The sequence below is a fragment of the Phocoena phocoena genome, chromosome 13 (genome assembly GCF_963924675.1).
Source record: "Phocoena phocoena chromosome 13, mPhoPho1.1, whole genome shotgun sequence".
Classification (NCBI taxonomy): domain Eukaryota; kingdom Metazoa; phylum Chordata; class Mammalia; order Artiodactyla; family Phocoenidae; genus Phocoena; species Phocoena phocoena.
In genome coordinates this window covers 28,116,117-28,187,624 of record NC_089231.1, presented here as the reverse complement: position 1 = coordinate 28,187,624, position 71,508 = coordinate 28,116,117, and the positions used below count along the sequence as shown (strand labels likewise).

The following is a 71,508-nucleotide window of genomic DNA, read 5'->3' as shown; positions in this document are numbered from 1 at the left end:
TGTCCCACTTTGGGAACCACTGGCTCTAGTTCACCTTAAAATACAGCCTATTCTGGAGAGAGGGGTGGAGATGCCTACTGAGACCAAATCAGACTTAATGTCCTGCCCAGGAGTTTTTGACAACCTGGGGGCACTGGGAAGCATTAAAGAGTCTTAAAGAAGAGGGGATATGACCTGATTTGCATTCTTACAAGATTATTCTGGATGCATCTAGAAGAATGGATTGTGGAGTATGCACAGATATCAGGACTTGTAACAGGAGAAATGATAATGGTCTGAGTTAAGGTTGCAGCCTTTTAAATGGAGCAAAGTGGGCAGATTCATGAAATAGTTAAGATCTGGTTATTAATTAAACCTGCCCAAGGTTAAACAGCAGGTAGGCAGCAGAGCTAAATTTAGATCCCAGGTCTCCTCACTCCCAATACAGTGATTTTTCTTCTGATTTGCCATGTCAGAGAACACCTGGTCCCTCTGTTTTATCCTCCCCCAGGGAGACAGGTGATCGGGAACTGAGCCTGGACAGCAGCTTGCAGTTTCCAACGGGGTGATGGAGGAAGGTGAAAGGAAAGGAAAAGCACCGCCTTCTCCAGATGTATTTATCTTTGCAGGATCCATGAGGGGCTCCATGAGAGTCTGTTTTCTGGGTATTGAATCCCATATTGAAATAACACACTTCCCAGTGACAACAAACAGAAACTCCAAGAAACTGTTCATTCAAGTCTAGGCTTTAATGAAAAACATAACCCATCCTGCTGAAGGGTGGAAGGTGATAGAGAGGTACCAGCTTGGGAGGAGAAACAGGCTCTTTTACTCACTCTTACCATGGTGCTCTCATCTCTCCTCTTGGCTGTTTGAAATCCTTATTCCTTTATGCTAAAAATTTACCTCTTCCCCAAATTCCTTTCTTCTTACCCCTTCTCAACTGTCCCCTGCTCTAATCTCTGAACACTGGGTTTTTTCTCTGACATCTAACAGTCAGGGCTCAGTACAGGAAACAGAAAACCTTGCAGGTATTGTAAGCAGAAAGGGATTTAACACAGGTATTTAGGGGCTTACAAAATTTGGGGCAGAGTTGTAGGAGGAAGCTCTCTAGGTTGGGCCAGAAATTACTCCCGGAAACTACAGAACCGATCCACCATAGGAGCTACTACCTCTGAGGCCACCACTGAAACTTGAGTTCAAGAACCACCACTGAATTCCAGGAATCAGGAAGCCAGAATCACGAAGTCACTACAGCTACTGCCTCTCAAACCCCACAAAGCTGGCGGCTGAGCACTGAGTGGCAGAAAACATCATATGTCCATGACCTGACTCTCATCAGAAAACAACTAAAGTCTTCTGATTCACTTACACCTTCTAAATATTTTCTAAATGCCTCTAATTGACAAAAGCTGATTTTCTTCTAAAGCCTAGCTTCAAGGAATGCTGAAAATTTTGACATTTAACTTTCCAGCCTCTTGGGTATAGTAAGGTACCCTAGAAGGAGGATTAGGCAATCCAAGCTACAGGTTCCACCATGGGAATTTTCCAAATAATACATCCTACATCATTTTTACATGTCTAACCATCCTTCAGTCCCCAGAGGAAGGAAATCATGTATTTCACATTCTTCAAGGCTACAGCCTTGCAAATGAGAGGCCCTTGCTAAGGACAGCCAAATAATTAAATGATGGAGTGCTTTAACTGTGTCAGTACCTTCTCAGTTTGCTTTCTGATTCTGTTCCTGCATTTAAGTGTTGTCTCTGCCCCCTTGAAGGTAATACTGGTTAGTACTTCTCAGGCAGGTCCCCACAGAATGTGCCACAGGGCTGGGTATATACATTCCTCAAACACTGGGTTGGTTGTGTTTCACGGCCAATATTCACAGCCAAAAATCTTCACAGTCAATATTTTTCCCAAAAGATATTTCTGCCCCATGATAATCAATAGGAAACAAATTTCCTGCAAAAGTGTGAGGCAAACAGATCTTTTTTATAGGTCCTGTCATCACATTTTGGCAGCAGACTACCTCTAAGTTGGTACGCAAGTGCCCTCCACACTATTCTACAGGGTTGCTATAAGGATTAAATAAGATAACATAGGGTAACAATACCTACCACACTGTAGGTGTCCAATAAATATTGGTTCCTTCCTTCTCCCCAAGAACCTTTTCCTATGAAAAAATGTCTTTCAAGATTCCTGCTAAGAGACTGGCTAAAATCAGATCCTTGAAGAGATATTGATGGCTAATGTATTCATTATCGATTGATGTGTAACAAATTGCCCAAAACTTAGCAGCTTAAAACAACAATAAATATTTATTATCCTCAGAATGTCTTTGGCCAGGAATCCAGAAGCAGCACAGCTGGGTCATTCTGGGTCATTCTGGGTCTATAATAAGACAGCAGTCAAGATGGCTACAGGGCTGCTGTCATCTGAAGGCTTGCCCAGGGCTGGAAGATCCACTCTGAAGGCAGCTCACTCACACAGCTGGTGAGCTGATGCTGGTTGTTGAGGAACTCCTAAGGCTGCTTGAGTGTCATCATGACGTGGCAGCAGTTTCCCCAAGAGCAAGCGAGCCAAGAGTGCAAGGCTGTCTTTTATAACCCAGCCTCAGAAGTCACAGACCATTATTTCTACAATGTTCCACTGGTTACACAGGTCAGTGCTGTGACTACCAGCAGGCAAGGATCATTGAGTCCCACCTAATAATAGCCTAATGTATTAGTTCTTTTTTCTCTGGATAGATAAATAGAATTAGAGGTAGAAGACAACTTGGAATTACAATTAAAGAATAAAATAAAAACGTATAAACCTTGACAAAGCAAAAATAATAATGGTAAAAAAATTAATAAAAATTGATAAAAGTATGGAAAACCAATTTCCTCATTTTTCTTAGTGAAGAGGTAATCAACACTACCTAAAAGTGAAACATGGAATTTTTTTAAAGATACCGAATTCTTGATTTTTTTCCAAATAGTTTTTCTGTTTTCTTAGTCTTAAAGGGTTATAAAAACCAAAAATATTTCCTGTGATAAACACTTATCTGAAGATCAGCAGTTTCTTTAGTTTCACTTTAATTCATTTTTCTTTTGTTAAGGTCACATAAAATTAAATATAATACTTTTAACTTTAAAAAATATTTTGTAAAGCATGATCCTATTTCTAGAAAATTATTTTTGTCTGTCCATTTCTCTGGCTGCTTGTGACTATAAGCAAAGAGTTGTTTGGAATGATAGATCCCCAATGTTTATGATGGCCTTTTCTGCATCTGGACAATAGAATGAGTTTTTGCTCTCTTCCTGTACTCTTCAGTAGTTTACGTTTTCACAATGAATGTATATGATTTTATGAACATGATAAGTATAAACATGGTTAAATTTTAATTTAATTACAATTAAATTAATTTTAATTTAATTCTTAAAAGAATATGATTATTGGGTGGGTTATACTGTCATATCATTTTTAATGTGTATTCCCAAAAATTTATATCTTAGAACCTCAGAAGCCCTTGAAGATGTTATAGACGGATCATCAGTTTTTAGAGGGGTTTTCCTGACTCTTGTCTTAGTGAGTTAGAGTGCAGACATAATGCAGCCAAAGACAGTGTGTTCAGATCCACAATGAGCCATTTGTCCTCTCCCAAATCTGTGGTCCCCATCTGTACCCCTAATCAAAGCTAGACCCCTGGTAGAGGCAAATCACTGATCAAGGGGGTCTGTGAATCCTAGAATCCTGATTAAACCCCACTTCTTAGTTCACAGTTGGTTGCATGAGCTTTGTGCGTGAAGGAATTAGGAATATTACCAAAAAATGAATGCAATCATTATATAGAAGGCAAGGCCCTAGGAGAAAAAGGCCTAGAAAATCTGGAAAACAAAAGAAACAGGATACAAGATCCCTTAACACCCAATTCAAAGATCTCTTAAAAGCTGATGTTAGGGAAATGATGATATTAAAAATATTTCTACCAGCAGGAAAGTTTTTGGTTTCCATGACTTTTTTCACACTTGGTCTATGATGGTTTCTCACTGAGCATTTTGAGTGGGACAATCCCTTGTCATATAGGCTTGTCCTGCATATTGCAGGATTTTTAGCCTCCTCAGTCTTCCTCCCAAACATCCTAGTTATGTCCCTCAGCCCCTTAGGTCACCAAGAGGTGCTCCCTTGTTTTCACTTCCACAATCTACACTCCCGCCATGGGCACCAGACAATCCCATCCCTGGGCACTTACAGGTTACCTTCTGGTTTCCCTTAGGACAAGAAGGGCTCTTTCTTTCTCACTGTTGAATCTCCAGTGACTGGCACATAGTAGGTGCTCAACAAATACTTTTGAATGAAAGCATAACATCCAATATAAGACCTGCTATGAAGAAATTTTTGGAAGATTAACATTTCTAAATATTTACATCAACCAATCCACTCTCTTAAAATCCCTGTTAGTTGGAGTCCTTAGAATTTGTGGACAACCCCAGAACATGTGGGTGGATAGAGGTAGAAACTGACACCGGTTGACACCCACCGCATGCCAGGCAGTGAGCTAGGCCCTCTGCATGTGGCCTTGCAAGGTAGTTACCAACATCCTGCTTCACAGTGAGGAAGGATCTGTGTCTGAGGTGGCACTGTGGTGACTGGCAGAGCTGGAATTTGGCTGGACTCCAGAGTCCATGTGGTTTTTGTTCCATCCCAGTGGGATTTGCTCATCAACACTCACCCTCCTTTCAGATGCTCAAGAGAAAACACATCTTCAGAGATTTCACAACAAGCTCAATTTACTTTCCAGTGATGTCCAGACAAATTCCATCTCTTCAGATTTTTGGCTGTTTAAATATAGCCAACTTAGCTCTCCCATTACCTCAGTCAAGCCTCAGGGAGTCAGAAAGCAAGCAGCTCAGCAAATGCCTTCAGCCACTTCCAAATGCACACATTCCTTGACACCCAACTGATGCAACCCCAAGTGGCTTCTTTGGGCATCTGGAGAAAGATTGTTTTGTCAATCTGATTAGTCATATGGGAGGAGTGAGGGTGGGATGGAGCTGGAATTGTTAAACTCCTCTTTTCCTTTTTAGATAGCTGGCCCAGGGGCTATTTCTGAGTCCAGATGATATGTCAGGGTGATGAAAAAGAAGCTCCCCAATTCCTCTTCTCTATCCTTCACAGGAATCATGGAAGAGGGGAGGAGGGGGAAGCCAAGCCAAGGGGTGTGGCAGCTTGAAGGCCGTTGCCCCGTCAGAGCAGAGACAACTGGCTCAGGGGCTGCTGTCTGCCTGCCCCGCCCCGTCTGTCTCCTCCACAGCCTGGTTTTGCCCCCTTTCCTTTACTACCAGCACGTCAGCGTCTACAGCGTCTACTGCGCTGTGACTTCATTTTCTCTTTTTTCTTCTCCTCAGTCACATCTTTTCTCCTTCTTCTTCTTCCTCCTCCTCTTCTTCTCCTTCTCCTTCTTCTTCTTTCTTGTGTCTAGAATTCTCCAATCCTTCCACTTTTTCCTTCATTTCTGCCAATCCCAGCTGTATTTCTCTTCTCACTACCTGCACAAAATGTCCCTTTCCACATCAGGTGGGGCTCTCTCTGTCCTCTCCTCTCTGAGAGTGCACACTAATCTCTTGATCACTGAGTGTTTTCCTCCTGCTGTGTTCATCCCCACTGAAGCTTCTGGCAAGGCTGCATGAGGCCGCCACAACCGAAGGCCCCTAACTTCTACTCACCCCAATGTGGGTCCAAGCTTCTGTTCTCCTCGGGGATGGGCAAATCCACAACCCGTCTGTGTCTCCTCTTTACATTCTTGTATGGGATTACAAGGCAAGGTGAGCATTCGATTTCGATATTCCAACAACTGAATGAGCCTCTGTTTCCATAGGCAGTACATGCTTATTTCTGAACTTGTGCAGCCCCTATAACTAGCTTCCTTGAGAGTAGGCCATTGCTATGACCCTGAGCAGGTTGCATGGGAAGCAGGGACTTGGCTTCTGCAGGCCAAGGCACACACTGGAAAAGACTGGAGTGTTTGCTACCTCCTTTCATCTGGAGATAGAGGACGTAATGACATTTAACTAAAGTCATACATCTTTTGTTTTGATTTTGTTTTGCTGTTCTTAAATCTGTCTGGTTTTGCTTGTTTACTGAATGCTCTGACCACTAAGCAAAAAAGTTCTGAATTGAATGAAGATCTTTTCCAGGCCCTCTCCTACAGCTCCCACAGCCCACCTCTGCCACCAGCTGAGACCCCTATATCTGTGCCACTCAGACCTGAAGGAGCAGACATGGGGCTCTTGTTCAAATGTAGATTCTGCTTCTGCAGGTGGGGCTGAGCTCCTGAGTTCAGAACTGGAGCTGATGCTCATCACGCATCTTGAGCAGGTGGGAGCAGACTGTATGCAAAACAAGAACAGACTTAGCGACCTAGGTCAGCACTTCTCCATCTGTGCTGTACGTCAGCATCCCTGGGGAGCTTTTAACCATCCCAGGCTGCAGCCCAGACTACTTAAGTCAGAATCTCTGGAGAAGGAGCCCAGGCAGCAGCATTTTTAAAGCTCCCTAGAAAGAGACGATGCCCGTGTGCTGTCAAGGTTGAGGACCTTTGCTCTCAGGGTTTAAAGGAAGGAGCATTCACATCTGGCTGGAGGGAATGGGGAGGTGCTTTGAAAACAATTCATCCCTACTCAGTTCCCACCAAACCAGATGAAAACAGTGGCTTGGGTTCATCATGTGCAGAAAATGGCTTATGTGAAGCCAGTTTTGAAAACTGGGAGACTGGGGGAAAGCCAGCTCCTAAGCACGTTACAGCACATTGAGAAGCGCTGTCTAAAGCCATGGAGGATGCGGCAGGCGGGATGCCACACTGGGAGAATCCAGTCCAGTCGCCCCTTCGGCAGGTGCTTAAGAATGACCTGAGATTGAACACCGGCCCCTTAACTGCCTCCCCTCCCCCTCCCATCAGTACCCCTCACCCCATTCTAAACACTTCCACTCTGTCCACAGAGGCCTTCCATATTCACCTGACTCTGTTTTAGCTGAATAAGAGACTCCAAGGACAGCGCCTGATGGGATCTGTCCCAGTTTCTGCACCCTCCCAGGGACAGCCTGACTCCCCTCTCTAATCAGTGTCGCTTTCAGAAAGCAAATATCTGTGCCGGGAAAAAAATTATCAAAGTTTGGTTGAAAAGAAAGGGCGTAGCTCAAGGGCCTTACGGACATGCCAAACAAAGCCTTTTGGAGAGGTCAAGTACAGAACTCTCTCCCTGCCACGGTGGCAGATGGGGCTACACACCATCCCAGTTACACACGCAAAGTCCCAGCTCACACTGTGGTCCAGTTCATGCAAGGAGGCATGTGTTTGTACACACTGCATCCAAAGACCAAAAGCATAAACTATATACAGCCAGGCCCCTGGTATATGCATGGGAGGAGAGAGCCCTCCTCAGGGAAGAGTCCAAGACCCGTAGCAAGGGTGTCAGTGATGCAGAAAGAGCCCAGGTCTGAGCATTAGGAGGCAGGGTCAGCCCCAGCTCCTGTGTCAACCCCCATATGACTTCAGGCAGCTAGCCTCACTTCGCTGGGCCTGTGAAGTGAGATGAATACACCATCCTACCTCTCTCCACACATCATGGGACCGTTTGAGGAGACAAATGCAGTTATAGTAAGGAAAGTGCTTTGTAAAGTATGAAATACTATGTGCGTGAAGGCTTAAAGCAGTGCAAAATTTGTAGTGTTCATAGTGTGTGCACGTGTATGTGTGTGTGCAAGAGATATGTGTGTGTGAGTGTATGTATGATTGTGTGCGTGTGGCGGGGGCTTGTACATGAGTGGATGTGTGGATGAGTGTGTGTGTGTGTGTGTGTGTGTGTGACTCTTGCACTGTAAAACAAATCCCAACCACCACATGGGTCAAAGGCAAGGTCAGAGCACCTCCGGGTGGTCAGGAAGGTACCGTAGTGATGACAGGGCCAGGCTGTGGGCAGAATCAGGGTGGATAATGGAGAGCACCACACATGACGCAGAATCAAGCCTGAGGGGGTCATGGGGCCAGAGGAGACCTCCTGCCCAAGCCAGGGGCACATGCTCAGGCACAGGGGGCCCAGCCCTCAGGCAGAGCCGCAGGGGAGCAAGGACAGTGGCCACCTTCAGTGCTGCTTAAGTTTTCCCCCAACTAGCCCCAACTGATGGAGGCACTTGATGCATCGTCCCCAGGTGGTCTGGGGACATGCCCAAAGCAGCCAGCTACAAACTCGAAATGTCTGTCCAGAAATGTTTACCTTAAAAATTAAAATGTTTGCATGCTACTCTTTTATAAGCCATGTTTGTTTAAATATACAAGAATTTCCCACCAAAAACAATTAGCATCTGGAGCAGTGTGCATATCCCGTCCAGAGGTGATGAGACCCTCAGACCTGGAGCACCTGGGAAGCTTTTTGAGCCGTGGCATGACCAAGTAGTGTTTTAAGATAATATATCCACCACCAGTGGGGAGGTGGAAAGGGATGTGAGCTGGCCTGGACAGGGGAGGGCCTGGCCCAGAGGGAGAGAATAGACTGGTGCAGACAAAGGCCCTCGAAGGGAACTCTGACGGCCTGGTAATTGCTGCAGTTGTGATGGTGAGGCAGTGGCTCAGTACGGAGCCCATGGAAGGGTCATCCCACTTGAAAAGTGTCAGCTGAGAAGGGTGTGGTGCGCACCTCTGAATGTCCTTCCAAACACAAGATAGTATCTAAGGCGGAGATCAAAGGTCTGGTCTCTTACCTCCACCTCACATAGACTCCTGAGGCTTTCAGCTGAGGACCCTGGTTAAATTCCCAGCTACAGGCCCCAGCCCTGGCCCTGAAGGAGAGGCCAGAAAGATACGGCCCCCGGCACACTGGCCACCAGCCGTCTAACCCCAGACAGTCTGCTGATGGCCCAGAGGAGTTTTGCTGCCTCCTGACTCCCGTCCCACCCACCTGACCTTCTGGCCCCAGTGAGTCAGGCTCCTCTGAGCCCAAATCAAACTCATTGGGCCGGAGCTGCCAAGAAAAGCTCTGAGCCACTCCTAACAAGAGGCAGCACTTGGACAACATCTTGTACAACTGACCCTGAGAAAGGCACCTCTCACCTAGGCCCGGTGGCCTGCCAGGCTCCTTCCTTTCTTCCCCAGCCTATCTGTCTATTGACCAGGCCTCTCCCTGGCCTCCCTGGGGATGATCCACCAGCCCATGGGCCTCTTCTGTTCCCATTCCAGCGTCCACTGAGCACTGCACAGCTGATTTCTCCCTTTCAGCAGCTGTCCACCAAGCTCAGGGATCCGCAGAGCCCCTGGCCTAGGGACCCAGCCTGACTCAGCAAGGTCCTTCAGAGCAAAGTCCCTGCCTTTGATCCTGCTGTCACTGTGATCGTAGCAAGACAGCAGAGAGTCTGGGGGCCTTGTCTGCTGAGTCAAATCAAAGGAAGCTCAAGGGGTCTGCCCTAGAGAAAGGAAGGTTTGGACTCAATCCCTGAAGTGCTCTTATGTGGCGCAGGGAGTGCGCCCGCGATGGGTAAAACTCAGGGGCTTGATGTCAGCTCCACAGACCCAAGGGTTTCCGGTAATCAGAGCTGTGCACAGTGAGAGCAGACTGCCTCATGGGGTTGTGGGACCCCAGCCAACAGTCAGAGGCACTAAGAAATGGACCTTCAAAGTTTGAAAGAGGCAAAGGATATCCCTTTCCGTCCTACGGTTGTAGAAATTTATGGAAACTCTCCCTTTCCATAATTGTATCAATTGTAAAGTCTTGGGTAAAATTAATCAATTCAGTAAATATTTTGGAAAACGTACTAATCACTTTTCCTTCTCCAGAACACTGCAACCTCAGTAACTCAGCTGGGTGGAAGATGACGTAAATGAGGCCATTTTAGATTCACTCCCCATGACAAGGTCACAGGCAGACTTAAACCCAACAAGCCACAGCGAGGGGGAGCTTCAACTGTGCACTGATTCACACCAAAAACTCAAGAAACCCTTCAAAAAAAGAAAAGAGGGGCTTCCCTGGTGGCGCAGTGGTTGAGAGTCCGCCTGCCGATGCAGGGGACACGAGTTCGTGCCCCGGTCCGGGAAGATCCCACATGCCGCAGAGCGGCTGGGCCCGTGAGCCATGGCCGCTGAGCCTGCGCGTCCGGAGCCTGTGCTCCGCAACGGGAGAGGCCACAACAGTGAGAGGCCCGCGTACCGCAAAAAAAAACCCAAAAAAAACAGAAACCCCTCAATCACAGGCCCTTTCCTCTCATAACTGCAGGAATATGCCGGGAGGGTGCAGCTTCTCTCCACTGGGCAGAGGCATGTTTTTACATTGCTACTGGAAACAGTCTTTTAGAGAAAAGAGCTAGAAGAAGAATTTCAAAATTAGTACAGTAGAGTGGAAGCCACAGTTTCTGATGTTGGGAGGTGAAATGGGGTCCAAGTATATGGACTGAGAACTCACAGTCTGGCTTCTAACACACAGCTTCGCCTTGGCTGCTGGCTGACTCCGGCTCCAGCAGGCCCACAACTGGGATTTCCTGGCACAAAACAGGTGTGTATTTTTTCAGGCATTTCCTTGGCTGGAGTGCTCGCCTGCCTCTTGCCTGCTCAGCCAAGCCCTAACAGGAAAGCCTGGGCTGGTCTCCCTGAGGCAGGGAGGTTGGGGAACTGCCCTGTGCTTCGACAGCAGTCCCTGCATCCCCCCCACCCTGCCCCACTTTCCCTCCACACTGAGAGTCTGCTGCCTCTCTCCCTGCTTCTCTACCACCAGAGCAGCAGCTCCGTGCCCCCTGGGATAGCCTAAGGGCACACAGTAGGTATTCAACAGGGAGCTTCTTACAAAGAGGAAGGAGGGCCCAGTCTATCTGGGGAGCCTCCTTGCGGAAGGTTGAGGCCTGACTTTTTGGAGAGATAGGAGGCTGATCCAAACAACCATTTCTGTCCACATTTCTGAGGGAGAAGAGGAGGTGCGGGCAGCCAAGGAGAGCGTTCTCACGCCAAGCAGATAATTATGTGTTCTTGGAAGCAGGTTTCATGGACTGGCTCAGAACTGAACTGGGAATGGGCTCTGAGGGCTGCCGCCTTCTGATGGGACGTGGCTCGGGCAGCGATTTCACTGTCCAGTTTTAACAAGTGGCCGACGCCTTATGGAAACTTTTGAAAGGCATTCTGCTTCAGACCAGCCAGTTTGCACCTCATCTGGTTGCTTTAGCCATCTTTCCCTTCAGTTTGGGAGAACACGAAGGGAGGAAAATAAAAATCACTGAGCACCTACTGTGTGCCAAGAACCAAGTCAGCACTTTCACTGTCCTAAGAACCCGCTAAAGAGGGAGAGACAGAGGCCCATGCAGCAACTCCTGGCAGAGAAAACAGTGAGGCTGGGCATCTCAGCTTCCACAGCCTTTGCTCTTTCCAAACAGTGACCTTCTCTTTACAAGGCCATTTTTGCTGTACGTCTCGCCCCTACCCCAAAGCCAAAATTCCCCCATTTGAACAGGATAAACATTCCCATGGCAAAGGAACGCTGTGTTCCCCAGAGGAGATGCAATCACGTTGTTCCTGCCGAGGTTATGTGGGCTTATGAAATAGGACACTGGGCTGAGGGCCTGGCCCCGGGCTGGAGGGCTGCCTGCCTCCCCCCGCCTCCCCCAGCTGTGCCCTGCCAGGCAGTTGGAGTAATAGAAGGAGCCCAGGGTGGGAAACGGGGTCTAATCTTGACTCTGCAGCAAGCTGGTGTCTTCCCTGGGTCTCTGCTCCCTGTAGCCGTCACAAGGCAGCAAGTTTGCTTCAGAAAGTGCAGAGAGTTAATCCACGTGAGAAACAACTCTTGCTTTGCTTTCCTGGGCCTTGATTTCTCCATCGGTAATTGGGAATATTATCTGCATACAGAAGGGACTCAAAGGAAGAGAAGATGGAGCCTTTTTGGAGACACTCTGGAGAGTACTTCCGTTGTGCAATCATTCATTCTTTCCATAATCATTAAACATATATTGAGGGTTTATTATGTGTCAGGCTTTCTGCTGAGCAATGCAAATACAGAAATCGACAAGGTAACAGGCCCTGTTCTTAAAGGGCTCATAATATACACACACATTTTTCATCAAAAAAATATATAAATGTTTGAAGTCCCGCAGTTAGAAAACAGTTCCTACTCCTGTATTCCTGAGCCGCATCACTATGACTTTTATCATATTTCCTTGATTATATAATATACATCTTTCTCATACTTTAACATTTCTTAAATCAGGGCGCAACCTGTAATTTTAATTGCCAGCATTTTCTTCTTTCTTGGTTATATATGAAACAATGATACATCTTACAGTTGATAACATCTTAGATTCAATGAAATATGTTTGGGGAAGAAACTTATTTTTCAACTGGATTTTTAATGTAATTTACAGCCACTGATTTTTCCAGAACATTTCTAGTTCATTCAGATATATAGTGTCACGCAGATCGTGTGTCTAGATATCTCACTGCCCCTCACGTTTTCAACTAGGTGACTTGGAAGGAATTGTACAAACAGGCCGGGATGCTGTATCACCTCTTAGCCACCAGAGGGAGAGAGTGCATTGGGAAGGGACAGATTCTCAGGCTTGCGGGCTTTCCCTCTCCTAAACCTTTCCAGGGTGCCCCCTCCAGGGCAGTCTGAAACTCACTGAAACGCCACCTGCAAAGTCAGAGTAGAGGAAAGGCCCTCTTTCAGAGCCATGGCAGAACGAGAAAGAGGAGTTGGTTTGATCTGAATGATGTTTGCTGACCCATGCTAAAAATCACCCATGGTTCAAATGAGCTCTTCCTGGGAATGAGAACAAGTGCTAGACACAGCAGAGTTTTGCCTCAAAGTGCAGAGCTGGTGGGCAGGCCCACACCTTCTTAAACCATTCAACACCTGAGACCCACAGTGATTTGTAAAGTTCCCCCACTCTAGCAGTTACCTGTAGTTTTCCACCCTTCCTTCCCCCTTTTCTTCTTTCCCTCCTTCTCCTTCACTGAACTACTTATTTATCGAATACCTACTATGTGCCAGACTCTATGCTAGGAGCTGGGATACAGCAGTATAAGGAAAAATACTGGGTCCCATGAGGACATGTGACAGGAGACCATCAGGGAACGCATCACTGATAGGTGATAATTGACATAAAGGGAAAAGTAGGAGTCACCCAGGTAAAGAATGAGGGAGAAGCCTTCCAGGCAGATGGACCAGCATTTACAGAGACCCTGAGGTAGAAAGTGCTAGAAGAAGGCCAGTGTGGAGCCCAGTGGCTTTCCCTCTGTAGCCACTGAAGGGATTTAATCAGGAAGCAGACATGAGTAGTCTTGAGTGTTAATATGACAAGTCTGACTGCCTGTGGAGCACGGCTTGGAGGAGAAATCTGAGAAGAGGTAGAGGTGATCATTTGAGAGTTACTGGAGAAGTGACAAGAAGTAATGACAATTAAGTGGTGATACTGTACATCAAGGTGTATCTTAGAGATAGAATTACTGGATTTGGAGAGTGGAAGAGAAGGGAGCATGAAGTTTGACTCCTGCGTTGTCTGAAGGAGCAGCTTGGAAGGGGGAGGGGACTTTTCCTGGGATGGGCCCCTTTGAGGGAGGAGGACAGGACTTGGGAAGGGAACATTATGAGTTGTCTCAGTGTATTAAGTTTAAGCTGCTTCTGGAACATCCACATGCAAGTATGAAGTAAAGAATTAAATCTATGAATCTAGTGCTCAAAACTGGGCTGGAAATGTTAGATTTGGGAGTTACAGGTATGTAGATGGAAGGTTAACCCATGGCAGCACGGACCAATGAGGAAAACTCTAGCTCATACTGAGATGAGACTGTGTGCAGATCCAAAACCACCTCCCAAAGAAGCAATAAAGTCAAAGTCAAGGAAGACGTAATTGAGCTGGAAGAGGCCAAGGAAGAATGGCTGAGACAGGAAGAGGAGAAGTACAGAACTACGAGGGAGCAGGCGGACTAAACTGGAAACTAAGGACGCTGGGCAGAGGTTGTTTAAAACCAAGTCCTGGCAAAAGCCCTGGCCCAGTGGTGAAAGGAAAAGGAGCCCCACATGGAGGGACCCGTGCACATAGCCTCCAAGAGATCATACCAGAGCTGCTTACTGCTCCTGGGGAAGGGAAGAGGGGAGGAGCTGGAAAGGGCACTGAGGGCAGAGGGGAGAGAGGGGGCACTGCAGGCCAACTGTCAGCAATATAAGCTGTACAGCAACTAAGAAAACAAATCTCTCTTAGACCCCCATTTGGTTGGAAGACCCAGATCCACATGTATGTATCAAGGGGAAAATATATGTACAACTAATTACCACAATAAGAGAGTACAATGGACGATATGAAAGGTAGAGAAAAAATATTTTAGTGATCAGAAAAAAAAAAAGAGATCTAGTCTAACTGGGTGGTCAGGGAAATCTGCACAGCAGAAATGGACTTTCTTCTGGGCTTGGAAGAATGGGGGCATTTTGAAAGGTACAGGTCACGTGGGTTGAGGAATGGCTTCAGGCCCCTCTGGAGACTGGAGGAGTAGGTCCCTCGTGTCAGGACAGACCTCAGTCCTCCTGGGGCCTCCATCCAGCCTTGGTCAAGTCCCTGAGGCCCCATCCTGACTCACCCGTTCTTTCCCTTTCCTTTCACCAGTCACATGATCCATGAGTGACCGCCGCATGGAAGAGATGTCTGACACTCACATTCACAGCAGTCCTCTCCTGCCAGAGCCTCTTTCCAGCAGACACAAACTCTATGAATCAGAGTTTACCAGCCCTAGCTGGCCCTCAAGCCCCCAGGATACACACCCGGCTCTGCCCCTCCTGGAAATGCCTGAAGAAAAGGTGAGGAACGTCCCTCCCAGGGTGTTTCCCAGGTGGATGGTAGGAGAAAGAGTGTAGAAAGATGCTGGTCTCCCAGCACATGTGACCTAATGCCATGGAAGTGTCGCTGCCGGGGAGAGTCTGCCTCCCATACGTGCTCACACCCACAAGCAGCCCTATTTGGCCTTAGATGGAAAATGTGGCTCTGTGTGTGACATGATTTTAAGGACAAGTAGAGAATGCACACACACACATACCGGTCTTCCAACCAGTCCCCAAAATCTTTCCCCTTACACCTGCACCCTTGAATTACTCTACTATCTCCAAAAGGAAGCCCTCATTCAAACACAGGCCTTCAGCACTCCTTGGACCCAGAAGCACCAAGGCAGCCTGGCTAGCTACAGATTCAGTGGAAGAGAACCCAAGACTGCTTATGTTTTCTAATGAGATGTAATTCAGGTACCGTAAAATTCACGCCTTTCAAGTATACATTACAGTTTTTTAGCATATTTACAAAGCTGTGCAAACATCATCATTATCTAATGCCAGAATATTTTTATCACCTCAAAAAGAAAATCCATACTCATTAGCAGTCAGTCCTCATTCCATCCACCCCCCAATCCCTGGCAATCCCCAATCTACTTTCTGTCCCTATGGATTTGCCTACTCTGTGCATTTCATATAAATGGAATCATATAATTTGTGGCCTTTTGTGGTTGGTTTCATTCATTTAGCATAATGTTTTTGGGTTCTTTCAGTAGATCATTCCTTTTTATGGCCAAATAATATTTCATTGTATGAATATACTGTATTTTATTTATCCATCAGCTGATGGACATTTGGGTTGTTTCTGCTTTGAGGCTGTATAAGTAGTAATCCTACTATAAGCATCTGTGTAGAAGTTTTTGTGTGGACACGTTTCTATTTTTCTTGGGTATATACCTAGAAGTGGTATTTCTGGGTCATATGGTAAGTCTATGTTTAGTATTTTAACAAACTGCCAAACTCTTTTTCCAAAGTGGCTGCATTAGTGTATATTCTCACCAGCAATGTGCACATCGTGCCACTACACCTCCTCACCAAAATGTGTTGTTGTCTTTTTTGTTACAGCCTAGGTGAATGTGAAATGGCATCTCATTGTGATTTTGATTAGCACTTCCCTAATGGCAAATGATGTCGAACATCTTTTCATGTTCTTACTGGCCACTTGTGTATCTTCTTTGGAAAAATGTCTTTTCAAACCTTTTGCCCATTTTTTAAATTGGGTTATTGGTCTTTTTATTGTGGAGTTGTAATCATTCTTTTTACATTCTGGATATTAGACCCTGTCCAGATATATAATTTGCAAATAATTTCTCCCACTCTGTAGGTTACCTTTTCACTTTCTTGATAGTGTCCTAGAAGCAGAGTTTTTCATTCTGATTAAGTCCAATTTATCTATTTTTTCTTTGATTGCTTATGCTTTTGGTGTCATATGCAAGAAAACATTTTCTTATTCAAGGCCACAAAGATTTACTCCAATGTTTTAATCTAAGGGTTTTATAGTTTTAGCTCTTACATGTAAGTCTTTTATCCATTTTGAGTTCCCTTTTGTATATGATATTAAGTAGGGGTCCAATTTTAATACTTTACCAAGTGGATGTCCACTTGTCCCAGAATCATTTGTTAAAAAGATTATCCTTCCTCCACTGAATTTTCTTGATATTCCTATCAACAATCAATTGACTATAAATGTATGGGTTTGTTTCTGGACTCTCATTTCTATTGAACTGATTTATATGTTTATCCTTATGGCAATACCACACCACCTGGATCACTGTAGCTTTGCAGTAAGTTTTGAAATCAGAAAGTATGAGTTCTCCAACTTTGTTCTTCTATTTCAAGATTGTTGTATCTATTCTGAGATCCTTAAATTTCCATATGAATTTTAGGATGCAACTTTCAATTTCTGAAAAAAAATTAAAAAGCAACTGGCATTTTGATAGGGATTGTGTTAAATCTATAGATCAATTTGGAGAATATTGTCATCTTAACAATATTAAGTCTTTCAGTCCTTGGACATAGGTTATCTTTCCTTATATTGAGTCTTTAATTTCTTTCAATGATGTTTTGTAGTTTTTAAGTGTACAGTCTTGCACCTCTTTTGTTAAATTCATTCCAAAATATTTGATTCTTTTTCATGCTGCATAAATAGAATTGTTTTCTTTTTTTTTTTTTTTTTTTTTGTGGTACATGAGCCTCTCACTGTTGTGGCCTCTCCCGTTGTGGAGCACAGGCTCCGAACGCGCAGGCTCAGCGGCCATGGCTCACGGGCCCAGCTGCTCCGCGGCATGTGGGATCCTCCCGAACCGGGGCACGAACCCGCATCCCCTGCATCGGCAGGCGGACTCTCAACCACTGCGCCACCAGGGAAGCCCGTAGAATTGTTTTCTTAATCTTATTTTTCAATTGTTCATTGCCAATGTATAAAAGTTAATTTGTTTTGTATATTGATTGTCTATCCTGCAAACTTGCTGAACTCGTTCATTATCTCTAATAGTTTTTTGTAGATTCCTTAAGGATTTTATGTATAAAAGGATGTTCCATCTTCAAATAGAGATAGTTTAAATTCTTTCTTTCCAATATGGGTCCCTTTTGTCTGTTTTTTTCTTACCTAATTCCTGGCTAGAACTTCCAGTACAATGTTGAATAGTAGTGACAAAAGCACACATCTTTCTCTCGTTCCTGATCTTAGAGGGAAAGCATCCAGTCTTTCACCATTAAGTTTGATATTAGCTGTGGGTTTTTATTATTAGGTTGAGGAACTTCCTTTCTATTCCTAGTCTGTTGATTGTTTTTTATCAGGAAAGGTTGCTTAATTTTTCAAATGTTTTTTCTGTGTTTATCAAGATAATCATGTGTTTTTTTCTTTATTCTATTAAACAATCTGTTGATAGTTTTTATAGGTTGAAACAGCCTCAAATTCTTAGAATTCTCTTTTGGTCATAATCTTTTTTATATCCTGCTTGGATTTGTTTTGCTAGTATTTTGTTAAGGATTTTTGCATCTATATTCATAAAGCATATTGGTCTATAGTTTTCTTTCTTGTGATTACTTTGTCTGGTTTTGATATCAGGATAATAGTAGCCTCATAGAATGTGTTAAGAAGTGTTCCCTTCTCTTCTACTCTTTAGAAGATATTGGTATTAATTCTTTAAACATTTGGTGCAATTCACAAGTGAAGCCACCAGGACTTGGGGTTTTGTGGGAAATTTTGGTTTGGTTTGGTTTGGTCTTTAACTAATTCAGTTGCTTTACTTTGTTATGAGTCAATTCAGATTTTCTATTTCTTCCTGAGTCAGTTTTGGTAGTTTGTGGCTTTCTAAGAATTTATACAGTTCATCTAGGTTATCTAACTTATTAGCATGCAATTATTAATTTCTTTATAATCCACTTCCTTATAATCCTTTCTTTTTCTTTAAGGTTGGTAGTAATGCACCCTCTTTCATTTCTGATTCTAGTTATTTCAATCTGCTCTTTTTTTTCTTTGTAAAACTAGTTAAAATTTGTCAATTTTGATCTTTCCAAAGAACCAACTTTTCCTTCCTTCTACTTGCTTTGGGTTTAATTCGCTGTTATTTTTCTAGTTTCTTAAAGTGAAAGGTTAGGTTGTTGAGATATTTCTTCTTTTTTAACATAGGTATTTATATTTACAAATTTCACCCTACTCAGTGATTTAGCTGCATCCCATAAGTTTTGGTGTGTTGTGGTTTTGTTTTCATTCATCTCAATGAATGAAATATTTTCCAATTTCTCTTCTGATTTCCTCTCTGATCCATGGATTATTTAGGAGTGTGTTGTTTAATTTCCACATATTTTCCAAATATCCTTTTATGTTTGATTTCTGATTTCATTCCATTGTGACCAGAGAACATATTGTGAATGATTTCAATCCCTTTACTGATATTTTTATCAGTAAAAATGTTTTACTTATTTATGGCCTAGCATGGTCTATATTGGAGAAGGTTCCATGTGCACTATAAAAGGTATATTCTGCTATTGCTGGGTGAAGTGTTCTATAGATATGTATTAGGTCTAATTAGTTTATAGTGTTGTTCAAGTCTTCTATTTCCTTGATCTTCTGTCTAGTTATTCTATCCATTTTTTTCAAGTGGAGTATAGAAGTCTCCAATTATTATTATTGAGTTGACTTTTCCTCCCTTCAATTCTGCCAACTTCTGCTTCATGTATTTTGGGGCTTTGTTAGGCATGTTAGTGTTTATAATTCTTATATCTTCTTCATAGATTGATCCTTATATCATTAAAATTGTCTTTCTTACTCTCTAGTAACAAATTTTGTCTTAGCAAAAGGTTTATTTTGCTGATCTTAGTATAGTCACTCCAGCTTTTTTTTTTTTGGTAACGGTTTGCACAATATTATCTTTTTCCATCCTTACAATCTATCTACATATTTGAATATAAATTGTGTCTCTTGTAGACAAGATATAGTTGTATAACTTTTTAAATTCCGTTCTGCCAATCTCTGTCTTTTAATTGAATTGTGAATCCATTTATATTTAATTTAGTTACTGATAAGGTAGGATTTATGCCTGCCATTTTGCTATTTGTTTTCTATGTCTTTTTTCTGTTTCTCTATTATTTCACTATGCCATCTTTTGTCTTAAACAGATATTTTCTAGTGTATCATTTTAATTCTTCTGTCATTGTTTTCTATATGTTTCTAGTTATTTTCTGAGTAGTTGCCCTGGATATTACAACTAAACATCTTAATTTATAACATTCTAGCTTGGATTAAAACCAACTTAATTACAATATTATCCAAAAGCTGTACTCCTATGTAGCTCTATCCCCACCTCCTTTGTGCTGTTACTGTCATACAAATTATATCTTTATACACTGTATGCCCACCAACACAGACTTACAATTATTTTATGAAGTTGTCTTACATCAGAAGGGGAAGAAGAGAATTACCAAAAATACATTTATACTGTCTATTATATTTACCTATGTAGTTACCTTTACCAATGCTCTTTATTTCTTCTTGAGATACTAGTGTCCTTCTTAATATCCTTTCATATCAGCCTTGAAGGACTCATTTTAATATTTCTCATAGGCAGGTCTACTAGCAATAAATTCTCTCAGCTTTCATTTATCTCAGAATGTGTTAATTTCTCCTTCATTTTTAAAAATCTGTTTTGCTGAATATAGAATTCTTGATTGACAGTCTTTCTTTCAGCACTTTCAATATGTCATTCCACTGCCTTCAGACTTCCATGGTTTCTGAAATTGGGTGTTAATTCTATTGAGGATTTCTTGTATGTAATGACTTGATTCACTCTTGCTGCTTTCAAGAGTCTATACAAAATTACTCTTGTCTTTGACTTTTAATAGTTTATGATATGTCTAAGTGAAGATCTCTTTGAGTTTATCCTACTGGAAGTTTGTTGAGCTACTTTGATGTGTCTATTACTGATTTTCATCAAATTTGGGAAGTTGTCCAATATTCCTGCCCTTTTCTCTCTCCTTCCCTTCAGGAATGCCCATTATGCATATGGTGGTACACTTGATGGGTCCCACAGGTCTCTGAGGCTATGTTCATTTTTCATCTTTCTGTTTTCTTTCTGTTCCTCAGATTGGATAATCTCAATTGACTTGCCTTTAGGTTTTCTGATTCTTTCTTTTTTATTGTTTTTTTTGTTGCTTTTTTTGCGGTACGCAGGCCTCTCACTGTTGTAGTCTCTCCCGTTGCGGAGCACAGGCTCCGGACGCGCAGGCTCAGCAGCCATGGCTTATGGGCCCAGCTGCTCCGTGGCATGTGGGATCTTCCCGGACCGGGGCACAAACCCATGTCCCCTGCATCGGCAGGCGGACTCTCAACCACTGTGCCACCAGGGAAGCCCTGATTCTTTCTTCTGAGTGCTCCAAGCTGCTGTTGAGCTCCTCTAACAAATTTTTCATTTCCATTTTTATACCTTTCAACTTCAGGATTTCTATTTGTTTCTTTTTTATAATTTCCTCTTTATTGATAATCTCTATTTAGTGAGATTGTTCTCATATTTCTCATACTCTCCTTTAGTTTTTAAACATGGTTTTCTTTTGTTCCCTGATGATATTTTAAGGTGATTTTAAATCTTTGTTTAATAAGTCTGGCCTTCCTCAGGGACAGTTCCTATTGATTGCTTTATTTCCCTTGTCTCATACTTTCTCGTTTCTTTGCATGTCTCATAATTGTTTGTTTAAAAACTGGATGTCTTAAATAATGTGACAATTCTGAAAATCAGATTCTTCCCTCTCCCCAGGTTTTGTCGTTGCTGGCTTGTTTGTTTAATGGCTTTTCTGGACTAGTTCTGGAAAGTCTTTATTCTTTTGTCATTTGTAGCCACTGAAATCTCTGCTCAGTCAGCTTAAAGTTTAGCTAATTATTAGACAGAGATTTCCTTAAATGCCTGGGATCAGTAAGCTTCTCAGTCTTTGCCAAGGAGAGCTGTCTGTGTGTTGGGGCATCTTCAACACTCACCTAGGCAGTTTTCAACTCCATCTAGCCTTTAATTTCTGCTTTCATAGAGATTCAAACTAAGCCAGAGGTGAGAGCTTAGGGCATTCTCAGGTCTTTCTTGAGCATACATACTGTCCTGGGCATGTGCAAGCCCTACACATGCATGAGGTGTTCTAGATTCACAGCAATATGCCCAAGGCTTTTAAAGCCCCCTTTGGATATCTCATTCCCCAGTTTTTCCTTTTAAGCTTTTTGATGAGCTTCTTGTTTTCCTCAACTGTTATCCACCACCTCCAGCACATTTTTTTCCAGTGTTCTCATTACCTTAATGGAGGAGAGAATTTGAGGAGGTCCTCACTTCACCATTTCTACTGACATCTTCAAGACATTTAAGTTTTGATGCAGTGATGAGGTTAGAGAAAGCTGTAGACCATCAGTATACAATAGTAACATAATATGAGTCACACATGTAAGTTTAAATTTATATTAACTACATTTTAAAAAGAAAAAGAAGCAGGTGAAATTAATTTATTTTATTTTTTATTGAAGTATGGTTGATTTACAATGTTGTGTTAGTTTCTGATATACAGCATAGTGATTCTGTTATATATATAAAACTATATATATATTATTGTTCAGTTTTATATATATACATATATATTCTTTTTCAGATTCTTTTCCCTTATAGGTTATTACAAAATATTGAGTGTAGTTCTCTGTGCTATATAGTAGGTCCTTGTTGGTTATCTATTTTATACATAGTAATGTATATATGTTAATCCAAACTAACCATCCCTCCCCCCACTTCCCCCTTGGTAACCATAAGTCTATTTTCTAAGTCTATGAGTCTATTTCTGTTTTGTATATAAGTTCCTTTGCATTATTTTTTCTTTAGATTCCACATATGAGCAATATCATATATTTGTCTTTCTCTGACTGACTTACCTCATCTAGTATGATAATCTCAAGGTCCATCCATGTTGCTGCAAATGGCATTATTTCATTCTTTCTTATGGCTGAGTAATATTCCATTGTATAAATATACCACATCTTCTTTGTCTATTCATCTGTTGATGGACACTTAGGTTGCTTCCATGTCTTGGCTATTGCAAATAGTGCTGCAATGAACATTGGGGTGCATGTATCTTTTTGAATTACGTTTTTCCCCGTATATATGCCTAGGATTGGGATTGAAGGATCATATGGTAGCTCTATTTTTAGTTTTTTCAGGAACCTCCATGCTGTTCTCCATAGTGGCTGCACCAATTTACATTCCCACCAACAGTTTAGGAGGGCTCCCTTTTCTCGACACCCTCTCCAGCATTTATTATTTGTAGACTTTTTGATGATGGCCATTCTGACTGGTGTGAGGAGATACCTTATTGTAGTTTTCATTTGCATTTCTCTTATAATTAGTGATGTTGAGCATATTTTATGTACCTTTTGGCTACCTGTATTAATCAGGTGAAATTAATTTTAATAATATATTTTATTTAGCCTAATATATATAAATACATATATTATTATTTTAATATTTAATCAATATAAAGTATCACTGAGATCTTTTACACATTCTTTTTACGTACTAAACCTTCAAAACCTACTTCGAGCACATCTCAGTTCAGATTAGCCACATTTTAAGTGCCAAGAGCCATATGGATACTATATTGGAAAGCACAGTTTTAGAGCAAGGAGTCCTGACCCAGGCATCCATAGACAAGATTGACGGGGATATAAACTTGGATGGAAAAACTAATTTATCTTTATTTTCACTAACCTCCAATGAACTTTAGCATTTACTTCAATTATAAATATAAGCAAAGAACAACAGCCGTATTAGTAGTACCTGAGATTTTTGTCATTGTCACATGATTGGGTTCCCCCAGAAAGCTGACTCTGAGATGGAGAGTTGGATGTAAGAAGTTTACTGGGGTGTATCCTTGGGGTCAATACTTGTAGAGAAGTAAAGGCAGCAGAATTAGGCAGAAGTTGGGCTGTGATGCAGTCAAAATAAAGGCCTCAGGTGAGCCTACAGTGAGTTCTGGAGCTAGAATGCCCCTATAGAGTTGTCCTGAGTTGTTATCCCGCATAGTCACTCATCAATGCTTTAAAATTATAATTGGTATTGGATCTGCTGCCCCTATATGCATAGCAGGTTTTTTTTTTTAATACTGTGATAACTGCATTTCAATATAATTGGTTTTCATTGCAATCTTATTTATTTTATTCATTTACCAACATTCTGGAAGGAAGCCCACAGGCCTACCAAACTGCCAAAGGGGATCCATGGCACAAAAAGTTAAGAACCCTGCTATGAGGAACGTGTAGAAGTCCTGGGAAAAGCAGGCCTGCGTGGGGCACTCTAGACAGCATTGCACAATAGACATTTATTTGTCTCATGATCCTCTACCTTTATCAAAAAATCTGACAATCTTCCCTACCCGCAAATGCCCCTGCTCTCAAAAAGCTATATTATTTGATGTTTTGTCATGGCTTCTCCTTAAAGGATCTTCGGTCATCCAGAGAAGAAAGCCACATTGTGAAGATTGAAAAACCCAATGAAAAGGGTAGAAGAAGAGAAAGTGGGGCAGCCCCTCAGGGCTCTTTGGGCCAAGGGGGCATCAGCCTCTTTCAAGCTGTGGGCTACCTCACAGGCGAGATGAAGGAATGCAGGAGCTGGCTGAAAGGTAGGCCAATGCCCAGGGCAGAAGCAGCCAGGCCAGGCCAGAGAGCCAGCCCTCCCTCTGGCTTGGACTGAGGAAGCTGCTCCCACACTCACCCATGGCAGGGCCCCCACATTTGAGGTCCTCCAGCTCAGGGCTGGCTCTGGGTGGCTGTAATGTATCCTACTACCTGAATTCCCATGGTTTCAGAATTCAGTGCATTCCACTGATTTTAGTTCTTTGCAAATTCTTCACTCCTACATGGAATAGATATAGGACAACCACATTAGCAACGTAGAAGCCATTTTCAAACAAACTGAATGGTCATTCCTTCACTTATTCCACAGTCATTTTCTATGTGCCAAGAAAATATTGGCCTCGGCCTCCCCAATGTTCCAGATTCTTCCCTTTTAACATCATTCTTCTCCTAGTTTCCCTAAACTAAATGTTGCAACAAATATCCCTAACCTACCCTCCCCCACTTGCCCCCCACTGGTATATATTGTCCTGGAAACCAAACCAGAGAATGAGACAGAATGCATGTCAATACTCAATGTCAATATATAACTCAATGCTGATTTCACAGCTGGGCTAAAATCATTACTTTCCAAGCCTTTTTTTCTCCAGACTGTATTCTTTGCTGCTCAGATACCAGCCCTCAACTGAGTCATACAGCTCTACACAAAAAGAGTTTCCGTACCTCCCCACCTCTTCCTTTGGACCAATAAATTTCCCTTGGAATGTTCCTGGGGCTGCCTTACCAACCAAGGCAATGGCTGGAATAGCGTTAAATTGGTCTCAGCATGGTGTCTCAGTCTGTATGGCAAAACTGACACCACTGTGGACTGATTGTCTGGCCACGCAGAGATTCGGGCTGGGCGCCAGACTGAATGAGGGAAAATGTCCTGGCTAGTGCATCCCTGTCTGCCTTGGTTGCCTTGCCAACCAGTGGTCCAACAGGGAAGCACAGGCTGATCCCTGCTGATGACTCTGCTTATCTCTTTCAGATAAGCCCCTGGCCTTCCAGTTCACAGACTGGGTTCTGAGGGGGGCCGCTCAGGTGATGTTCGTCAACAACCCTCTCAGCGGGCTCATCATCTTCATAGGGCTCCTGATCCAGAATCCCTGGTGGACAATTGCTGGGGGTCTGGGGACAGTGGTGTCAACTTTAACTGCCCTTGTCTTGAGCCAGGACAGGTGAGTTCCTCTCTCTGAGGGTCTTGGGTTCTTGGGATAGACAAGTGGAGAAGTGTTTACTTGAGTGACCTTATCCTAGTATCAGCCAACCACAGGCTCCTGAGCATGTCACTGGAGTTCTTTACACAGTTAAACTTCTCCTAAGTTCACAACAAGTGACAGTACCAGACTCCATCTGACTGTAGAGACTTCTGGAAACACTCCCTCGAAGGCAGGTGCAGAGGAACACTTAAGCTGCTCTTCCTTCATGGAGCCTACAATCTAGTTGAGGGAGATAAGACTAACAGATAAGAAATGTCTCAGAATAATACAAGACAGTATATACTGGAGAGCTCAGAGAAGGCAGACCTCATTAAGTGTTGGGAAGTTTAGAGAGGGCAACCTTGAGCTAGTAACATTGATGTGGGAGAGAGGAAGGCAAGAGGAGAAGGCAGTGAGGGCGTGGGGGGGTGGCATGGAGAAGGGAACAACAGGAGCTGAGAGGGGGCAGGTTGGGGGGGGGGGTAGGGGCAGCTCTGCACCGGTGGTCACAAAGCCCAGTAACAACAACAAGTGCATTTTAGAGAACGGGACCATTTCCTCAGACTTTGCCATATGTTATTCCAATGGTTCCCAAACTTTCCTGATGGCCAGAAACACCTGGAGTGATTGTTAAGAAATGTAGTTTCTCAGCACCGCCCCAGTCCCCCTCCCTCCCAGAGATATTCCCATTCAGTGGATCTGGAGGTGGGCGGTGTTTTAAACAAGATTCTCCTGGGTAGTCCTGATGATCAGAGAGGTCTGGGAATGCCCAGAGTCTCGGGTTTTTTTAAATTTGGTGGTCACCACTTCATTTGTAGATCATGAATTTTTAAAAACAGGACTTTTTAAAATTAAAATAATAGAGTAAAATAAAACAGATTAGAGTAATCCATATGTAGTAAAGGTAAACATTATTTTGTGAAATTTTTGTTTCAATCATGTTGGGTGTGTGTATGGGGGGTGAGAGAGAGAGAGAGAGAGAGAGAGAAACTGGGCCATACTATAAAATATGAACACATTCCTTCCTTACCATGGGATACTGTAAAAATATTGAAAACACTGTCGTGCCTTGTTACCTGTGATTCTTCCTGCCACTTCACAAGGCAGACAGTGAAGGTAAGAGGGTCCACATTTTGCAAGTAAGAGAAAGAAGGCTAGGAGGAGTAAGGTGCTCACGGAAGGAGCCACAGCCAGTGGATGGCAGGGTTCAGGCTTGGACACGTGACCTGCGTCTTCTAGCCTGGAGGTCAGTGCTCTCCCTGGCACGTGGACAGAGTGGACAGCAGATCCGGGGGCCCCTGGTGACCCCAGAGCCTGGGGAGTGATCCGAGTTGCTTGTGTTATAACCAACGCTGCACTCCTCCAGCCCCCCTGACATTCCAGCTCCACCAAGGCACAGGCGTGGGTTGACTTGTCTCCCATGAGAAGTGTCAGTGCCCCTCTAAGGTGGCCTTGGGGGACCACGCCAATTCTAGCTGGGAGACCATACGAGATCAGATGAATAAGAGGCTGAATTCTTTGGGGTGTAGGTCTGGTAGGTGACAGAAGAAATGGGCTCCAGCCAAGATTTGTGTCTCTGTTTCAAGCAGTGGGTTCCCTATTCCTTGCTGCCACTCACCTACAGCCTCACGGAGAGCTGGCATAGAAATGGCCTCCAACAGGGTCAGCTCTTGTCCTACTGTTCCATCACTGTTCGCCAAAACTGCCCTGAGGTGAACTCCACCCAGCCCACCTACAGGTCACCTTCAAGAAGCCTGTGTCCCTTCCTGCTCTGACAGTCTAATTCGCCAACCTCCCTCCTGACCACAATCCACTGGAAAACTTGCCAAGCCATTCAAAGAGTTGCTCCATGGACTCTTTTTTTGCTCCCAGTTTTATGAGGGAAACACACACATTCCCTGCCTAATCTTCCCAAATATCCTGATTAAGAATCTAAGACAAGTGTGCATTAGCTGAAAACCCAATCCCTCAGCTTGGTTTCCAAAGCCTTTTCTGACGGGCCTCACCCAACCTACCATGTAGCATCACACTCTTCCCAACTGAGCACTTTTGCTTCAGCCTAACTAATCCTACCCTTCCTTCAAATCCCTCCTCCACCAGGGAGCCACTCCTGACTACCCCAGTGCTCTCTGAACCCTCCTTTCTCTCTGAAAAATCACACACACACACACCCCTTCCCCATGACACACCTCAGGTTTCTCTTAGATTTCCCTCTATATAAAGCAGTCTAGACTCCCCTGAGAAGCAAAGGGAGCTTAGACACAAAGTGCATTATTTAATTCTAGATCAGTAAGGGTAATCAAGGTATGTGTGTGTATGTGTGTGTGTGTGTGCGTGCGTGTGTGTGTGTGTGTGTGTGTGTGTGTGTGATCTAGAAATGTGCCGGCAGCTGTGTGACTACCCTATATTCATTGACTAAGCTGACTTTTTTCTGTGAGCAGCAGGAGGAACAGACCCAGTAAGTGCCAACAAATTCACACAGTACCTCTGTTTTCAACCCCAGGACCACCATCGCCTCGGGTCTCCATGGGTACAATGGGATGCTGGTGGGAATGCTGATAGCTGTGTTCTCCGAGAAGTTAGACTATTACTGGTGGCTTCTGCTTCCTGTGACCTTCACAGCCATGTCCTGGTGAGGCACCTCCTTCTTTCCACTCTCGGACCTACAGGGCCCCAAGGTGCTGTGTCTGACACTGTTGTGGGGCCCAGTGTCTTCACAGTCAACCTGGTTTGTCTCTATCTTGCAAGAGTCCATGAGTTGAGTTGCAACAGAAGAGGATCATTTTGAGTTTGGAATAACACGGACCTTTCAAAGAGCAAACACTACATTTTTTTTTTTTTTTGCGGTACGCAGGCCTCTCACTGTTGTGACCTCTCCCGTTGCGGAGCACAGGCTCCAGACGCGCAGGCTCAGCGGCCATGGCTCACAGGCCCAGCCGCTCCGCGGCATGTGGGATCTTCCCGGACCGGGGCACGAACCCGTGTGCCCTGCACCGGCAGGCGGACGTTCAACCACTGCGCCACCAGGGAAGCCCTGCTACATTTTTTTTTTTTTTTAACTGTGCTGACAACCTCCTCTGAATGATAGGCTTAGTAAGAAAGGCTAACATTTACTGAGTATTTTCTACATGCGAGGCACAGTGCTAGGCAAGGGAGGACTATTACTGTCCCCAATTTACAGAAGGGAAGGCTAAGGCATGCAGAGGCTATGCAACCTGCCCCAGATGATGAACCCAGAGTCTGCACTATTCAACTCCAGCCTACATGGGAATCGTCTATCCCGTGGCCTAACCAAGACCCAAAAGCTGAAACTCACTTGTGATAAAATCAGAGAGCTTTCTTGAAACAAAATGTCTATATTTAAAGCATAGAATCTTTGAACAAGAAGCATCAGTTGAGGTCTTGCTGTGCATTGGCCTCATTTTTCAGAAGGAATAAGAGTCAAGATGAAGGGTGTTTGTTAGGAACAAATAGGCCTCTTACATATGTAATGTTCAGCTCACTTGAACCTCCAGTGGGTCTATAGCGTTCCTATAGGTTCCTATAGGTTCCTAACTTATAGCGTCAAGGGGTCTGGTCGCACCCACCGTCACATGGTAGCAGGAAGCCTGAGGGGAGCCCATGTCCCCCAATCCCCTGAACTCTACCACTCTCTGACATGTCGACTGATTTTTAACATCTTTCTTTGGTTTCAAATTCTGGAGTTACTAAAACCAGTTAGTTTAATTTAGTTTAAGTGCTGTTCCGTTACTTTTTAGGAGTGTTTGCAAATAAATTACTACATTAAGCATTCTGGGCAATTTACGTTTCTTCTTAGGATTTCTTCGTTAATCTATCAGGACAAAATGCTAACACAGTCATTTCTGTGGGGATTTCCTTAATGTCCCCCACACGCCACGCCTGAGGAAGAGGAGAACTTGTCTTCATTTGCATACATTTGGTTTATAACTACATAAATTAAGCCCCTCAGACACAGTGCACTGGGTGGCAGTGTGTCTACCGTGCCCCCATCCCCACCCTCACTTCCCAATTTAAAGTGAAGAAAAAAAAAAGAAGAAAACATTGGGCCCCTACGCTGGCTGAGCTCTGTGCTACTATCCGGGCACTTCACGAATCCACTCACACAATCCTGGAAATCTAATCCACAGCGTAGGTACTAAGTAGTGCTGGAGTTATCCAACAAACAAAAATTTGCTGAGGGCCTGCTATGTGCAGAGACTATTCTAGATGTCGGGGAGAGCTGTGAGCAAGAGAAAGTCTCCATCCTCTGGGAGCTGACATTCTTCTTGGCAAAGATAGAAATAAACTCATCAATTGTTCAGTAAAACGATCATTTCAAGATATGATACGTGCTTTGAGGAAAGCAAAATGGAGCAAACGGGACAAAGAGTGATCCCAGACTTGGGTGGTCAGGGAAGGCCACTTGGAAGAGGAGACATCTGAACTGTCACCTAAATAAGAAAGTACCTGCCATCTGAAGATCTGGGTGAAGTATATTGCGGGCAGAACCAGTGGCATATGCAAAGACACCTACTGGAGAAGTATGATGTGTTCAAGAAACAAGACCAGAGGGGCTGAAGCCCAGTGAATGAAGAAGGGGTGGCAGGAGGTGAGGGCAGAAGTAGATGATGGCCAAGGCCCATACACCTTGTGGATCTAGTAAGCCTTTCTTTTAATTGAAATATAGTTGCTGTACAACATTATATAAGTTATAGGTGTACAGTATAGTGATTCACAATTTTTAAAGGTTATACTCCATTTATAGTTATTATAAGATTGGTTATATTCCCCGTATTGTACAATATATCCTTGTAGCTTATTTTGTACCTAATAGTTTGTACCTCTCCAGTAAGCCTTTTGAGTTTTACAACTGTGATGAGAAGCAGTTAAAGGGTTTTAAGCAGAGGGGTGATAGGATGTGGTTTAAATTTAAACAAATCACTCTGCTGGTAGTGTAGAGAATGGATTTTAGCTGGAGTGGGAGTGGATGCTAGAAGCATAGTTAGGTCTGCTGCAATAACCCACAGAGGACAGGAATGCTTTAACCATGGTGATGTCCATGAAGGTGAAGAGAAGTGGTTGGGCTTGGGGTATATTTTAAGGAAGGTAGTTGGCAGGGCTTTCTGGGAGGCTGTGGAGTTTGGGGGTGGGGGTGAAGGAAGACTCGGTGCACTCCTATAATTTGCCTGAGCACCTGAGTTGATGGAGGAGACGGAAAGAAAAACCAGTTGATGGTAAGGGACAGGACACACGTCAAAAGTTCTGTCTGGACATATTAAACTTCAGCATTCTGAGTAGAGATGCTGAGAAAGAAATTGGATGTGCAAATCTGTAACTTAGTGATTTGGTCAAGATTAGGAAGGCAGAAGCATATGGAAGATATTTCATCCTTGAAACTAAAGGTTATCACCCAGGAGGAGAGGATTCCAAAAGAGAAGATCAAAGACAGAGCTGTAGGATCTTCCAAGATTTAGATGCCTGGCAGAAGAGTGGAAGAACCACTGAAGGGGACTTGAGAAGGAGAAGCTAGAGAAGCAACTAAGTGCAGTGTCGTGGTAGCCCTGACAGAAAGTGTTTCCATCCAGGCAGAGGATCCAACTGTCAAATGAAAGGGGCAGAGAATGACCACGGCAAGAGAGATGTCATCGGTGAACTGGACAAAAGCCATTTCTGTGGTGTAGGGAGAACATCCACCTGACTGGAGTGGGTTTAGGAAAGAATGGGAGTAGAAAAATTGGGGACAACAAAGATAGACAAGTTTTGAAGAGTTGTGCAGGGGGCAGAGAAAAGGGGCAATATTTGGACCAGAAATAAGAAAGGGGGAGGATTTTTAAGGTAGAAGGTACTAGAACACATTATGTATTTATGAGAGTGACCTGGAGAAAAAGGAGAGGTTGAAGCTGCAGGAGAGAAAGGAGAGAATTGCAAGAATGAAGTCTTTGAGAGACTGGATCCCAAAGTACAAGGAAAAGAATTGGCCTGATAAGGGAGCAAGGGCACTTCCATTATATGAAAAGGGCAGAGAGGAAGAGTATGTGGGAACAAAGCAGTCGGAGTATGAATCTTATGGTCGGGAAAATGAAGCATTTCTCATCTTGTCATTTCTGTTTTCTTAGTGGCGTAAAGCAAGGTGGTTAGCTGAAACTAAAGGGAAGCAGAAAGTGAAGAATTGAGAAAGGAGAAAATGCAAAATTGTTGTCTCAGCAAGTTGGAGAGTTAATTTGCTAGGGACGTATAGTAGGGATTTCAGGCAGTCTTAAATGCCCAATTGAGAGTCATCGTACTTAATTAAAAGTGAGCCAATCAACTGCATCACATGAGTTCAAGTTTTGTCCTGCAGCTCACTGCTTGTGGGAGATGTAGAGTGTTGGGTGCCAGGTGGATGGCCCTTTCAGAGGAAACTGAGGCTAAGGAAGGTTCATTTCCTAACGCAGCTCACTCAGCCTGTAAGTGTAGGAGTTAGGATTTGCACCTCGCTCCATCTTTCTCCAGAATCCACTCTCTCCCCAAGGAAGACACCAGGAAGACAGAGGACACAGTCAGCTGAAGGTTTCATTTTCACATGGTGGCTCCTAGCATAATTCCAAGTACTTCAGCTGAATTGCTATATTCGTAGCAGCCTCCTCTGAGAAGGTTATTTAAAGCATACAGTCTAAATGTTATCACAGCCCAGGATACAGTGTGATGTACATTGTAATGATCCAAAGGCAATACATGACATTTTGTAAGGATAAGATTTTGTTTAGTTTTCTTGGTTTAAGAAACAAGGAAATATATAAATTATTTTATAACATTTTCTATTGAAAACAAGTTATAAGACTTTTAAGTTTTGTTTCCCAAAGATGTAGACTTACATTGAACACCTTATTTCCAGTCCCAGGTAAATGGACCACTCGAGTCTCAAGGGAGCCAGGAATGGCTGTGCCAAGGAGAGGGGATAGTGAGTGACCAGAGCTGACTAGACAGTATAGACTGAAGGATGAGCGCAGCGATTAATCCTTTGTCCCTTCCATCTCCAGCCCTGTCTTTTCTAGTGCCTTGAGTTCCATCTTCAGCAAGTGGGACCTCCCGGTCTTCACACTGCCCTTCAACATTGCAGTGACCCTGTACTTGGCGGCCACGGGCCACTACAACCTCTTCTTCCCCACGACGCTGGTGGAGCCTGTGTCTTCAGTGCCGAACATCACCTGGTCAGAGATTGAGATGTCTTTGGTAAGTCACCAGTGACAGGTGTGTGGGGCCCTGTTTCCACTGCAGACCGTCTCACTCACCACTTTGTGGATTACTCAGGCTCTCATCTTCTCTAGATGCACCTCCAGCAGATGATGGGTCTTAGCAGAGAGGAGGACAGGAAATGGTCACTGCCACCTCCATATGTTCTTTCAATAAACCCCTACTGAGGACCTTATTTGTGTTGGGCACTTTATCAGACACTGGGAATACATGGAGAACAAAACAACATCCCTGCCTTCATGACGCCTACACTCTGCACAGGGAAACAGATAATAAACAAGTTCACAGATAAAGGTTAAGTTGACAAGACAGAACGGTGGGATTAAGGGGAAAATATTAAATAAAACAGATAGTTGGGTGAAGGGTCAGGACACTAAAATAATGTTTAAAATTAAGATTTTAAAGATATTATCAATAGAAGATGGGGTTAAATTTTTGTTTATTTTCCATATCAGCAGTTCTCAAGCAGGAGTGATTTTTGCCCTCCTGGGGAAGGCAAATGTCTGCAGAAATGTTATAATTATCAAGACTGGGGAGAAAGGGTGCCACTGGCATCTAGTGGGTAGAGGCGAGGGATGCTGCTAGATATCCCACAATGCACAGGTCAGCCCCTGTCCCACAGCAAAAAATTAACCAGCCCAAAATTTCAGCAATTCCAAAGTTGAGAAACCCTGCCTTATATTCTATCGCACATGTACATATTCATTTATTCTACTGATCTCTAGACATCAGAGATCAAGGGATATAATAAAAACCTAACATAAGATTAGATATATAGAATCGTAAAATTTTGCCTTTGTTAATGAATATAGAGATAGCTAACAGCTTACACTAAAGCAAGTTTATTATGTATCAGACACTGTTCCAAGCCCTTAGCTTACTAACTCATTTAACCCTCATCATAACCCAATGCTGTAAGTTCTATCATCATCCCCTTTCACAGACGGGAAAACCAAGGCACAGAGAGGGTTAGATCCCTGAGGTCAAACTGTAGCTAGTGCCTCAAATATTGTTCACAAAATCTGATTTCTGAGCCCTCCCCCCACCAGCCAAGTCCTTTGTCTAGATGTGCTTAAACCTCTGGGTGGCCCTGGTGCCGGGCAGACACCAGGTGGGGTGGACAGCACAGGCCCTGCAGCGTCAGCCAAACTCCGAGCCTGAACCTGTCAGAAAAGGAAAGGCTCCCCTGCCCCTCATGGCAAACACTGCTGCCAGCAATGCCAAACCTTTTTCAAGCTTTTGTCTTTTTAAAAGCTTTACCTGAGGCTGAGGTTAGAATGGGATCAGAGGCAGGATTAGGGCCTAAATTCAAGACAATGGAAAAGACAGGAAAAGACAGAGCCCCGCATTTAAGCAAAAGCCCACCCTCTCAAATGGAAAACTGCTGGGGTCAGAGCAGGGACGAAACTAATTTTGAATCATCAATGATCAGCCATCTGGCGACTGGACACACACGGCCTCAGGGGCACAACCCGCTATCCCTGAGCCCTAGGGGTGAGTCTGAGTGACAGCCACAGGGACATGTGGCACTGCCAGAGAGAAAGGGCCACCAAGCCCCCACCCACCCTGCACGGTGAGGCTGTACTGTCCTGTGCTGAGAGGACCAGAGTGGAGACAGCCACACAGAAGAGGTACCTCTTGTTCATCTTCAAAACAAACAAAGTGGTAGGAGCCAAATCCAGATACCCTGAGGCCCAAGCACACCCTCTGAATTCCCCACCACCACCACTCTGACCACTGGCTCCTTTTCTTCTGCTCATCCAGATCTGAGTTTTGAAGAATCAATGCCATTTCCCTCTTTCTCTTCAAAACAATGAGGGGGGCTTCCCTGGTGGCGCAGTGGTTGAGAGTCCGCCTGCCGATGCAGGGGACATGGGTTCGTGCCCCGTTCCAGGAAGATCCCACATGCCGCGGAGCGGCTAGGACCGTGAGCCATGGCCGCTGGGCCTGCGTGTCCGGAGCCTGTGCCCCGCAACGGGAGAGGCCACAACAGTGAGAGGCCCGCATACTGCAAAAAAAAAAAAAAAAAAAAAAAAAACAATGAGGGGAGTGACTTCTGTTTTGTTTAACCAGCTTGTTGTTGTTACACAAGGATTATCCGGAGTACATAGGAGGCCGGTCCTTAGTAAATTTCCACCGCACACCTGACTGCACTGCGCACCAGGGTATTGGCTGTGGCCCGGAGCACAGCTTGGAGGGACCAGGGCCACCATTCGCCAGGCTGAAATTTGGAAACCGGCAGAGCTTCATTCTAAACCCAGGCTTCACTCCAAAGCAGCTCGTCCCCTCATTCTTCTCATTCTTGCCTGCTTGGGCTTTAAACCTGGGTCCCCAGTTGGGAAGGTGGGAGTCGGATTCCCCGCTGCATCCTGCATTCCTCAGATGTAGGGAAGTCATGGAATATTTACTGAGTAGATTTCCAACCTGTTCCCACTCTGAAGCTGAGCTCCCTGGACTGGTACAAAGGGTTTTCAGGGTTTCTTTAAATAAGACGGGGCCCTCACCCTATGATTCCTTGCAGAAGTCTATAGACTCTGGCCCAAACAGTGCTTGGTGATTAAAAGGCCACCCATTCGGAGACAAGAATGGACATAGTTTAAAAGCTCTCTGGGACTCCTCAAATTCTCTAAAGAAATCATACTGACTCCAGAATTCAGTCAAGTTGTTAAAAAGAACAAAATTTCATCAAAGGGAGAAATGCAATGCACTCCCAACATCTCCAGGAGATTGTCTGTAGCTAATCCATTGCTCTCCAAGCTCTGTTGTACATTAGAGTCACCAGAGACCCCAGCCATGCCTCCTGACCCCCCACACCAGTTAAAACAGAATGTCTGGGGAGGGGTCAGACATCAACATTTTTTAAAACGACCTTTAGGTGATTCCAATGTACACAAAGTTTGGAAACCACTGAGCTAACCAACACATATTTATTAAACACCTATTATGGGCCCAGGTAAAGGAGGCCTGTCCTCAAAAAGGTCATGTGAGCTGGTAATGGAGAAAGGAGTTGGCAGAATCTTAAAGCTGGAAAATAGTCGGCTAGGACAGCCTCCCCATCTTACGGAGGAGGCCACCAGAGCCCAGATTAGGAGGCAACATGCCAGCGGTTACACAATGACCTCCTGCAGAGCCCCCCTAAAAGCTAGAGCTCTCGGGCTTCCCTGGTGGCGCAGTGGTTGAGAGTCTGCCCGTGAGCCATGGCCGCTGAGCCTGCGCGTCTGCAGCCTGTGCTCTGCAATGGGAGAGGCCACAACAGTAAGAGGCCCGCATACCGCAAAAAAAAAAAAAAAAAAGCTAGAGCTCTCACCTCCCAAGCCAGTCCTCTCCCTGCCCTGTCAATCTCCCTCCTTTCCTTTTTGCCCTCAAAGAACTTTTTGCCAAGGTGTGGGTGGTTCAGCTAGGGCAAAAAAAAGGCTATCTGACATCACTGCCAAATCAATCACCTCCAATTCCAACGCCACCCAATGACTCTCAGGCCCAGGGATTTTGGGCTCCATGCTGTTCTCCAGATGTTCCTCGCGCTACCTTTCTGCAATGCGAAGTGCTCCTCCAGAGCAGGGGAAGTGGCTTCCCCTCCTTCCCAGGGTCCCACCATCCCCCAGGTAGCACTGAATGTGAGGCAGCCACCAGTAGACTAGGGGTCAAGCTCAGAGGCTCTAGCCTGGGCTTGGCCACAATGAGCTGGCTGACCTTTGGTCAAATCATTCATCAAAATGGCCTAGAATATTTCCAAAATTCCTGGAATATTTCTAGACTTTCAGAAGGTCTAGGGGAAATCCCCTAGTGCCTGAAATCCCCAGTGGCAGTCCAGGGAGGTATCCTCTGGTCCCCTCAAAGCAAAAGCCATGTGTCCCTCAGAAGCACCTCTGTCTGGCCTCTGTGTTGCGGGACCTGCCTGGCTTTGCATGAGGGATGCTCAGATGCCTGCCAGGTGGTGGAGTGAGGAGTTATTTGTTCCAGTTTGTGCCCTCCCACGTTCTCCCACACACTGGAGGGCACAGCCATCCTTCCGTTCCACCCCATTACCCACCCAGGAATGGCTCACTCCTGGCCCTAGGGCCTGGTCCTTGCATTATCAGCCCACGCTCCAGTGACCTGGATTCTGTTGACTTTGCAGCTGCTACAATCCATCCCCATTGGGGTCGGACAGGTGTATGGCTGCGACAATCCCTGGACAGGTGGCGTGTTCCTGGTGGCCCTGTTCATCTGCTCGCCACTCATCTGCTTGCATGCAGCCATTGGCTCAATCGTGGGGATGTTAGCAGGTAGGACAGGGCCCCCTCTCTGCAGGGATCATTTTCCTGGGGTCATTTTTCCCCAGCACACAGCAAATTGTCTAGACGTATCTTCACTGGAGTTTTTAAACACTGTCAGGGCTTGGGAATTATTTTTCCATTTCTCGAGTCTGCAAAGGGAGCAGATTGCAGTAGCAGGATGTGTGGAGAGATGCAAAGGGACTGAGACGTGTTGGCCTGTAAACTGAGCCCCTGGGAGCTGAGGGGTGGGAGGAGGGCAACCCAGTGAGGGTGGGGGCCAGTAGCAGACCAAGCAGAGGTATAAATGACCCAGCTCTTCGAAATTTTGACTAAGCTAAAAGGAAAACTTTTCTCAGAAATTGAATTGCCATTTGACAAATGTCATTTAATTTCTATATATGTGTATATATACACACTTATATATGTAACTGCAGACAGTAGAGTCAGAAATAGACGTCGGGCGCTTTAAGAATAGGAGCCTGTTGATTTATCGCAATATTTTTCAAAAACTTCTTGGAAGCACAACTTTAAAAATAAATTGTTTTATTTGGAAAGAATTTCAAACTTATCAAAAATTATGAAAATAGGGCTTCCCTGGTGGCGCAGTGGTTGAGAGTCCGCCTGCCGATGCAGGGGACACGGGTTCGTGCCCCGGTCCGGGAGGATCCCACATGCCGCGGAGCGGCTGGGCCCGTGAGCCATGGCCGCTGAACCTGCGCGTCCGGAGCCTGTGCTCCGCAACGGGAGAGGCCACAACAGTGAGAGGCTCATGTACCACAAAAAAAAAAAAAAAAAAAAAAAAAATCACGAAAATAAAAATAGTCCAAGAGGCACCCACAAATTCTTTACCCAGATCACCTGCTGTTCACATCCTACCCCTTTTGCTTCTCATTTCTCCAACTGTATATATAGATATAGCTATATCTGTATATACATAATGTTTTTCAACCAGTTGAAGTAGAACTTTTTCAATTGAAATCTTTCTTGCTAAAAATGCAGCTGCTCTGGCCAAAGGAGTGGGGAGGGCCTAGAGTCCACCTGTTTGGCTTATCCTCACCATAGAAGTAGTCATACCTCTGAGTGAAATCTTTGAAAAACAGTGGAAACCACTGCTCTCCTCCCATTTTTGGTTTCCTAAGACCAGACACTATTTGCAGAGGCTCCTCTGATGAGTAGGGGTAGCAGGTGTGGGGGGAACGACGGAAGAGAGGCCACCTGAGACCTGGCACCAGCATGGGGTGATCTTTGTGCTGTGACCCTGAATCAGCCAGAAATGCAACACCTTGTCCCACAGCCCTGACGGTGGCCACGCCCTTCAAGACTATCTACCTGGGCCTCTGGAGCTACAACTGCGTCCTCTCCTGCATCGCCATCGGTGGCACGTTCTACGCCCTTACCTGGCAGACCCACCTGCTGGCCCTCATCTGCGGTGGGTATCTGGGAAAGCTGGCAACCAAGCCACTCTGCTGTTCCTTGCCCTCCCCACTCCCCTGGTTATGTGACATCCATGGTGGCCACTAATCAGTACTGAGCAGTAGTGATGGAAGGACTGTGGCTGGGGTCCTATCACTAGAGGGTTTACTGGTAGGGTCCCTAACAGCTGGGGGATTTGAGGCTCCTCCACTGTCAGATGGAGTCACCACCACTATTACTGCTACTATATGTATGTACACAGTGTTATAAATTTCACAAGGAAATCCCACACACGTTTCCTCATGTGCTAGTGGCAGTGCTCCTGCCCTGAATAACTCTTCATTCAACCACTATTTGTAAGGCACCACTAAGTACTAGGCCCTTGGCTAGGCATGGAGAATACAGAGGTGACCACATCCTCATGAAGCCATGGTCTAGCAGAGGAGAAATAATTGCACAATTATTCAGGCTAAGATATCTAAAAAGATGGTTGGAAAGATCCAGTGAGATGATGTATGTACCTGGCAGCACTGAGGTCCCAGAAAATGAGAACATAGCACTAAGGAAGCTTGATTTCCATAGAGTAAACAGAGAAGAGAAGAGAAATGGGCCACGATCATTACACCTGCACCCCAGCACCATGCTCTTAAAGGGCAGAATATCATCTAGAAGAGCTTTTCCTGTTTTTTCCCCACTTACGTGTGGGGACTGTAAATGACTTCCACGTCTCTTGTATCCTCCTCAGCATCCGGCACAAGGCTGGGCTTGGAGACAGTGGGCTCAGTAAATATTTACCAAGTCAAAAGTGCCAGGTATTTTGAGGTTCAGACTGTAACTGTCTTTGTCCTTCAGAGGAGTGGCAGATTCCTGTGGCTGGAACCATCTGGGAAGGCTTCAAGAGGAGGCCGGGGTTTATCTCAACACTTTCAGGGTGGGATTTAGATAGGCAAAGATGGGGGAAAAGGTGTTCTGGACAGAGAAACAGAGCAAAGGTACAGCGGTAGAAGGAGCTTGTCCAGAGGCACCAGGGGTATGGATGAGCTCCCCTAACTGTCCAACTACTCTCATCCTATGGGTGAACCCACATGCCTGGCTCAGGGACCCAATAAGACCCAGCCGTGGTGGGACTTGATTAAGGTCCAACAGCACCACAGCAGCTCAGAATCTTGGACAGGAGGGACTTTATCCAGAGCTCACATAGTCTGACCACTCACCCCCAGACAGATCAGCCTGTGCTAGACCATCACCAAGGTCAAGGTGGACTAGTGAAAGATGCTTATTGACCCCTGACTCTATTCAAGGCCACCATGGAAGTGGGGAGGGGATAAAGGGGTATGTAAGCTTTAATCTCTACCCTCAGAGAACACACAGCCTGATGGGAGATGGGTCACATCTACCTGCAAAGATAACTAATAATGTCAGGCAAACATGCCAGATGTCAGGGTATGGTGCAAACACCAAAGCTGCTGGAGCCAGAGCGGAGCCCTGCTCTTGGGGAGGGCTGGGGGCAGACCCTGGAAAGCTGACTCCCGATGGTCCTTGTTTTTCCACAGCCCTGTTCTGCGCATACATGGGAGCAGCCCTCTCCAACATAATGTCAGTGGTAAGTTTGGGGTCTCCTGACACTACCCTAAAGTGCCCCTCCCCAGACAGGGCTTCAGGACATTTGGAGTCTTGTGATTGTGTTCTGGTAGCTAGCACTCCATACAACACGCTTGTCAAGGTTTATCCAGGGTCTGTGCAGAGAAGGACTGGCAATAGCATACATGTGCCTCTGGGTGTGTGTGTGTGTGTGTGTGTGTGAAAGAGAGTATTGTAACTAGCAGTGGAGAACATGGATGGACAGATGGAGGTATTCATGTTTGGCCGGATATGGGAGATCATCCCTGGGGGATTTTCAGCTCCATCATTAAAAGATTCTGATTGTGCCCAAAGGTACCAACACCTCAAATTCAAACCAACTACTCTGACATGATAAATCCAGAAACCAATGCCCCATCCTCAACCCCTACCGCATCCTTCTCTCCCAAGGTCCCCGGAACCCAGGAACATTTTCAGATCCCAGTGTTTTTGATTTCAGGTTGGTGTGCCACCAGGCACCTGGCCCTTCTGCCTCTCGGCACTCACCTTCCTGCTCCTGACGACCAACAACCCGGCCATCTACAAGCTCCCACTCAGCAAAGTCACCTACCCAGAGGCCAACCGCATCTACTACCTGACAGTGAAAAGCAGTGAAGAAGAGAAGTCCCTCAGTGGTGATTAACCAAGTTACAGGCAGAAATGCTCTTTGCCTGGACCTGGGTCTGCTCCCTGTAATCTCAACTCTGGGTCAATCAGCTGCAGCACTCACTTTCTTTGCTTCTCTTTGTACCCGTGTGGAACCAAACACACCTGTAACTCCCTTTCCCTGGTGCTGATTTTTCTCTTCCTGCCCAGATCACCTTAACTAACCATTGTGCATCGTTAGAGGAAGTTGGTGAGGAGCTTGCTGGCACTAGTAGTAAGGGATGTGTTTTCAATGTCATTGGCTTAAGTCTTTTGGAAAGGTGATTAAGAGATGATCTTCTTGGCATGTTTAACTAAATAATAGATGCTGTGAAACTGAACTTGCTGAGTGGTTCCTGAGTGGGTGAAAATTCGGGGGATGCAGGCACCACGGTGCACGGAGCTAATGGCTGATGGGCACATACAGCTTTCCATTAAAGAGAGGAATTTCACACAGGTAGTTTTAAAGTAAAAACAGGGACAGCTAGGGCACTGAAAGTGTCTAAATAGGGAGTCTTGAATGTTCAGGGGTCAAAGTAAAGGACGAGAGGGTATTCCGTAGCAGGAAGGAATCAGTAAGTTAGAATCCTGTATGACTCATGATGAAGGATAAGCATTTCTCAGTGTAGGTCAAGCCAGCAACTTTGAGCAGGGAATTCAGTTGAGGAAAGTACCTGAGCTCAGTATGTGAGAGGCTGGGGAAATTTATTTCATTTTCCTGTCTGCTTGTGGGTGTTGGAAGCCTTATGAGATTTATGATACTTTAAACAAATGGTTAGGCTTGAGTAGAAGAACAAAACTTATCCATGAATTTCATAATTTGCCTTCCCAATTATAGGCATTAGCTTACATTCAATCTTTATTTATATATAGATCAGGGGTTGTCAACTTTTTCCCAGAAAGTGTCAAATAGTAAATATTTTTGGCTCTGGGGGCTATACAGTCTCTTACAAACACTCAACTCTGTCATTGTAGAGCAAAGCAGTCTTAGACAACATGTAAATGAATGATGGTAGCTGTGTTCCAATAAGACTTTATTAAGCAAGCAGCTAGATTTGGCCCACAAGCCATAGTCGGCTAGTCCCTGATGTAGATGATCAATATAACAATGCTTAGGAGCTGGAGATCCACATAACAGTTATAGGAGCTGGTGGGAAGTGGGCAGACCCAAAGGACACCACCATGTCCTTTACACCAGATAAAGCCACAAGGCATTTACATGCTGGGTGATAGTGTGAAGATTCTTAGGAAATGGAGGGCACTCAAGAAACATTGATCAGTGTGACTGGAAGCAGGAAAATCTGCCCTGAGGCTCTTTCAGAGACTGACAGGCCCAGTGATGAGCACCAAGAGGCGCAGTTTTACACGGGGACTTCCTTCCACACACATGTCTGGGAACCACCCCAAGGCTCACCCTCTCCGGCCCCTCGCTCTCCTTCCCCTCTGCCAGCAGGTGCACCACCACGAGAGGAAGAAGAAAACTCAGGCCCTTCAGTGCAGGGGTTTCTAGGCAGGAAGAGGAGGGGGGCTCTGGAATCTCAGGGTTATAAGGGAGCATGCAGGCCAGGTTGTCCCACCATCCTGTGATGAGTGATCCCCTCCATATGGAGGATGAAGGCTTCTGGGCTCAATCACCCAAAACGGAGGGAGACACCCCATCCCCACCCCGGCTATTCTAACAAGAGATAGAACCAGAAACCCTATTCATTCATTATGGGCAAATTGTCGTAGGAAATCCCCTCTTCTCTCTGTTAAGCCCTTGAGAATCTCCATCCAAAGCACCAGATCTGATGGGAACAGTCCTTCAACCATGCTTTCTATTGGATTTTCAGGAGAGGAAAACTATTTGGATATGAAAAATGCTTTCAGCTCAACTGGACAAGATTATCTCTCCCCCTCCCTTCTCTCCCCACACCACTTCATAGTTTGTCATTTACAAGGTACCACTTTGGTCACTGGTATCTGGGTTGTTTTTCCCTCCCAAGTTCCCCCTTTAACCCCCACAGGAATTAAAGGTTAACTGTAATACAAGCTGCCAAACTCATTTGGAAAAAAGTGGATAAAAGCTAAGTTATTCAGAGAAAGGAAAAAGTATGTCCAGCAAGTCTGGAAAAGCCACAGGACCCCAGAAACTCTATAACGCACTGTGATCAAGATGGCCAGGTTATATATGTACAAATAAAAAAACACATTATCTGCTAGTGTGATGTAAGAAAGAACAGCCAGGGCCAAGTATTATTAATCACTGAATTCTCTGGCCAAGAGAAGTTGTACAGGAGTGATAAAATGTTAAAAAAAAAATCTTTGGGGGCTAAGAGGCCAAAAATTGATGGTAATTTTTCAAATTTGGTCAAACAATCTCCTTCCAGAGGCAGAACAATTCCCATTAAGCCAGGCTGGTGGGCAGAAGCGGCATCTCTCTCTCTCAAGTATGGATGAGGGTGGGGTAGAAGTGAAAATCCCCACCCCTCTAAGAAAACTCTGCCCAGTGCAGGGCACTCTTCCCACAGGCCATAGTCAGATGCCCAGATGTCCTCTGAAGTAGCCCAAATAGCCTTTCGGGACCTGAGAGCTAGCTCCCTGGAGTGATCTTGTCCCACCTTCACCAGAGCTTCGCGAACTACTGTCCCCTTGAATGAGTATGTCACGAGCCCTAACCTTACAGATTCTCACCACCAACATGGGGTTGCTTGGGAGCAGGCCCCCAGGAGGGAAGGAGGAGGGCTTCAGGGAGCATATCATAGCTGTTTTCCTACTATCACCCCAAACTACCAGCAGCAGCCCTTGGGTATACAAATGATAGTTGAACATAAGTATTTATGGATGAACAGAAATAAGCAGTCATTAAAGAGAATAGGAATGTATGTGTAGGGTTGGGGATAAGGGGGCTTTAGAGGAGGCACTGTCTTAAACTATCTTTCCCCAACATACCCCTTTCTCCCTCTCTCCACTGTCTCTTCCCTCTGACCTGGCCATCTCACCCTCCCATTTTCATCTTCTCTCCTACAACACTGATGAGTTCTACTATCACTGTGAAATAGTTTTGTTCTATTTTTAGAACAAAAAATTCTATTTTTTGTTCTATTTTTGTGCTGTATTTTTAAATAATCTTAAATCATCTCTCCTGTCTCTTCTATGATAATTGACATAATAAATTTTTTTACTTCTTCTTGGTCAAACTTGGGAGTTTGCTAGGGAATAATCCATTTTCTTTAATAATAAAATTTTGTTGCCATACTATTACTCATAATATTCTCATGATAATTTCTATCTCTCCTGTTATCTGTTGCTTTGTCTCCTTTTTCATTTCTAATCTTATGTAATTTTACTCTCTTTTGCTTAATCAGGCTTGTGAGGGCTTCATCCATTTTATTGGTTTGTTTCAAAGAAACAGTTTAGAATTTATTTGTCCTTTTCTACTCATTATTTTTCTATGTCTTTTTCCCATTTTCTCGTGGTTTATTTAAATGGTTTTCTTCCTAACGTTTTAAAATTCATATAAAGTTCCTTTATTTTAGATCTTTCTCTTTTAACAACAAAGGCATTTTAAGGCTATTAATTTCCCTCTGAGTACAGCTTTAGCTGTGTACTGTAGGGTTTGGAATAAAGTATTCTACTTTCATCAGTTTTAAACAGTTCATAACTTTACTTTTTATTTCTCTTTGATGCAAGGATTATTTAAGAATGTGTTTTTTAATTTCTAGCACTTTAAACTTTTTGATATTTTTTAACTTCTTATATCTAGTTTTATTGGATTATGAGCAAAGAATATGGTCTGTTCAATCTCTATTTTAAAATGTTATGCATTTTTCTGTGTGGCCAAGTATTTGATTGATTTTGGACATACAAAATGCAGATTTTTGATTTGAAGGAAATACATATTAAATTCATTTATTAATTGCATCATTCAACTCTTCTATGCACTTATTTATTTTTTGTCTATGAATCTTAATTCTGAAGTGTTGATTAAAATTCAACTATAATTGTATAGTTTTATTAAACTCTCTTTATATTTCTGAAATATTTGTCTCATATATTTAGCAGCTACATTGTTTGGTGCCTATGGACTATGACTGTCATTGTTTCTTCTTAAATTTTATCTTCTACTATTACAAAGTACCCATTTTTATACTCATTAGTGCCTTTAACCAAATTCCAGCTCAGCTGACATTTATGTTGCCATACTTACTTTCTTTCTGGTATTTTCTTTTTTTTTTTTTTTTCTGGTGTATTCTTATCCCTTTATTTTAAACTTTATCATTTCCTTTTAACTTTATCATTTTCTTTTAACTGTTTTTCTGACTTCATTCACTCATTCATCCAGAAGATATTGTATGGGGAACTATTAATATGTTACTCAGGCCCCCCTGACAACAAACCAGGAGAGAATCAGATCAGTTCCTGCCTTCAAGGAATTCACTTTATGGGGATTTGCCTGAGCAGGTGATTAGTCTCACCTAAAGTAAAGGTGAGGATGTCACCACAGACTACCTGTGCCACATAAGGTCACAGCACCAGTTTCATGATTTTGAGTGAATTATCTTGTCGAGTTAGTCTTCTGTTTAGGAAAAGTATCAAGCATGATATTAAGGGTTTCAGGAAAATTTCTATGCCTCTTCTCCTCTTGTCCTCTATCTTGCCATTATCTGCTGCCCAAACATTCCCAGCCATCCCCTCAGTTCAAGTCTTTGAACCTGTTAAAATGTAAACAGTCCTGGGAAGGTAACACAGTAAGCATGATCAATCACTTGCATCTTAGTTTGAAGGAGTCACTTCCGAGAATAGGTTGGATGAAAAAGGAGGGGAGAGTACAAAGGAAAAAATGGGTAGCACATTCTGAGAGCATCTTTGGCAAGGCAGGGCATGCTGACATGGGGCCGGGCTGGGTGAATGAGGTCAGGAGGCCCCTTTGTTTCATCAGGAATGATGATGAAACTGTCGTATTCGGCTTGGAGAAGAAACGTCTGGGGCCATGACTGTCCGTAGTATGAGGTAACACATGTGGAAGAAGAAGTCAGTTTACTCAACAATACTTCAGAGCATGGAATACGGACCACTACGTGGGAGTGCTAAGCAAGCAGATGTTGAATCAGTGGAGAGGGGTGCTTTTTCACAATGGAAGTTGCCTGAAAAATGGTTGTCCTGTGAGACCCTGAGCTCAGGAACAGGGCTGGGGGCCTGTTGGAGATGCTTGCTTTGGGTGGATGTAGACCAGCTGACAACTGCAGCCTCTCTTCCAGCTCCAAGTTTCAGTGATTCTATAGCCCTGAGTTCCTACAGAAGAATAAGGAGGAGGTATCATTAAGGTGGCAAAAATGTAAGAACATGGAGATAAATATATCAAAAGTATACCATTGCTGCCATTATAGTTTTTCCTAGAGCTTGACTAGTTAGCCATTTGGTCAGTCTACCAAAATGCTCAACATGGCTGCTTGTGTGAATGCAAACTGAGGCGCCAGCATCACTCAACTTTGCCTTGTCCTTGACTTTCTCCTCTTCATCACTCTCCCCTCTCCAGGGATTCTTCTTCTGGTCAACCCTCTAAGATCTGCCCATCAAAAAACTTAATCTTCCTGGCCTACTTCTGTGGCTACATCAAACCTGTGTGCCCCAGTTTGTTTGTGCTTCCTGTATGAGTCTGAGCTTTGTCTCCGCAGGTCATAAAGGCTGTGAGGGCCTGGGGACAACTATTACCTAAAACCAGCTAGGAGCTGGCAGTTTCAGTGTGGGTATGATTTCCACCCAATAAACCACAGTCTCACCTGACAACTTTAAAAGGTATTCACTTTTTAATGTGAGATTTTTCAACTTGCCTGGGCTTCCCTGCCTCTTGCCATTCAGAGAAGATAGAAGAATCCATAGAGAGCGCTTCTGTCGCTAACGGAACTAGAATCCCAAGGCCCCAAGGAGGGAGGCAGGGGGCATTGCTAAATAAGTCCTTATTCTCTGTGAACTGATAACTAGGAGTTGCCAGCCCCTCCTACAGCTGCACAGGCTGCTGGAACAGAATGAAGTAAAGGAAGTAACTCTCGGGGAACTTCTAGCTCGGCTTTCATTTATTCCACAGGAACTCTAGGCTTTTCCCCTGGAGGAATCTGACCTCCCCAAGTTTGGCTCCTGGAGGTCAATGCAGGCTCCTCCCCCTACGAAGTTGGAAATGCAGAGTTGAAGCCATGAGCATTATGAAGAAGACTTAGTTCTGAAGTAAATTCTGATGACCAAGCCCTCCAGGAGATAATCTGTACGCATAGATTATCTTGGGGATACTGCAGAATCTGAGCTGTGGCCTCTGGTAAGACCCTCAGGGGACAAGAGTCCACCTCAGTCTTCTGCTTTCCAGGAGCACTCGACTGCCCCTCCCTAATCTAGAGTGCGTGACAGATACTCACCACACTTCTGAGTACACAGCTCCATTTGGCTCATGGAATGTGTGAGAATTTCCTGGATGGCTCCTCCCTCCCGGGTGATCATTTCTTGTCTTTTCAAACTAGTTACATGTTGTACGTGGGTAGCATCTCCCTGTCACTTTTAGATGCTTAAGGGCTGGAGTGAACACACCACAGGAAGTTCAGGAGCCTTCAAGGAGAGGCTAGAGCAAGAGGTCAAGAGATGGGCCTCCAGAGCTGAGCCAAGAGACCAGCCAGCTGGGGGGACAAGGAACGTGTCCTCAGCAGACAGCCATGGGCCTTGAACTTGCAACACCAAAAGAAGGCCCCCTGTGCAGGAAGCTGACCTCTTGTCAGTTCCCCACCCCTCCCTGGAATGTGGGTCCCTTCAGGGCTCCTCCCTCACTCTTTTGTTTGCTTTCCTTCTTCATGAGGCCCTCTGTGATCAGGACCCCTCCTCTGCAGTTCCAAAACACCTGGCCCAGTGAGAAGGGGGCCTTTGACGTCAGTGGGGAGTTTGTCTACTCAGGTGTAGCTAATATCCTCAGTGTGAGGTTCTGTTTCTGAACTTGGGTAGCCACCTCACACCCCGTCACTGAGGGGGGTTGGGGGTATACATGTGCAGGGGTGGGGGTGGGTATACAGTTGATGCTTGACCCATCATACTCACAAAGCCAAACAAAACATGTTTGGATTGGGCCTCATCCCCAGACTCCAGCCCACCAGAGCCCCGCCCCCCCAAAGGCCTCATGGGACTTGGGAGGGCCGCTTCCCTAATATATAGAGCTCAGAGTCCTTTCTGGATGCGGGGGTTAGGTCATGCCCTTCTTGCTCTGAGACAGACCCCAGGACCCAGTCAGCAGAAGTCAGAAGGAGGAAGGGTCTAAAAATTCCCACAAAACCAGAAAGACAGCATCTAGTATTAGGCTGTGCAGAAATATCCATCAAGACGCTGATGGCAATACTGTTCCCCAGCCTGTGCCCTGCCTGTGGTGGGGGGAGTTAAGGGAGTTCATTGAGGTGGGAAGGCAAATTGGCACCCTGAGGAGACAACACTTAGGTAATTGCTTTAAAGGCAAATACTGGAGCAAGAATTCTAAGGAGAGGAGTAACTGGGAGGTGATGCTTGAGGGAGGACAGGGAAGCTATTATCAGGCAGTCCAGGCTCTGGCCCTTTAAAGGAAACCTGCCTGATCAAACCAGTTTGGAGGAACCATGGTAGCCAAACCAGTCTTCCCCGGGGAGTTTAGGAAGGTTGGAGAGTGAGCAAGCTGCAGGAAGAACGTCAAGAACGTCGTCTTTCCTCTCCCTCTTCCTCCACGGTACCCTTCCTCAAGTGGAAGGCGTGCACAAGGCATAGGGTTAGGACACACAAAGGGAATTTACAGAAAGCCGGTAAGAGGATGAGCTGCGGGCTCTGGGAACTGAAGGGGTTCGGCTTCAGGGAGAAGTCCAGCGCCTGAGTTGAGGACCAGAGACGCCGCCCAATTGGAAAGGAGCTTCTTCCTAAAGCCCCGTGGTCTAGATTCCTCCAGCCCTGTGCAGAAAATCAAAAAGAGCTCAGGTAAGAGGTCCTGGGGGAGAGAAATGAATCAGACAGAGCCCTAGCCAACAGGACCAATTATCTGACTTTTCAAAGGAAGAGAGAAAAGGTAGGCCAATCTTTTTCCATTCCTTTCTTCTGCTGAGCTGCAGGAGGGCAATCCTGGGGTGGGGGACCTTATTAAGAACTCCAGAGAGAGAGTTCAGATTCTGGAAGCTTGAAGCTGGAAGGGCTTTTACATAGTTATAGTTCAAACCCTTTACTTTTAGATGAGGAAAACATGGCTTGTCCAGGAACCTGCCCAGGTGATAAATGAGCCTGGACAAATGCCCAGGTGTTCTAACTCATAACCCTGAGCTCTTCTTGCTTATCTAGTGATGGATCCAGGTTAACCCATCAGCCCTCAAATCCCCTTACCACCTACCTGCCCACTGGATGAGCCTTCATATTATTTATCATCCTTTCCACAACTCTGTAACCCACAGCTCTGACATCAGTATGGTTCCCAGGGCAGCCCCTTGTTGAGCTGACTGTGGGATGCTAATGAGGTAGATTTGAAAACCTTCTTCCCAGGAGTCCTTCCTTACCTGCTGCTTCCAGGGTGGAGGCACCTGGTCCAGGCTCCTTGGCCTCTCTCCTCAGGTCCTGTACCCCTTCCACAGACAAGCCAATAGAAGTAGAGCATCTCAGGAACCACAAATATCTTAACATCCCAGCTTAACAGCCCATCTCCTCAATGGCCCTCTCTTACATGGTCATCTTAGATTACTTTAGACATGTTGTGTGTAGCTACAGAGAGTGGATGTAGAAACATCCAGAAGGAAACAGATAACCATGCCATGAGGAACAACATTCCAGGACATTGAAGTTATCTGATCAGAGAATGGGATCTCCTCAAAAACTGGCCCCAAAGGATATGAGCCTTGATGAACTTGCTGAAGTTAGGCCATCCTGTGAGTCTTGGAAAACCCATGGCCAGGCCTCTGCCTACTGTCACATACCCCTTCTCTCAGACTTGTATAGCATCCACACCCTCATTTAAGATTAGAGGGGAAAAATAAGTTTACTTTCAAGTGCCAACTGTGACTAGCTGCTGCTATTGGTTGTCTGGAGCTTTGTGTTAAGAAGGATTCTGAGGCTGTATTGAAACTTATTGGGAAAGAGTGCTATGATCAGTTAGCTATGTTTGCCATTGGTAATGCAAAGAAAGGGTGGCAGGGAAGAGGATGTGGGGAAAGGGTGTATGGAAACATTGCCACAAGAGAAGAAGCTGGTATACAATGGCCCAGAATTTCCTTGGGCTTTCATTGGATGGCACAAATGCAATAGTACACAGGTGGGTTCTTTTTATTTGTTTTTGGTGACTTTTGTTACTCCTTTTAGGGTATGATATACTTCATAATTTTTTTTTAAATAAAAAAGTCACAAGTCCATTGGTATCACTTGCGAAGGCTCCAACTATCTGTAAAACACCTACACCACATGGGAAAAGAATCAAAACCAGGACGTCAAGATCTAGCTCCATGACTAATTAGCTGTATAGCCTCAAGGAAGCTACTTCTCTTTGGGCCTTAGTTTTTTTCTGCTAATGCCTAGACCTAAAGTTCACTTGGTTATAAAGGATTGATAATTTCAAGTAGTTTCATTTGATTGGAAAATTTTCATGTGCATTGTAACTATAAAAGTCCACCATGGCCCTAACTCCAAAAGATGGACCTAAGGTACCTTCTGCAAATAATGGAATGATCCATGTGGCCAAATAAGCCAAGGATGGCTTCATGGAGGAAGTAGAACATAAAGCAGACATTGAAGGGTGCATAGAAACTAGGCAAGAAGAGGCACAGAGGGCCAGAGATAAGGCCAGAATGCCAAGGCAGGGTGTGTGTTAGGCAGAGAAGGCTGAGCAGGTTGATGAAATCAGCTGTATTGTGGAATACCTGGAAAGCATGGCAGAGGACTTTGAGCATTATTGTACTCTTGGCAATAGGGAGCCATGTAGATTGTTGAGTAACAGAGTCATGTAATGATATGGTCTAACAGTTGAAGCACAGAATGGATTGAAAGGAGGGAAACTGACAATGTACACAGGTAATTCTGAGGTGTGAGCTCGGTGTAAATAGGGGAAGGAGAGTGAAAACTCACTCTAAAGGAAGGTCAGTCAGGTGTTACCCCAGTGACAGAATGGGCACTCTGACTTTTGCGCTCTCTTCAGCCTCATTCGTGAGGTTGTAAATGAGGACCAGCTCATATATGCTAATTAATATCTTCATGGCATGAGACAGAGACACCAAAGTCCCCCCAATACTCCAAGCCTTCATTTCCTCCTCTATGAGGGGGCGGGTACTGGGGGGGGACTGTATGAGAGGGCTGGACTGGATAATCTCTAAAGCCTTTTCCAATTCTAACGTTCGATGCCTCTGATAGTTTATAAATGATCTTTGAAAATGTCAGCTAAACACAACTTCACAGAAAAAGATAGCACCTCATTTACCACCCACAGGTATCTATATCACACACACACATACATACACACAGAGTAGCCTTGAAAATTACACATCACAGTGCAAAGCTCAACTTCCACATGGGGAAACATATGCCCAAATTGCGGCCAAAGTGTTATCCTGTAGAACTGGGTGTAGGAAGAAATCAAGTTATATACTATTGTCACTTCAAAAAATCCTTCTGGCATCGTAGCTAGGAAATTACCTCATGGTGTGTGGTTGTGTCTGCCACAGTAAGTTGGAGGAATACGAGACCCAGTGATCTGGGGAGGGATGACAAAAGGGTCTCGATAGTAGGTTCCAGATCCTCTATATGTTGGGCATTGCTAGTGATAGATGGACAGTATTGGTCCACCTCCAGGAGACAGGAAAACCTGTTCAAAACATGAGAAAGACAGCTTGTAGAAGGAGTATAGGTAAAGGCTTGAGCAAAGGTTGATTTTAGTAAAATAGACTAGATCATTTTTCTTCTGAAAGAATGTCATATATGTTTTGGGTTTGTTTTTTTCCCCTCAAAGAAATTGCAGTAAGCTTCAAACTTGTATTTGACAGGTGGGCTCTTCTGTAGAATGTTTTTTACCCAGGATATTTGAACGGATTGCATTTTCTGTATGTTAGCAGTCAGTAGAGGTGTGGGTACTATGGGATACTACTCTCCAGAAAAGAAAAAAAAAGTGCTTCTGAACAAATCATTATGGCTCATGACTATTCTTTTCTTCTCTGAGTCAATGGGAGGAAAGCATCACTGGACTCTTGCCTGTTAAAACACAGGATGGTGGCAATCCTCAAGGGCAGGGACCATGCCCCTAAAATGGTCCTGAACAGCCCCAGTGTGAAGCTACACACACTGGGACACTTGAAAGGCTTGTTAGAGAAGGAGGGAGCAGCAGTTCCTACACCAGGTGGGAAAGCCGAGGAGTTACTCAGCTGCTAAGGTTTACCTGCAGGTTCTCAAGGACAGAGCTTCTCAGCACATATGTAGCTGAGCCACGAGAGCAAAGCCCTTGGTCCTCGAAGCAGACAGAGGTGGGCTGGTGTGGCCAGAGTCCTCAGGCCCAGGCCATAAACATCATCATCTGTTTTCTGCACCATGCCACACAGTATTATTTTTATGTGTGCCATGATGCTCGGGGGCAGGGGGATGGGGAAGCTGGAAAGAACTCCCCAGAGTGAGTTATTGTCAAAAAGAAATTTGTTCTTGGGCTTCAGAACACCCAACTGCCCTCTTCCAAGAAGCTTTGGGGTTTTCAACCACCTGGTGTAATCTCTTGTTAACCAAAACAAATCCCATCAAGCAAGATCTCTGTCTTCAGTGGCCTGTTTTATTCTCTCTCATTAACTGGGTTCTTCTATCCACTCATGAAGGATTTCTGGGTTTCTGGTTGGTTGGTCATAGATGGCCAATCACTTTATCACATCTATAAACTTCCCTTCTTTTCTCCAGGTACTGCTGGAGATAATCAGCTCTTGCCCTGAAACTTCTAAATCCCTACACAACTCAGCTATTACCATCGTTAACCTATGAAAGGCTCACTTTTATTTCAATATGTATCAAGCATTTAACATTTACAACGAGATATATTATTTTTTTAATAGTTCATACCCCGAAATAGCCAACGGTTGTTCATTTTACTATTCAGAAATTAAAATGTGTAGGATAATTATCCCTCATTAGTGTATTCAACAAATACTTCTGAGTGCCTACAATAGGCCAGGCTCATGCTAGGTGCTGGAAGTGCCAATATAAACCTCTGTAACCCAGGCTGTCAAGGATCCCACCGTCCTGTGAAGGTGACAGACAGGAACACGAGGTAGGAGTGGGTGATGGTAGGTATAAAATGCCAGGCCTGCCCTGACTTAAGGACCCACCCTGCCCAGAGTACAAGCTGTTCCAGGGACATGGCCTCCCTGAAAATTATTTTCCCCAACATTTTGCAAGCATTAATTTCATCTTCATAACAATATGAGAACGAAATAGCAGGTACCCTCCGAAATATCTGCCATCATTCTATAGGTTGGGTTTGCAAGGTCAGCTCTACGGGGTCTGTATATCTCCTTCTGAGCGCCGTGCTTGCAATGAGGGAAACTGTCGATGAAATTACTTGACTTGCAAAATGCCGTGCAGAATGAGCGATGCTGGTTCCCGGCCAGTGTTATCCTTGTTTTCTTTTTTCCCCACCACACCAATGGAACATTTATTTCTAGAGCATTTGATAGATGTGTTCATGATATTTTTGAAATTGCCTTTATCCATTATGAAAGCCCTGAGAATCTGTCCCAAAGGTAGTGGTAAGTTGCTACCACCTTAGCTTTAAGTATTTTCACAGCCTCAGGAAATGTGTTACTTTCTCTCCAATCTTCCTTGTGGCATCCTTCCCACCTGTCATCCTCACCGCTTAGCCGACACATCTGGAGGGGCCATCGCCCTCCCTGGGTGGTCGGTCTACAGCTCAGCACTCCCGTCCTGCCCACGGGAGGTCCAGGAGCAACACGATGTCAGACCACATTTGGGGCTACCTCCCCAATCACCCCAAATAAGAAAAAAAAAATGTGTTCAAGGAAAAGAAAGATACTCTTCATTTTTGTTTCTGTGGCTGGGACATCGATTCTGGGAACACGTGGTACTGTGGACCCTGACCCACTTTCCTGGGCTCTGAGCAAGCAGCACAATCTAAGTGCTGAAAGCGAAGGGCCAGGGCAGGAAACGGGAGCCAGGTCTTCTGCGGCCATCCGTAGAGCAGCGAACTGGGAGTCTGGAGACCTGGGTGCAGCTCCTGGCTGTGCCATAATTAATAAGCTATGTGACTTGGGTGGGGGGAGGTGATTTCTCTGGATATGGGAGGTAGACTGTGATCTTGAAGATCCATGCAAGTCTGAACCTATGATGCTAAGGTCAAAATATGGCTCTGTGCAGGGCGTGGCTAGGGTGGCTGACCCTTGGCACATAAGAAGTGAGAAGCATTGGGCCAGCAGAGGTGCCCTTCCAGCCTGGGAGGTGTACACTGTGGACTGGCTATGGGAGAATGCCCTGCTTTGCCAGATGATGCAATAATACCCCCTCGGTCCTCACCCCCCTGCCCAGAACCTATCTGCAGAGGTGCCCTAGGGAAGGCTGACCTTCCACATGTGTCTTAAGCACAGGGTCAAGGGGGCTTCTCCAGCCTCTGGAATTATGGCTCCATGGTGACCCATGGGCAGTGTGATGAGTGAAAAAGGAGCTTTTTTCCCATCCCGAGCCTAGAGGGAAGGGACACAGTCACATGTGTGACCTTTCAGTCTGAGAGTATAGACAGAATACCTTCTTTGCTCACACATGTCCCACATACTCCAGTTGTTGGTCCTGCTATATTCTCAGCTTTGCTAAAGTTGTTTCTACATGAGCAGTGTGAACTAGACCAGTTTTTTCAAACTTTAATGTGCACACAAGTCAGTTGGAGATCTCGTTTAAAAAAAAAAACAAAAAACTTATTCCAATTCAGTGGGTCTGAGATGGGACCTGAGAGTCTGCATTTCTAACAAGCTCCCTTGAATGTCCATGAAGCTGGTCCACAAACCAGACGCTGAGCAACAAAGCTGCACAGAGGACTGAGGGCTGAGAGCCACACGGCTCACTGTTTGTAGGCTGCTTCAGAAATCATCTGAGCCTCAATTTTCCATCTTTTGGTGATAACAATGCCCAAGTGAGTTAACTTACAAAAGTGTGCAAATGTAGTAACAGTGTGAAAGCTCTCCACTATTCCAGGCAGCCACTTGATCATCTAACTCTAGACTTCACTGGAACCACAAGCAGAAAGAGTCAGAAGTGTCTGTCTCGGGGACCACCACGTACTCCCATTAGTCAGTGTGGGCCGGGTGTAGTAGGGTTTGGGGCACGCATCATGACAAGCCGTCAGGTGACCTGACGCTGTCAATTCTCAGACCCAGCTTGAGAAACTCTGTGCCACGTGATAAGCTACTCTGTTCTCCACAAGGGTAGAAATGTTTCTTGTAGCTGATTGCAGCTTCTTAGCTCCCCACAGAGCAAACCAACGTGCACAGAAATCACCTGGGGAATCTTGTTGACCTGTAGATTCTGATTCCATCAGTCTGGGTGGAAACTGAGATTCTGCATTTCTAACAAGCTCCCAGAGGAGGCTGGTGCTGCCGGTCCAGGGACTACACTTTGAGTAGCAAAACCCTAGATGAGAGGTTCTCAGCCCAGACTGCACATTAGGGCCACCTCCTAAAACATCTTGGGCATTAAAAGCTCCAATTTTTAAAATGGGTCTGGGGTAGGGGTCAGGCATTTTTTTAAGCACCCAGGTGATTCTGATGTGCAGCGAGCACTGAGGACCCACACACACAAACTCCCTACCGCAGGCGGAGGCCAGGGCACCGGGTGAAGGACGGGAACGGGCGGTCGACTCGGGCCCACCATCCACGCCAGTCCGAGACCGAGTGAAGGAGGTCTTAGAGCAGTGTATTACTGGGGAAACAAGGCAGGCTGGCCCGTCCATATCTTGACACTGATAGGTGTCTGGGATGCAGTTTCTGTGAGGAAAGGAAGTGGAAGTTTCATCGGGAAGAATGGAAAAGAGGGATTTTCCGCAGATACTGGCGCGATCACTGCTGCAGCTCACAGCACGCTGGTCCTCTGGCTCTGCACACGATTTCCCTGCACTCTGCTTGCCTCTCGGGGGGTGGTCCAGGGTGGGACACTGACCTGTCTTGTTTTGCCCCCGGCCAGGCAGCGCTGGGGGGCCGCCGCCCACGACGAGCCCAAAGGCAGATGAGGGCTCGGAGGCTGTGCACCCCAAGCCCAGGAACGTGTTCCACATCGAATGGTCATCCATTCGCAGAAGGAGCAAAGGTGTGCGCTTCCCACCCCACCCCCAACCCCTGACCCCGCTCCCGGGTCCTTGATCTGCTCACGTCTAAAATGGGGACCATGGCAACACCTCCATCACAAGGCAGTGGGGAGAGCCACAAGGGTGAGGTTGAGTCTCATCACCCCCGACCTCTGACCACAGCCACGGGTTCCAGGGTCTAGACGCCCCAGGGCAGGGAGACTGGAGCCACGACAAGCAGCTGACTCTGTCAGTCTAGGCCGGGAGGCGGCAGACTTCCCTGCAGAATGGAACCACCTGCCTCTCCTTCCTGGAAGTGCTAATCCAATTCACCTGGGAAGCAGCCTGAGTGGCAGAAGGAGCTTTAAAAGCTCTCCACAAGGGAGTTCCCTGGTGGCCTAATAGTTAGGATTTGGCCCGTTCACTGCAGAGGCCTGGGTCTGATCCCTGGTCAGGGAACCATCCCATATGCCATGCAGCACAGCCAAAATACAAAAAATAAAATAAATAAAACTTTGCACTTTTAAAATGACCCCAGAAAAAGCTCTCCATGAGATTCTAATGTGCTGCCGAGTTACAACCACTGATCCTGATGCTACTGGTCCTGATGCTGATGCTGGTCCTGATGCTAGACAGTGGTGATGTCTAGACAAGGGAACAGTTGGAGAGCCCTGGAGGGGAGGGGCTCCCAAAGGTCAAGAGGAGGGTCTAGAGGGCAGCCAAAGCGGGGAAGCCAGAAACTTGAATTTGGACGCTGAGGACATGTTGTATCAAACAGGGAAGAACTGGCAGTGGGGGAGGGGTGTGGGGTCAAGTGGGGGTCTCCCCAGTCAGATGCATGGTGGGAGCAGCGTCGTGAAGACCCAGGGCAGAGGGGCAATCTAACTTTGCCCTCCAGAGAAGGGAGGTGACTTGCCCAGGGTCACACAGCTGGTGAGGGCATGACAGGGATAAAACTGATTCCTGGGTTAGCGTCCTTTTACAGTATCACATGCTTCCCAGAAGCATGTGACTTTCTTGCCCCAGTTTGTCTGAGCCTCCTTGTTTTATAGCCAAAGTAGCCAGCCAGAGAAATGGCCTGGGGTGGTCTGGGAAAACCTCATACACTGGGGAGAGGGCACCAAATTAAATCAAGGACCCCTTTAGCCCAGGAGTTTGTGTTTGACAGAGGCCCCAGGGCATCCTCAGGAAGAAAGCATAGTTTGTCTCAAAAAGTTAACAATCTCCCTGCAAACATATTCTTAGGATAGTGGTTGGGGGCTGGGGTGAAAGAGGGCCTAGCAGAGAGCCCCACGCAAAGGAGCCTGGGAGGCGGGTTAGCGGAAGCTGCTGAAGAGCTGGCGCTTCAGACAGAAGCAGAGAATCCATCAGGATATCAAACACACTAGCCTCACGGTCTAGAGTCATCCTCTTTGCTTCCTACTCTTCCTTTCAAACTTCCTTAATTTGTTTCTTTTGCATAGTGTAACTTCCCAACCACACTGGTATTTGCAGTCCCTGCTCCTTCAGATGGGGTAGCTCAGAGCCATTGACGTATCTCTTCTAGTGTTTAGGTGCCCTGAAATCTCATGAATGCAGACGGAATGGCCAATTGAAGATACAGGGCTTTCTGAGCCCAGACAGCCATTCTCACACTGGACCACAAGAGGGCACCAGAGCATAAACAGCAAAACCTCCAAGGGCCTTCTTTCATGTTACTTAAAATCTTTCTGAAATTACTCACCTTTACAAATAAATTATCTTGTAATAATGAAAAATACATTCAGAGCTACTTAATAACAGTTTTCTAGAATTACAAGGACATGCCAAAATCTGTTTCAAGTGACAACATGGATATCACTTGTCCTAATCCAACAAGAAGCTGCTGCTAAAATACCTAAAATTCTACGACATACATCCTAAAAATACCAAAACAGCTGAGCTTATCCAGTTGGAAAAAGCTGTAGTATAATTTGAACACAGACGTATGGTTCAGGCAGCTTAATGCTTTATGAGCAATAATGCCTCATAAATACCAATCTTCGTGTTCATGTGGAAAAAGAACCCTGGGTTCAGGGCTCACAGACAGCTTTGTTTCCTCACCTAAAAAATAGGGGAGTTGAACAAGATGAGAGCCTCTTAACTAAAAGTCAGCTGAGTCTCTGAATTCCCTAAATTCTTGTAAAATGTCCAATTTACATGAAGATGTGAATTTTTTTCCCCGAAGAGCTTGCCCAATTGGATGTGTGCAGTAGCAGAGAAGGGGGTCCTCCTGCCCCAGGCGCAGAGGCTGGGGCATCCTCACTGGGGTAGAAAGTGTGGAGTATTCCAACTTGAGCCTTGCAGGAAATTTGCTGCTAAGGTGCCAGGGTAGAGGTCCTAACAGATGATGTTCTCCCTGCCAACTCCAGTATTTGGAAAAGGTGAACACCAGGAAAGGCGCACCAAAGACCCTTCTCCCCACCAATACCGGAAGCCCACGGTCGAGTTGCTGGTGAGTAAAGAGTGGCCCGAATCAGGGGCAGCGCCCACATCACAGAGTCCGCAGCAAGGTAGAGAGCTGAGGTCCAGAAAAGACATCCTCTGATTTAGGCAAACTTTTCTTGAGTTCATATTTCCAGAAACATAATTATGTGGGATAAAGATGTCTACTTTTCAGTTTACTTTATAAAGTTTCATGTTTCTTTTATTTTAATTATTTCTTATCCATCTTCCTCTGAATCCAGCATTCAAGCACTTAGGAAATAAGCTGGTGCCAATTTTCAAAACAGAACATTTACTTGTTTAATTTTATGGACAGTTAAATTTTAAAGACTAGACATGCTAGGGTGGGAGGGGATACTTTCTTCTGGAAAGAGTATGGTACAGTAGAAGTAATATTTGTTTTAAAAAAAGAATCTAAAAATCTGTGGGTAAATCTAAATTCTATCATTTGACCTTGACTTTTACAAATGAGAACCTCTCCATCCATGCCTGAGACCTCATCCACAGAATGAGGATAAAGATGTTGTCTTGTTATACTACAGTCATGAGGGATTGGTTCCAGGACACCTGATGTGTACCAAAATCTGTGGATGCTCAAATCCTTTACATAAAATGGCATAGTATTTGCATATAACCTACGCACATCCTCTGGAATACTTTAAATTATCTCTAGATTACTTACAATACCTAATACAATGTAAATGCTATGTAAATAGTTGTAAGTACAATGTAAATGCTATGTAAATAGTTGTAAGTACAATGTAAATGCTATGTAAATAGTTGTAAGTACAATGTAAATGCTATGTAAATAGTTGTAAGTACAATGTAAATGCTATGTAAATAGTTGTAAGTACAATGTAAATGCTATGTAAATAGTTGTAAGTACAATGTAAATGCTATGTAAATAGTTGTAAGTACAATGTAAATGCTATGTAAAAAGTTGCCAGTGTGCAGCAAATTCAAGCTTTGCTTTATGAAACTTTCTAGAAATTGTTTTTGAGTATTTTTAACCTGAAGTTAGCTGAATCCATGGATGATACAGATGGCTGACTGTGCAAGGCTGTTGCCCATATTAAATGAGGTAAAAGATCAAACAAAACAAAAGATATTCTGGTCTACAGAAACAAAAATGATTAAATAGCAATTTCACTAAATACCAAGTGAAAATCTTAGCTTGTCCCCAAGCAAGCAAGTCACTCCTCAGTGTGACAGCCTCAGAATGTGGGAGCTTCTTGCCCGTCTCTTGTCCCTGGACAGGATCTGGACACCATGGAGGAGACCTCCGAGATAAAGGTAGAAACAGGCATCTCCAAGACTTCCTGGATTCAGAGTTCCCTGGCTGCCAGCGGGAAGAGGGTCCGCAAAGCCCTCGGGTACATCACAGGCGAGATGAAGGAGTGCGGAGAGGGACTTAAAGGTAAAGTTTCCGTGAGAGCAGCCCCTGCTCCTATCCCTAAAAATGTCCCCTCTGGTCGTCCCCCAGGAAACACGCTGCACAGATCTCTGTAGATGAGACTGAGTCCCATTTCCACGGATAGTATAGGATAGGATAGGATAGGATAGGGTACGGTAGGATAGGAGTTTCACTCTTATGACAGACACGCAGTCTCTCAGGATGTAAATGCCAATACATGTAGGTGTGCAAGCTCTCAGTTCTGAACATAACAGTCATGTGCTTTCAAATATCCCCTCAGAATGTCACATTGTACACAACATTGCAAAGCAACGATACTCCAATAAAATTTTTTTAAAAATAAAGAATGTCACACTGTAGGACTGGGATTCTAGAGCCAGCATTCTAGAAAAATGCCTGCCCTAGAGATGGATCGTGGGAGAGCCGTGTCTACTATTCCAATAGGTTCCCGTTAGCAATCCTCCAGACCTCAGGCCATGGGTTTGATGCCTGCTGGGCTGCAAGAGTTTCCTTTCTGGATCCCTCCTCTTGAAAAGTCATGCCACTCTCACAGGGGCACAGGTCGCACAGGGTACCCACTGCCTGAATGACAACCTAAAGACCACAGTCAGCTCTCAGTGGGTCTGAAGGGTTTTCTGGGCAGTCAGATGCCCCCTCAGGTTCTTGGTGTACCCTCCTCTGTGGCAGGTGACAGCAGGGAGCTGAACCCACCTTGGACGCCCAGCTTCCCTCACCCCCTCACCCTCTGGGGCCTCGCCTAGAGGTGTAACAGCTGAGCCTTGACTGGTTCTATTTCAGACAAATCCCCAGTGTTCCAGTTCCTCGACTGGGTCCTCCGGGGCACATCCCAGGTGATGTTTGTGAACAATCCCCTCAGTGGCATCCTCATCGTTCTCGGCCTCTTCGTCCAGAACCCCTGGTGGGCCATCTCGGGCTGCCTGGGCACCGTGGTGTCCACCCTGACAGCCCTCATCCTGAGTCAGGACAAGTAAGTCCCAGGAAACCCAGGGTCCAGGCCTGAGACCACAGGTAGATCCCCGTGGGGACATTCACCAGCCTCACATCCTCACTGCCTGGCTCCCGGCTCAGAAACCCCTCACAATAAGGTCACTAATCACTCAAAACAACCATTCCCTGGTTACTTTTAAAAACCACACATTGTCTAGGGGACTGTAAAGGGTTGATGGTTTGAAGAGGTGTGTGGTCAGCCTCCAGGTGAGAAAAGCCTGACTCAGAAGGAAAATCAAGAAGGCAGTGCCCTGCGTCAGGCCTCGAGGAACCCCTTCTTCACCAGCCCTCCCCCCCAGGTCCGCCATCGCAGCCGGACTTCACGGCTACAACGGGGTGCTGGTGGGGCTGCTGATGGCTGTGTTCTCGGACAAAGGCGACTATTACTGGTGGCTTCTACTCCCCGTCATCGTAATGTCCGTGTCTTGGTAAGTTTGCTTCCAAGGCTGTGGGTGTAGATCAAGGGCTGCCAGCCTTTCTACCCCAACTCCGTGACTGTCTATCCAAACTGGAGTTTAAAGAAGCATTTCCTTAGCTTGCACATCAGAAACAGCCACTAGAAATAATTACTGATGTTAGACAGCGACAGCACCACTGTGCTAGGTGGTCTGTACACAGTATCTCATTATATACCCTCCTTTACTCTTCATTTTTGTAAGATCTAAAAGAGCCCCTGGTCCTACCCCGGCAGAGCACAGGGAAGAGAACTGAGGCCCACAGAGGTTAAGAGTCATACTACGGGGTCCTGTCAGTGTCTGGAGATCTTCCCATCCCTCCTGCTCCCCCAGTGCTACCCTGTCCTTGGGCACCCTGACCAGACAGCGACAACCTCCCAGTGTGGGCTGCAGGCCCAGCCCTGCCCAGAGCCCTCAGACGGCCAGGCTCCAGGTCCTTACTCACCTGCAGAAACCACAGGGCACCCCGGCCAGGAGTGCTCTCAGCCTCAACACACATTTGCTGAATGATTGAATGAATGTGATTCCCCTCACCATCAGCCCCTTTCCCGTGCCTGCGCAGGGAGCCATGTGGCTCTTCAGGGAAGGTCTGTGGCTCCCCGCCTTAGGACCTCCCCTGAAAGCCCTCCTTCTGAAGTTGAGTCTGGGCGTCCACCCTGTTGCTGTGCAGGGGCAGAGGAAGGAGGTCCAGGGGAGGAGATGCCCAGGGCCAGTCAGGCTGGGAGAGGGAGCCAGCCAGCTGCTTTTCCCTGGGAAGGCACAGGGGGCCCCCTAAACCCACTCAGGCTAGTGTCAGGGCCAGGGGGCATCTTGAACAGCATCTCCTGTGCTTCTGCCCTCAGCCCCATCCTCTCCAGTGCCCTGGGCACCATCTTCAGCAAGTGGGACCTCCCGGTCTTCACGCTGCCCTTCAACATCGCAGTGACCCTGTACCTGGCGGCCACGGGCCACTACAACCTCTTCTTCCCCACGAAGCTGCTGCAGCCCTCCTCCTCCATGCCCAATATCACCTGGTCGGAGGTCCAAGTGCCCTTGGTAGGTATCGTGGAAGGTGGAAGGGCAGCGTCTGTCCAAACTCAGTGTTAAAGTGGCATTTACTTATTTTGCATGTCAGAAACATCCATGAGGGGCTTTCCTGGTGGCGCAGTGGTTGAGAGTTCGCCTGCCAATGCAGGGGATACGGGTTCGTGCCCCGGTCCGGGAAGATCCCACATGCCGCGGAGCGGCTGGGCCCGTGAGCCATGGCCGCTGAGCCTGCGCGTCCGGAGCCTGTGCTCTGCAACGGGAGAGGCCACAACAGTGAGAGGCCCACGTACCGCAAAAAAAAAAAGAAAAGAAACATCCATGAGTAACAACTATTACCAATTATACAGTGTGAGACACTCTACCTCAATATCTCATTAGCCACCAGCTTTTTCTTTCCTCTTTTTAAGAGCTAAAACGGCCATTTTTGGCCGCACAATGTCCTATCATAGCACAGGGGGAGAGACTAAAGCCAGGTTAAGAGACTGCCTGAGGTCACATGGTTAATCAGTAAGGAGCAAAGTCAAGACTAGAACTCCCGCCTCCTGACTCCTAGACTTGGGTTCTTTTATCTTTTTTTTTTAAAAAAAAGCCTTTTTGATGCTTTACTCCAGTTTCAATCCAAGAGACTCTGTATTTTTTTCCTCATTCAATGTCATTGAATCATTGAAGATGTGCACATCACACACACTGCCATCTGTTGGCTCGACAAGTCTCTGCTCCAGCCTGGGGAGCAGCTTCCCCTTGCTCTCTGGGGCATCCTCACACTTTAAAGCACAGGTGTTGCTCCACTAAGAAATATCTATATAACAGAGACTTTTAAGCTTTTGGCAAGTATTCTGTATATACTGCTGGCCGCTGGAAGTCTGCCAAACTAAATAAGAAGCTACTCTAAAAGCATTAAGTCAGCCTGGAGAACTATGCCCATCAGCCTTCTTTTCTAACTGGGCACGTTTTCTCTGAGGTCCCCCTACTCTCTGTTACACTAAATGACTCCATAGGCCAGAGCTCACTCTGAACTTTGTTATTGACAATTCATCATCTAACCACAAAGCCACCTGGGCTTGTTGAAGGGAATTTGTGTCAGAAATAATGGTGCCTAGTTTCTCTGAACAGTTCAAGGAGACAGCAGCATGGCAGGGCAGAAAGAGCCCTCCATTTGTCCAAGACGCATTATCTAGGAAGAGACGTATTCACATTAGCCCCATCCTTGTTGGGGTGTGTGTGTGTGTGTGTGTGTCTGTGTGTCTGTGTGTGTGTGTCTGTGTGTGTGTGAGTGTACCTTCATGAGCCAAAGGTGAGAAAAGATGCTGTTAGCAGTTCAGCCCCTCAGGCTTCCCTTTCACGATATTAAACCAATCAGTATCTTTTGAAGTCAAAATTGCTCTAATTGGCGTGCTATGGGGAAATGATGGTAGAAAAGGCAAGTTTAAGATATCTTGCATGCTCCAAACCACACTTTCAATTGAAAAGATAACTAGGAATTTTGTAAAAATGAAAAAAATGGAAAATATTGTACAAATGCTTTAGAACCCCCAAATTTCCAGGAAAGACAAATTCAATGTTTGGTGGTTATTCTTTAAGAAATACCTTTCTGGCCAATTTTGAATGGATTATGGTAATAGTGAGTATGTTTTATCATTTTGACAATTATAACTAGAGCCTTGAGTTTTGGGGTAACAAGTGGTAGATGTCAGAGAGAGGGTCTAAACCTCCCAACGATTTTGAGGCCCCACAAGCTCCTCTGCTCTTTGGCGAGGGGAGAGCGTGCTGGAGGGTGCAACTGGCTAGAGACCAGAGGAACCAGCACCACTGCCTCTGCACCAAACTCTCTGCCTGTCCCGCCATCCCCCGCGTGGTGATGCCGGAGCCCAGTCTTGCTATCTGTCCTGGGATAACGGGGGACGGAGCCCAGAGGGTTGCCCACTAGACTACCCTGCAGTCCTGTCCCTGCACACTCTCGTGTGGGGCGAGGGCCCTGGAGCTACAGGACCTCCCTCCCCTGCACCCCAGGAGGAGTCCTCAGAGGACTTGGGCTGAGGGAAGAACTGCCTCATCATGAAATATACACAAGGGGAAGGACGGACCCCAGTGCATCCCAGCAGGGCCCAGAGCCCCTCCTGTAAGCGTTTCTTTGCTCAAGGGCCTTTGGCCAACCTTCCAAAATACAGGACCCAATCTCAGTTGCTGGGGAAGCCCATGTGCCCTGGATCCTTTTCCCAAACTCCAGAGTACGTGTGCAAGTGCCCACTCGACATTGGACCCTGGCCTTCCTGTCTCATTCACACACAGGTCTGCTACCTGAGATACACGGAGGCCTAACACATCAGGGTTCTCCTCCATCAGCCATGTGACAGGTTTATCAATAAAACCCTCAGATGCCAAGATACCACCTGCCCAGGTGCTGCTCTGTGGATACGAGTCCAGCTCCTCGCCCAGATGACGGCACAAACGTGACCACAGCCCAGACATGCTGTTCTTGGAAACAAAAAGGACCATTTTTCCATCTAATATTTAGCCTTCTAGTCATGTTTTTAGCTTTAAAAAAGTGTTACAAGAGTTTTTCAACCCCAACTTTGGTCAGACTTCTATTACTTCTCTAATGAATAACACCCTCATTTGAAGTATTCAGTTTCTCTTCACTGAGAGTTCAGTGCCTTACACTCATGTTTCTAAATAAAGGAAATGACATTTTAACCCCTTACTGTTCTAAGAACTTAAGATTAAAACAATAAATCTTGTGTACCTTTTAGAGTGAACCTATTTGAAAATATCTTGGAAAACTGTTGCAAAATATTAGTGTGGAGGGTTTGGCCCCAAACCTTTTCCAGCCAAGCTTCAAGTTGTCTCTTTTGCCTCCATAATTGCATGTGCTCTTGTTGGACCTGCAGCTTTTGAGAGCCATCCCTGTTGGAATCGGCCAAGTGTACGGCTGCGATAACCCCTGGACTGGAGGCATTTTCCTCATAGCTTTGTTCATATCGTCACCTCTTATTTGCTTGCATGCTGCAATCGGATCCACCATGGGGATGTTAGCAGGTTAGTGTCATTATTAATTAATGGGCCCCTTATTAATGGGCGATAAGGATGCTGTATCTGGGGCCTGCTCCAAAGAAAATGGTGCCATGTGTCTTCAGTGCTCCACCGGCTTATTCCTATAAACTCTCCCTCCTTCCATTATACCTGTCTTTCCATTTTGGGTGCCGGTGCCCTCCTACTCCCCTGAGCAAAAGCTGTCCTCAGGAAAGGCTCTGGTGTTAGTCATTTCCACCTCAGTATAAATTAAAAGCTGGGGAGGAGTTGCTTCCAGGCATGTTTATATTTTAAGTCTTATCTCTAATCACGGTAAGAAGCATTTGTCCTCCATTGGAGAACATTAAGGTTCTGTTAGCCGGCCTTTTTCTGGCAGGGAAGGGACTTCTCTGGACTGCTCACTCAGACTTCAGATCACTACTCAAAAGGGTCTCTTGTACCCATACCAGCTTAACCACTGATATGCATGTGACTAAGGCCATTTGTTTCCTTTAGATGTTTTTTCACTGAATAGTCAGAAGTCCTTTTTATACATACTTTGGTGTTGATAACCAGTCTGGGTTGAGGACTGTGGAGGGCTTTGGGGCTGGTGGGTGGGCCCACGCGACCTGCACAGCACTCAGCCTATCTTCTCCCCCAGCCCTCACTCTCGCGACACCCTTTGACTCCATCTACTTCGGGCTGTGTGGCTTCAACAGCACGCTGGCCTGCATCGCCATAGGAGGCATGTTCTACGTCATCACCTGGCAGACGCACCTCCTCGCCGTCGCCTGCGGTGGGTACTGCCAGCGGGACTCCCTTTCCACCTCAGATGATGCCGGCGTCCATGCCCATAGGGAAACTGCCCCGCGGAAATTCTGCTGGTCCTCCAAAGATAAATGGGAGGATGTGTTTGCTTTATGAAAGCGTTTTTATTTTAAGCTGTTTTGAATGGTCCTTTAGTGATTAGTACATTGAAAACTATTTTCAGTGAACACTAAGTGTTCAGCCACATGGAGACAGAGTTTTCAGATGGAGGTTGTTCGGTTGTTGCCCATGGGCTGTCTGCTGTGGTTGCTGCTTTCCGTGCTGGTGATTGGAACTTTCCGACAGAGCAAGTCTTATGCAAATTAATCTTTATATGTGGAATTGGGCAGTTTACATCAGATACAGCAGTTAACCTTATGCACCCAAACATTAACCATAGAACCTTCAGATAATGCTTGTAGGAATGCTGAAGAATGTGGTCAGGGCACTCAGTAACTCTCTGATAAAGGTTTGCTGTTGTTAATATCCTAGGGACCATTGGGATGGTTTTAGTGGAGAAAGTGAGAGCTCAGAAGCAAAGCCAAATTACTGTGGCCCGTTTTCACGGAACCTCACCTCTCACCAGCACTTGGGTCTTCCCAGTGGCCAGCCTAGTGGTACCCTCCACACACAAAGCCCAGAAGATGAGGCAGTAGGTGTATTTGGTCTTCCTCAAGCTTAAAGAATGCTGTTCCTCCCTGGAAACCCATATTATGTTAATAACTTGTGATGAAATATCACAGCAGAGAGTTCTGGGATTCACGTGCCTTGGCTGTATAGTAAAATGTTCATTTATGGTTTATGCTCCTAAATGTTCCTTTGCTAGAATGCAAGGTGGTAGGACCCAGGAGAACTGTAACAGCTAAATTCTGGTCCTTTTCAACAAAGTTCATCTGCTGTCTTAGTTGTGCTGGAATTTGCATGGAATTTAACACTTTTCAAAGCTGCCAAGCAACGGAAACATAACTCGATTTTTTTTTAACCTGAGAGATAGCATTTGTGGCATGAAACGTATGGGGGGAGAATATGTAAACTCGAGGCACTCTTAGTCACCTGACTATTTCTTGGTTCTTTTGCAGCTCTGTTTGCAGCCTACCTGGGTGCTGCCCTGGCTAACGTATTATCTGTGGTGAGTCAACATGGGCTAGGAATGTGCATTACACCCTCCTCTGTATTCTCTCAGCTCCCCAAACCCCTCCTCCAGGAACCCCTTCGCGATGCAGCCCTCATGTCTCAAATCACGCTTCCCTCCTCCACAGCCGCAGACAGAAAGAGCTGGGCCTCAAAAGTGTTAATGTCAACACTGGTCAATCAGATCCTGTGGTCAGTGGGCCAGGGGGGCTCCGTATAGAAGGACAGTCTGAAGAGCATTATCTTGTAAATCAGACTCGTTTCTTGTAAATTTCTTGTAAATCAAACTCCTCTACAACTAGTTTTAAATCTTCATATTTAATTTTTTTCCTATGTTTCTAGATCACCTACCCAAGTAGCTTGTGGGCCAGTGTACATCTTTGTTCACCCCATAGCAACTACCAGGGAGTCAGGAGTCACGAGGCAAGGCTTCCAGGAGGACAAGGCCAAGCCCGAGGGAAACCAGAGCTGGCGGCTGAGGGCCTGTGCAGCAGTCTGAGAACCCTTCTTTGCCTGAGCCCCAGTGCAGGTTGTGTGTGAGGTCGGGGGAGCCACATGGCCAGCCCAGCCCCCAACACACACAGGAGGGACACTGGCCCCATCGCAGAGCACACAGGGCTCATCCTACAGTCGATGCCTCCCCCTCCATAAAGGTTCAAGGCCCAGCTCACACAGGCAACCAGGAAAAGTCCCATTGGTCCTGCAGGTGGAGGTGGAGATGGGCATTCCACTAACCCGTGTTTAAATCCCTCCTCCATCCTCAGTGAAATTGCTTGGTTTGGACAGAGCATAGGAAGGAATTTTGTAAGCAATAGAATTCGACTTCCCTAATACCATCCTGTGTCCCCCAGTGGACTAAGTCCCTCTTCTGGGCCCCATCACGTTTTGTGTTTGTATCTGCTACGACGCTTGACAACATTGTGACAAGTCTAGTACACACCAGTCCTCTTCCACCTTCAGCCCTTGTGCTCCTTCGAACAGGGGCCCGGTTGTATTCTTATCTTTATCTCTAGTACCTATTATAGTGCCCAGCTCATAGTAGGTGCTCAAGAAATGCAGAATGAATGAAACCCTAAGGTAGTGAGTCACCACCATGGGATACATTAGAGCTGGGGCTAGATAGCCGACCATCAGAAACAGGATGGAGCCTGGCCTCTGAGGTTCCTGTCTGCCCCAGGCTTTCCCACCTCTTCTTGCCCCCATCCTTTCACCCAACTGTCCATCCAGTAAATACGTGTCACATGCCTTCCTTGGACAAGGTACTAGAAGGGATGCAAACGGGACACTTTGGTTCCTGATCATAGGAATTTACAGGGTAACTGGCCCCTTCATCTTGTGTAGAGAAGTTACAGGTTATATCACTCTACCTACACATTTTTCAAAACAAAATCATGTTTATTTTCTGTGTACTTACTATGTTTAAGACACTGTACTGCCCACTCTCAGGGATACAAAAAAAGTGCAAGCTATTAATTCACTCTGAAGGAATTTCCAGTCTCCTTGAGGGACAGGATATAAAAATGTTGAATGACATTTATGAGACCGTTCAAGCCTCTACAGAAGAGGGCACTTAGGATCCGCACAATTTTGCTTTCTAATCGGCTCCTGCATGTGCAGTCCCGTATCTTCAACAGCACTGCCCTCTGCCTCACGACAATGACCACAAACTGAGGACCATTTATTGAGCACTTAGTATGCACTAGGCACCAACTCTGAGTAGATATCTTTATCCCTATTTTGCTGTTGAGGAAATAGTTGTCAGAAAGAGGAAATGGCTCCAACAAGGTAACCAGAGCTGAGATTTGGATTTGGGTCTGTGGAACTCCCAGCCCACATCCTTCTCACTGTAGGACTTGAAGGAGATGCTTTCCAAAACACCCTATGCAGTCTTAGCAGGGCTTTGGTAAGACTCACGGAGTGGAATTCTTCAGTCATGGCTGTTCCTTAAGGCTACAGTTCTGGTACCAGGCTGTCATTGCTCCTCCTAAAGTCCCACCCAACAGGGCCATCTTTGACCACACACCAAGTGGAATCACTCCTTCAATGGTACTCCCTGAGGCTTTTACTGCTTATGATAAAAGGATGTTTGGGGGAGAAGGGGAATTGATTTGATCGGCTTCATAGTTGAATTTGTAGGCTCTTTGCTAACAAGCTATCCAGGTTATCTCAAATGAAGAGTGGGGAGGGGTATTTAAAAGCCTCAGGGCATCTTAAGATACAAAAAACAGGGGAACATCATGAGAAAGGCTGTTGGGAATGGGAGAGCCCTTGAGGAGAGAGGTAGCTACTCCTGATCTCCAGCTCCCTGGGACTAGGATGTGACATCTCTGCCTCTCTCCATACGTCTGTTCTGTTTCTGTGTCTCTCTGGGATGGGTTTCTTCTGCTGCACAGAGGCCCCCAAATATCCACCCAGCACTGGTTGGCTCTCTAGTTTTTTCAGATCGAGTCTTTGGACGCAGTCTCTGTATCTCTTAGCTCAAATTCTCAAGACAAGGATTCTATTCCCAGGTAGCTTGCCTATGGGAAGCTGCATTTGGGTCAGGCGCTTATCTCTAGTGCAAGCAGACGTGACCAAAGAGAAAAAAGTTTTGAACAAAAAATGGCTGCCGATGCTGTTCCTTCAACAGGGGCTTTGGGAGAAGGTGGGGAATGGCCACAAGTCCTAGAGTGGGAGGTAGAGCCTGGCCAGACACCCAAGACAAAATATGTCTTCCACATAAAGGCATATTATAAGAGGGTTCCAGCGGCTGCATTTTGAAGAATATGTGTCCCCTGTTACAATGTAGACTGACCCCAATGGAACGATTTGATTTATGTTGGTCATGAATTAAGTATTATTCTGCTCAGTGCCCACCAAGCCTCCCCTCCTCCACCCAGGACCCTAGGTGATTGTGAAGGGCCGATGAGATGAGCACAGGCATCTGATGTAACCAAGGCTTCTCTTGTGATCCGCCTCCCCCCAGTTTGGATTACCGCCCTGCACCTGGCCCTTCTGCCTCTCGGCACTCACCTTCCTGCTCCTGACGACCAACAACCCGGCCATCTACAAGCTCCCGCTCAGCAAAGTCACCTACCCAGAGGCCAACCGCATCTACTACCTATCCCAGGAGAAAAACAGAAGAGCATCGACCATCACAAAATACCAGGCCTACGATGTCTCCTAAGTTGCCCTTTCCAAATCATGTCACTGTAAATTCAGCCTTCAGCAGGCTGTCCAGGTCCCCAGGCTGAAGGCCACTTAAATTCTCCTTCTGATGGTTCTGTGATTCTGCCCCCAAGCAAGCCTATACCCCAGTTATTCCCAAGAACAGGGAAATAAGCATGCAGTCCCTCTTCGGGAAGTTCTATGTTCTAAGATGCACAATACTTATCAAAAACATGGTTAATTGAGACCTTATACCTATAGGTCACTCCACAAGAGCTCTCTTTGCGGGGAATTTTCTCTCTTTTGCAAAATAAGCCACACCCCTAAAGAGAATTCACCAGGAAGGGGACAGAGATGGGTGACGTTGTTAGCCAACTCAGTCATTTAATGCAGTGACGTAGTGTCAGGAAATCAGTCTACAAGGCAAAAGGGCAGGTCTACCCCCAGCTCTGCCATGAGTGAACTCCAACCACTTGGGTGGGTCCATCCCCCCTCTCAGCCTCAATTTCTTATTGGTTTCATGACGAGGAGGGGCCCTACAGTCCCTTCCACCTCAGAAGTATTGATTCTTCTCTTTCCTATAAACTGACAAAATCAGCATGACCAATAAATAATTACTTTAAGTAAAAGATGGAAGGGCTATCTGGAGAAGAGGCAGGACAATTTTAATGTTGTATGGAGATTTATTCTTGAGTCATGAGATGTTCTCCAGACTTGGGATTAGGAACCGAAGTTCACTGGAAATTCCAACATGCCTTCCTTTACGTAACAATTATTACTAGAAATGTCATCAGATGAAAATTGATCTTTTTCAACATTTAAATCATATTTTAAACAAATGTGTTTCCTTTTATAAGATTCATAAGCATATTCTCATTAAATGTTTAAGGTTGCAAGTTGGTGTCAGGGTTTTCTTAAAATGCGGCTCACCTACATTGTCCACACCGCGCTCATTTGAGGGGTTTTCCACCGTCAAGGATGTGTTTGAAAAGAGATGAGGATGAATAGATAAAATGCATCCTTACCTCTTTCCACAGAATCACTTGCCACCCATTCTGTCTTAACACTGAAAAAGAAACAGCTATGTATTCACTGTAATGACTGTATTACATAAAGTCCAAAGCAATAAAAGATACCTCTTCCAAAAAAACAGAGAGAGAGGAGGGTAGGTTGAATGTTATCAGAAGAAGGTCTGATTTGCTTACAAAGGGAATTATACAGTAATGACCATGGTCATTGTTTTCTGTTTCAGTTGAAGTGCAAGTTGTTGCAACCCATCTCATTTCTTAGGGGATAGTCTTGCACCCTAAAATTTTTAATCCAGCCCTTCTTGAATGGCCAGTAACTCTGTTATTTAGTTGCTCTGGTTATAGCACTGAGCTCCTAAAACACAGGGTCCCTTTGTGGGAAGCCACGTGGGTCAGCCTTCCCACCCCTCCCCCAAAAGACAGGGATGAGCCACTTATAGTGCCTCAGTGCCCACCCCCTGCAC

General features: G+C 45.5%; 1 protein-coding gene across 2 annotated transcripts; it reads left to right on the top strand.

The window, feature by feature from the left end:
* The first annotated feature begins 14,597 nt into the window (after positions 1-14,597).
* SLC14A2 (solute carrier family 14 member 2) lies at positions 14,598-70,035 on the top strand. Of its 2 annotated transcripts, XM_065889403.1 has the most exons (22): positions 14,598-14,777; positions 23,759-23,939; positions 24,923-25,112; positions 27,637-27,765; positions 32,153-32,345; positions 36,484-36,631; positions 37,917-38,051; positions 39,589-39,638; positions 40,116-40,279; positions 46,616-46,624; positions 47,312-47,323; positions 48,047-48,081; positions 55,499-55,579; positions 57,947-58,029; positions 59,277-59,436; positions 60,232-60,421; positions 60,741-60,869; positions 61,739-61,931; positions 64,811-64,958; positions 65,593-65,727; positions 66,818-66,867; positions 69,835-70,035. In XM_065889403.1, the coding sequence occupies exons 1-22, from the start codon at positions 14,598-14,600 to the stop codon at positions 70,033-70,035; spliced, it is 2,796 nt and encodes a 931-aa protein (XP_065745475.1). The 2 variants fall into 2 exon arrangements, with proteins under 2 accessions (XP_065745475.1, XP_065745476.1); XM_065889404.1 differs by lacking the exons at positions 46,616-46,624; positions 47,312-47,323; positions 48,047-48,081 and having other exon boundaries at positions 40,116-40,290; positions 55,457-55,579.
* The last annotated feature ends 1,473 nt before the right edge of the window (positions 70,036-71,508 follow it).

What these genes read in the sequence shown, in the direction of transcription:
- SLC14A2 (XM_065889403.1), top strand. Translation starts at nt 14,598, where the DNA reads ATGAGTGACCGCCGCATGGAAGAGATGTCTGACACTCACATTCACAGC. An exon ending in CAGAGATTGAGATGTCTTTG is followed by an intron (nt 32,346 to 36,483) that starts GTAAGTCACCAG and finishes TTGACTTTGCAG; the next exon opens with CTGCTACAATCCATCCCCAT. An exon ending in CCTCCTCGCCGTCGCCTGCG is followed by an intron (nt 65,728 to 66,817) that starts GTGGGTACTGCC and finishes GTTCTTTTGCAG; the next exon opens with CTCTGTTTGCAGCCTACCTG.